General features: G+C 39.8%; 2 protein-coding genes across 2 annotated transcripts; one reads left to right on the forward strand and one right to left on the reverse strand.

Annotated features, from left to right (window-relative positions):
* Positions 1–11,439: 11,439 nt before the first annotated feature.
* On the reverse strand, positions 11,440–37,029 carry SREK1IP1 (SREK1 interacting protein 1). Its single transcript, XM_065406142.1, has 5 exons — positions 36,936–37,029; positions 23,673–23,720; positions 21,324–21,464; positions 13,451–13,529; positions 11,440–12,286 (listed from the first exon to the last, which is right to left on the reverse strand). Exons 1-5 carry the CDS (start codon positions 36,946–36,948, stop codon positions 12,097–12,099), a joined length of 471 nt encoding a protein of 156 aa, XP_065262214.1. The 5' UTR covers positions 36,949–37,029; the 3' UTR covers positions 11,440–12,096.
* A 207-nt stretch (positions 37,030–37,236) lies between these two features.
* Positions 37,237–57,829, forward strand: LOC135880535 (spliceosome-associated protein CWC27 homolog). Its single transcript, XM_065406862.1, has 7 exons — positions 37,237–37,411; positions 41,023–41,119; positions 47,462–47,574; positions 56,160–56,303; positions 57,036–57,134; positions 57,385–57,483; positions 57,722–57,829. Exons 1-7 carry the CDS (start codon positions 37,370–37,372, stop codon positions 57,827–57,829), a joined length of 702 nt encoding a protein of 233 aa, XP_065262934.1. The 5' UTR covers positions 37,237–37,369.
* The last annotated feature ends 14,260 nt before the right edge of the window (positions 57,830–72,089 follow it).

Genomic DNA, 72,089 nt, shown 5'->3' on the forward strand with positions numbered 1-72,089 from the left:
CCTCCCTCACAGGGATTTTATAAGGATAAATACATTAAAAATGTACTCAGATACTATGGTAGTGTGTGTGTGTGTATATATATATATATACACCTAAACTAAACAGATAAAACCCATTGCTGCTTTGCAGCTTGAAAGAACTGGACCACTTAAGAACTTTGATATCACTATACTGACTTTGTAATGCTGGATTGGTCTAAAGTGATCTTAAAGGTGCCCTAAAGGGCCAGATGAGGATTCTCCCAAAGTGGATGGATCCTCGAATAAAACTAGCTGTGCTGACTTTAAGCCAGTCCTTTCTGTCCCACTCAGCACAGGGAGCATGTCAGGGCCAACTTTGGTAAGAAGAAAGCAGAGCTGGACTATGATGAAAATCAGAGCATCCATATATTTGCTATAATATGCACTGGGGTAAGTTCAGTTCCAATCATCCCTGATCCTAGGAAAGTCATAAAGGTGTCTTAGAGCCAGCTTTAGAGTCTACAAAGTTAGACTAAGCGTGCATCCGAAGAAGTGGACTGTAGCCCACGAAAGCTTATGCTCAAATAAATTTGTTAGTCTCTAAGGTGCCACAAGTACTCCCGTTCATATACACTGATCACTAGTAGTAGTAAATGGTTGGGGGGTATCTCAGGCCATTAATTTGTGATGATGAAGAAATTTCACTACAGACTGAATGGGAAATATTATAGGAAGTGATAGAAAACACAGTGGAGGAAGTTATTGGGAAGCATAAGCAAACAAGGAAAAGCTGGACAAGCAACAAAACAAGAAAATTACAGGAAAAGTATAAATAAGGCAAGATTGCTGAGAAAGCAGAAGTAAAAGAATTATGCAAAGCAGCAAAGAAATCACGAAGATTGGGCATGCTGTGTACAGTGATTGGCTGAATGAGAAGTAGGACTGAGTGGATTTGTAGGCTCCAAAGTTTTGCATTGTTTGGTTTTTTTGAGTGCAGTTATGTAACAAACAAAAAAATCTACATTTGTAAGTTGCACTTTCACAATAAAGAGATTGCACTACAGTACTTGTATGAGGTGAATTGAAAAATATTGTTTCTTTTATCATTTTTAGAGTGCAAATATTTGTAATAAAAATAATAATATAAAGTGAGCTGTGTATACTTTGTATTCTGCATTGTAATTGAAATCAATATATTTGAAAATGTAAAAAAATCCAAAATATTTAATTAATTTCAGTTGGTATTCTATTGTTTAACAATGTGATTAAAACTGCGATTAATCACGAATAATTTTTTAAGCGTGATTCTTTTTTTTTAGTTAATCGCATGAGTTAACTGCGATTAATTGACAGCCCTAATATATATAGGGAAGTAAAAGGACACAAGAAGAAATCTGTGGTCAGCAGAGTTAAGGACAATAAGCAGGAGTTTTTAAAAGTACATTAAGAACAAAAAGAATCCTACCACTACTAACTAATGGTATTGATCCATTAATAGATGGAAATGGTAGAATTCTCAATAGTAATGAAGAAAAGGCAGAAGTGTTCAATAAACAATTGTTTTTATATTTGGCAAAAAGCCAGATGTTGTAGTCCTATCACACAATGATGATGAAACAATTTCTATTCTTATAGTAACTCCGGAGGATGTTAATAAGGAGATCCAGATAATTTACATCCAAGAGTTTTAAAAGAACTGGCTGAGTTGCTTGCTGAACTGTTAACGTTGTTAAAAATTGATTTTCAATAAATTTTGGAACACTGGGGAAGTTCCAGAAGACTGGAAGAAAGATAATGTTGTGCCAGTATCTAAAATGGTAAACAGGATGGCCCTGTAATCGTAGGCCTATCAGTCTGACATCGATCCTGGGAAAAATAATAGAATGGCTGATAAGGAACCCAATTACTAAAGAATTAAAGGAGGGTAATATAACTAATACCAATCAACATGGGTTTATAGAAAATAGATCTGATTAAACTAACAACTTTTTTGATTAAATTGCAAGTTTGGTTGTTAAATTAATAGTGTTGATTATAATATAATCTGTAAGGCATTTGACTTAGTACAGCACAACATTTTGATTAAGAAACAAGAATAATACAAAATTAACACAGCACACATTATATGGATTAGAAACTGGGTAAATGACAGATCTTCAAATGTAACTGTGTACAGGGAATCACCATCAAGAACGTGAGTTTCTAATAGGGTCCTGCAGGGATCAGTTCTTGGCCCTATGCTACTTAACATTTTTATCAATTTCTTTGAAGAATACATACAATCATCACTAATAAAGTGTACAGATGACACAAAGTTTGGGAAAGTAGTAAATAATTAAGAGGACAGGTCTCTAATAAAAAACAATCTGGATTGTTTAGTAAGCTGAGTGCAAGCAAACAATTTGCATTTTATTATGGTCAAATGTAAAATTATACATCTAGGAACAAAAAATGTAAACTACATTTACAGGATGGGAGGGTCTATCCTGTGAAAAAGTAACTCTAAAGGACTTGGGAGTTCATGATGGATATTCACCTGAACATTATCTCCCTATGCAACATTGTGGTCAAAAGAGCTAAAGTGATTCTTGGATGTACATGCAGGAATATCGAGAAGGGGTAAGGACACTATATTACCTCTGAATTTGGGACTGGTATAAATGCTACTGGAATATTGTGTTCACTTCTTGTGTCCACAATTCAAGGAGGTTGTTGATAAAGTGGAGAAGGTTGAGAGAAGAGCCACAAGAATGATTAAAGGATGGGAATACATGACTTAGACTCAAGGAGCTCTATCTATTTAACTTAATAAAGAGAATGTTAAGGGGTGATTTGACTACACTCTATAAGTACCTACACGGGGAACAAAAATTTTGATAATGGTATAACAAGATCCAGTGGCTGGAAGTTGAACCTGGACAAATTCATACTAGAAATAAGGCACAATTTTTTAACATTGAGGGTAATTAACTATTGGAACAAGGGTCATGGTGGCTCCTCCATCAACGGCAATTTTTAAATCAAGATTGAGTTTTTCTAAAAGATAAGCCAAGCTCTTACTTCAAACAGAAATTAATTCAGGGAAATCCTATGGCCTGTGTTATACAGGAAGTCAGAGTAGATGATCACAGTGGTCCCTTTTGGTTTCATAATCTATGGAAAAAGTGAAGAAAGTGTCATTTACATATAACTTGGTTTGGAACAGCCCTGCAATAGTCACCGACCTTTAATTGTAATATTCTCACAGCTCATGTAGAAATTATTTCTGTAAATCCTTTATCAAGTAGCTTAGTCTTATTTTCCATAAAAATAAGGATAAAGAATATTTTGTTATAGTTTACTGTGCACTGTAACAGGTAAATCCTGCTCAGACTCTAATATGCAGCTGCGTATTAGTCTGCTTTTGTCAGTTATAGAAGCACTGAATAAATGAAGGTACTGTTCAGTGCCTTGATAATGTTCTATCTCAACACAGTTTTGATCTGTTCAGAGAACACAAATTTATTAACTTTCTTCACATTACAGGTAATTTTACTTAACAGTATTCAGTTTAACAATTTTTGTGGAAATTCTATACTAATCTTGACTCTGTGATAATGATGTATTTTAAAACACAGAAGTTATCGTCTTGTTTTCAAAGATGTGTTTTGCTATATTATCCATTACTCAGAATACCTATGTGACTTCATTCCCATGCCTCAGTTGTAAATGGCTAATTCTCTCTTTTCCCCCTATCTGTGTTCCTTTGCAGGCAGCTCAAATAGAAAAATCAAGGCAGAATATTCAAATATAAAGTGGAATTCAGCAAATCAAATGTCTGATCAATCTGATGATAGAATTCAAGAAACGCTGCTGGAAGTTACACAAACTAACCTTACTAAAGTTTATCATCCACATGACTGTGTTGTTAGAATATAAATGGTGGGCAATTGCTGATGAATGGTGGGGCAATGAAATTAAAACATGTACTTGTCAGTGTTTGTAAAGAAATGTGTACAGATGACTGGTGCTGTACTATAAGATTTTCAATCTGTTTCATGTAGTAAAATATGAGTACAACACAGGAAGTAAAATTGACATGTTAAAGGGTTAATGCTACATACTGCATTTTTCTAATGCTGCAGTGAGACCATTGGGAACTAAAATAACAATTTGAATGGATCGTGGAAACATTTTCTTGAAGGATAAGCTAGAGAGTCTCATGTTGATGAAGTGCCTTTGTACAGATAGTAAAAGTTACCAGTTCAGTAGAGCATCAGTGTAAATTAAGGGCACGGCTACACTTGCAGATATAGAGCGCTGTGAGTTAAACCCGCCTTCATAGAGCGCAGTAGGGAAAGCGCTGCAGTCTGTCCACACTGACAGCTTGAAGCGCACTGGCGTGGCCACATTTGCGGCACTTGCAGCGGCATTGGGAGCAGTGCATTATGGGCAGCTATCACAGCATACAAGTGACTGCAACGTGCTTTTCAAATTGGGGGGGTAGAGTGGAGTGTGACAGGGAGTGTGTTGTATGTATGTGTGGGGAGAGAGAGTGGGTTTTTGGGGTGCTGAGAGTGTGTCAGCATGCTGTCTTGTAAGTTCAGATCCACCTCCCCCCACCTCTCTCTCACTCACTTAAAGCAAACAGTAAATGTTTGCTTTTTCTCAGAGCTGATAAGCAGCTGGTTTTGCCGAAACGGAGCTTTGAAAGGCATTTCCTCATTCCTGCAGCCAATTTCACAACAATGACAAGAGTGGCCATTTGACTTAAGGGGATTATGGGACGTTTCCAGAGGCTGATCACAGCGCAGTAACACAACACCTCGTTCACACTGGCGCTCCGGCACTCCTGCGGGGGCGCAGCAAACATTATTCCACTCGCTGAGGTGGAGTACCAGCAGTACTGTAGCTGCGGAGTCAGAGCGCTCTACGTGCCTTGCCAGTGTGGACAGGGAGTGAGCTAGGGCGCCCGGGGCTGCTTTATTGCGCTGTAACTCGCAAGTGTAGCCAAGGCCTTAGTGAAGGCTGAATAGCAAAATAACACTGCTTGAAATTGTCATTCTGGAACATGCCACAGTCTCCTGTCTGGCTTATGTGTTTGCATACACAGCTCAAACATCATAATTGGAGCTTATTTGACCCTACTGAAAAGTAAATTTGTTTCTCCTATGGTGTGCATTGGAAGTTGAGGACTGTACATTTCCTGTGGTATTTTATATGTTCTGCAGAATGTTTAGAGGCTGCCATTTTCTTTTTGTGAATGGTATTTTCTTCAATCATTTATAAAACTGTTACTTCATTCACTATTGATTTTTTAATCTGTGGCTGAATCTTGGCCCTGGTATAATAACTGAGACCTAGCCAGAATTTGTGCCCTACACTTAACATGCATTGGGCTGAATGATTGTAAGAACCTGCTATGAAGGGGGATTAGAAAGGATCCTCTTACAGTTTAAGGGAGTGTGGTGCTCAACTAATGAAAATGACTGGCAAAAAGTCATTCCTAATGACCAGGAGTCGATGCATATGTCAAGTGCTTCTGTGAGGTCTTCTTTCACATGAACTCCATCTACAGTCAGGAACAGTCAGGTTAAGTGTAGGGCACAAATTCTGGCTAGATCTTACAGGTTCTATGCCCAGACCATGCCAGGGCCAGGATGATTATAAATGATTGAAGAAAATATTCATCATTCACGACAAGAAAATGGCAGCCACCATCCATTTGGCAACACAAAGACTCTTGCATTCGGACTGTCCTCTTAGGTTGCTCATTAGGCTTGGGACAGCTTCCTACTCACTAGGCCAAGCATTCCCTTCAAATAATTTTGAAAATATACTTGTTCAATCATGCAACTGAGCTCTAATGACCACATATGTTTATTATACCTGACTGTGCCTTCAGATGGTAAGTTCTCTGGAACAGGCCCTGTTTTAAGTACATCTAATCTATTGTACTGTGCCATCAATACTTACAATAAATATAAGTAAAAATACATGAATATAAGTAATAACTCCATCAGTTACAACAGGCACGACCTTTTATGAAAACTTGTTTTGTGAAAGTGTCAGATTTCAGTCACTTGGTATGAAGAACATCCCTCCCCCATGAATATTTCTGTTTCATAACTGGCAACCCTTCTGTATCTTCAAGCATTTTTCTGCTGAACAGCACTCCCTTTGTCACAAACTAGAGCAGCAGACTGGAATTCCTGCTGGGACACAGAGATGAAATAGTGATGCTGACTGTGAGACATCAGAGCTCTTCACAGCTATGGGCATATTAAAACAGTGATAAATGTTTAGACTATTCATTTTTAATATATAATCTGTTAAAGTAATGTAAACATTTATTTAGCTGAAGTACATGTCTGAAGGGGAACTGTTCACTACAGGTTTCCCGTAACACTGGGATTCCTTTCCTTAAATCCTGGCCCTAATCGTGCTTACTTTTCAGATGAGTAAAGTCCTATTGACTTCAATGGGACTTTTTGCATGAGTTAAGTGAGCAGAATTTGGCCCATAGTGTGAAAAACTAGCTAATATTTGGATAGGCTTTCTGCAATGAGGCAAAAAAGTATGAATGAAAGACAATTGTGGTCCTAACTATGCCCATTTAAACAAAATCTTTAACGTTATTTTAATATACAGACATCTTTGTATTCAATTTCTGTTGTTCTGATAGTAGAATTGAAGGAATAAAATTCATACAATATCATGAGGGCATTCCTTGCTGTGAGGTGGAATTGTGCCAGTTCTTCACTGTGACACTAAGAAAAAAACAAACAAACAATGTACATTAACGCTTTCTTAGTTCCACAGTTCCTTTAGATAGAAAAATATATCAATGGAAGCACAGTTAACGCGTACTTTTTAGGAGATGCTGCCTTTAACACTGAACAGGGTCATTGGGTCCCTGGTATAAAATACCATATAATTATCATTGGAACTGTCATGATGATAGATAAACAATAACTACTGCACCTCATCTATTGAAATCAAAAGACTGCCTATGTACAATCAGAACAAAAAAGTCTAATGGAGACAGAAAATTACAAAAATACAGAAGTACTATGTAGACCATTAAAAAACATGACCAGTTACTTTTCTAAACTTAAAGCCCCTCAAACTACGTACTGACTGTCATTAACAAAGCACTAATATGTGCAGTAGTAGCAACAAGAGAAATCTGCCTCAAAAGGGAGCTAGCAGGATCCAGGGCATGGGTAGAAGAAATTAAGGGAGATCAGATTGCATTAACCATCCTATCCTTTTGAAATAGGCACAGCTTGGACCAAACCTGTATTTCAGGCCAGCAATACGCAAGGTCATCCATGAAGGGGATGCCAAATAATAAACTTTAGAGTAGGTTCAGGACACAAATTGTCCAAAGCCATGTCCTGTTGAAATGGCTGGGAACCTGGGCCCTTTTGGTAATATCAAAGGTGTGCAGCAAATGAAACACAAACATGCCTATGCCTATTATGTTAAAAGTCTTGTACAAGGAAATGAGGAAATGTTTTAATATCTTCACCCTATTTCCTTAAAAAAATCATTCTGAAAAAAATGCAGCTCCTAACAATAGCTTTGTATAGTCAGGGACTATGGCAAAGAAGCCCATCTCCATCTCCAGTGCTGCTGAGATCTGCAATTGGAATGGAAAGTAGTTCTTTCCCTTTGAAATCCTTGCACTGCTCTCTGAATTCCATGGTGATAGGCATAGCATAAGAACAAGAGAGCCAGCACATGGCTTATACATCACTTAAGCCCTTAAAATAGGACTTGAGTAGAATTTAACAAGGTAAATAGACTTTGTGCTGGCCCTTTGTAGAAAGATTAATTTTACCCAGTGTCAGCAGTTAGCTGAAAGATTGGTTTTAACCAATCTGATATCTGGACTAAATTGTTTAGGCTTCATTTAGCTTTCAATTCACTGACAGGTAAAAAGGATTTTAAACATACTCCCACATCTTGCTAAATCAGAATTAGCGAAGGCTGCACTCCACATTTTATTCTTCTGCTGCCCCTTTGTATCCAAGAAGCTACTGAGCCCATCATAAACAAACAGTTTCAGGGACCAAATGCAAGCAAAACATCTTTAAAGTAACTAGAAACACTGAACTTTCAAAACAAAAACCCATTAGCAGCAAAGATTAAATATGAAACAAAAAGAACTAAGTACATGGGATATTACACTTTTTTAAAAAGCTAATTGAATGTGATTGACTTCTAATTTTTCAGTATGTCAGTTTTACCATTAAAAAGTCCAGATTTATTTAGTATATACATTTAGATCCAATATTTCATTTCTGATTTTGCCAAATTTTCACAAGTAGCAAATTTGAAGCAAGGAGGTGCATATTACCTCTCCTGATCAAGATAAATTAACAACTTAGTATTTTATTCTTGAGGGAGAAGAGCTTCTATTATTTAAAATTACATGGGAGAGATTCTAGAGAATCTTCTTTAATAAATGTTTTAAAGAGTATTTGGTGTTAGTGAAAAATGCAGGCTTGACTGTTCAGGAGACTAAAATCCTGTTTCCATCCACGTAACAAGTGAAGCTTAGGCAGCAGCAGTGAAAGCATTCTCAAATAACTCCAACTCTCAATGTAGAAGAACCTGCATTAGGCCAAGAAAATAATTCACTTTCGATGATCTTTCTACTCCTTGGCCTCTTTACTGAAGCTGCCAACAATGGTACTTTGAGCCTGCTGTGATGTACACGCATATGCAGTTAAACCAGACTAACTGCCAACTCATTTCACATAGGTCAAACAACCATCAAATGGCAACAACTTCCAGTGAGTGCTGCCCTGGGCAAACTCCTATCAACATCACAGAGATGAAATGCTCCATATTTAGCTGAGTTTTAAAGGACATATACTCAACTTGATGGCATTTCTGTGTGTGTATGTAACATGGTAACTTTCAAACACCACATATGATCAATTCCAAAATTTCAGGGAATATTCTACACTTCAGTGGCCAGAAACCTATTCCTGTTGGGGAAAATTGAAAATCAAAAAGGGGAAATGGGGGATATATGGAGCTCCTGCCCTCTGCTTAGCACAGCCACAGCTTCAAGGACATCTGCAATTGTCTCAAACTGGCTGATGACACTCATTAATGTCTTCCGGCATAACATTAGCCCATCTCATTGCATCCTTCCAATAGAGTTTAACACATTGACAATCTGAATTACTTATATCAGAAAAATAATAATGGGGATCGGGACAAGAAGGTGTGCACACAACCATTGCTATAGGGGAGAGGAAATGGGGCGCTACACAGCCACTGGCATGAGAGAAGGGGGGACCCTGATAATGCAGAAAAGGGTCACACAGAACCTTTGATGTGTGTGGGGGAGCAGAACACTGGACTCTGGTATAGGGCAGGAGGTAATGCCCCCTTTTCATCCCTAGAACCACTGGCACAGAAGGAAGAGGGACACACAAAGAGCTTGTCGGATGGAACAGAGGAATACAAGGAGTCCCTGATGCATGCAGTAAGCTTGGCCTCCACAAGCTACCAAGTGTGTGACCCCCTACTCTATTAATCCACTGAGCCATTCAGTTTCCAAACTACCATCAAATTACATTTTTCTTTTTTGCAATAAATTTATAAGACTCAGAGTTCACTCTAAAGGTTTGGTGTAAGCTACTGACTGCCCTCAAGTCCCAAATCAATGGTAATTAACGGCATTCAGCATATTGAAGGAGGGGGCTCAATGCCTTGCAGGATGGAGCCTCAATACCTGCAATCGTCAGAAGTTAAAAAACCTTGAGGGCACAAAAATATTTTGACCACTGCATCGGTGAAGATTACCTGACCTCACTTATGCCAATTAGTTTTTAAATGTATTAAACAGTCTGGTAATAAATCATGAAAATGGAAGTGCATAGTGGTAATGGCAAATAAACAGCAACTACAATTGTACAATAAAGACATTACATTGTTTGATGTTTTGTAAAAGGCTGCACAAAAGTCTAGGTAGCATTTTATTAATCACTTCCTGAATTCAAAATATTGTTTGAGCAAATTTGAAGGGTTAGAAGTCAAATAAGAATCTGCAAATCAGTTACATAAGGGAAGCACAAAATCAATGTCAAATATCTGCTTCCTAGGTATATTTTAAAAATGCATTTCAGATATAAAGCACAATATAGGTTAACTCTTAAAATAGTCTCTGCACTGCTCTTTAGAGATAAATTTCTTAAATGTTTTGCTCCTGGGTAAAAGGAGATTTAATTAATTTTTTGCTCATAGGTCAATTTTAAAGGCTCAGATATAAATTTTACATATGCCAATATCACAGTATTCCTAAAAAAGTGTCCTATTATGTCCAAAATAAAGGAAAAATGAACTACTTAGAAATATATTAACTAGGTATGGGCTTGTCTACATAGCACAGGCAATGCAGGCTATGGGTTGTGATTTCTAAAAGTGCTCTAACGTGTTGTGCTCTAACTGGCCTGAGTAAAATCTGCTGGCACTGTCTAAAAATGCCTAATTCAAGTTAACGGTCTTTCAAACTGGAAAAGGTTAACACAAATGAGGTACCTTTTAGAACATGGCAGCAGAATTTACATGGGGCAGTTAGAGCATAGCACATTAGTGCATTTTACAAATCACACCCTTGTGGCACGCTTTGCCATACTGTATAGATAAGCCCTATGTCTTATTAAGGAGGTACAGCAGTAAGGTTCAGACTATGGCCCCAATTCTACTCACTTATACTGATTTTACACCAGTATATATGGAGTAATCCTGACACACTGACTCTCTATACCTGCAATGGGCTTGAGGTAATTTGAAACAAGAAATATTAGTATTTAGGTTCCTGATCATCCAGCTATTATAGCCAACGGGGAATTTTGCCACTGACTTCAATAGAGCAGGAGCTGGTCTTTAGACAACAGGGCACATGCTGTGTTACATAATAGAAGAAAAGATTTTTGGTTTTATAAAGCCATTGTGAATTTTATAAAGAGAATGGTGAATGGGGGTTGAAATTATCAAGAGTATCCAAAGTGCCAGTCTTTGATTTCCCTTACCCCTTTTTAAAAAGGTGAGTAGGTAATCTTAACACAATAAATTGACACAGGACTGGGACATTACTGTAGCAAACATTGCTGGATTGCCACTTAATACGGATAACAGTATATGCCTTATACACACTCGCCTGAAATCAGTGAGTACGTACTCAGTCGAGCTCAGCAGTGCCTCTGCTGCTGCCATCGTACCACGGCTATACTGCTATTTATACACAGGCTAGTTCCATGAGAGCTAATGTATGTGTACATGAGCAGGGGAATCACACCCATAGCTCATAGTGTAGACACAGTCTTACATCTATCTATTTTACAAAGAAGAAAAGGAAACTAAAGAATGATAGGTGTTATGTTTGTCCATGTATAGATAGGGCCACTTTCTGAGTATGATAGAAAACAATCACCATGTGTTTCAAAGTACATTACCAGATCAGTTTTAAAAGACTGTTCTTATTTGTAGCAAATATTTACTATTTCTTCCCTTACTCTGTCCCTTCAAAAAAACAAAACAAACAAACAAAAAAACCCTCAACCTTTCTTCTAGCTCAATGTCCTTATTTTTATTCATCAATGTCTCTATTTATTGCTTTTAAGTGGTGGCTGATATGGAATTATGTCAAACATGTAGGTTTTTATTTTAATAAAAATCAAGATTTTAGAAAACTTAAAATTAATAAAAATGTTTCAACAAATTTTGTTAAAAATTCCCGTGGAAAGCACATTTTAATTAGTTCAAATCTTTCCCTGCACGTGTTAGCAATCTGAATATTCTGGTCATGCATGGGAGCTAACAATCAAAAACTGACTAGAAATGAACTAACCACAAAAGTTTAAACAACTAGTCTATTTTCTTGGTCCAACTTGCATAGAATGGAAATAGTGAAACACCATTAATCGCAAAAAACAACATGTAGATTTCCCTCCCACCCCCAAATATTTCGTTTTAATAATCTAAGGTGTGGATATTTGTAAATAAATGTACTTTTAAAATATATAGATAAATTTTTTTAACCTGACAGTATTGTAAAGCACACATAGGATAGATCTGAAAGGTAAGCAATCCTAATCTTTCAGGGTAATGAGTGCATTCAGCTTTAACTCCTCAGTCGCTACTAGAGGAGTCTGAACTATCAGATGATGATTGTTTTTCTTTTTTTCTCTTCTTTTTTTCTTTTTTGTGATGTTTTCCTTTCTTAGATTTACTCTTTTTCTCCTTTTTCCTTTCTTTTTTGTGGGATTTCTGTTTTTTTGGTTTTGGATCTTCTTCTTCAGTGACACTTGATGAATAAGATCTGTTAAAAAAAACCAAAAAATTAATACGGATTACTTTATCAATCAGGGTATGTATGGGTGAATCATATATTCACTTTATTTTTCTTTCTACACTGAATTTAATGCTGGAGATTGTATAAACACATGAATTCGTGCAGTAGGTATAGAGGTTGTCCACTCCAGCCTGTAATGGGAGAATCAATCATATCCATGCTCATCCAAACCTTGGCCTCTCTGATGAGGTTGCCTCACCAGGAAAGCAAGGAAAGCACTCCTTAACTAAAAGTGTTCAGAAATGTGTAGGTTATGTTTGGAAAGAGTTAGTGACTCATGCTTGTAAATTAATTACTAATTGTATCTTACTGGTTTAAACGTTAATTTTATTTCTTTGCTCTGCCTACAGCATTTTCCAAAATATGGAATGTAGACATTTCAAGGTTGAAACTTTATTGATAGGCAAATGATCTTATATGTTTAGGTCTTTAAAAAATTGATAGAAAGCATGAAAACAAGGCACATAAGGAGATGAAACCTTGACCAGAAAACCTACAGTAATAAAATCTAACTTAATACCTTAAAACAAATGGCTGTACTACCATTCCCGTTCCCACAATCCCTGCCAATTCAGAGAGCAGATGTTACCAGATGCAAAAGATATATACATCTTGTTGTTTAGAGTAAACAAGAGTTTTCTTTTAGCATTTGTAATTGCAATGTCTAATCACTTTTTAGCCATGTTCCGGATTTGTATGCAAAAGATTAGTAGTATGTTTAGTTTTATAGGGTAAAAATTCTGTATCAGACATTCAAATTTAGTATATGTGCTTTTGTAGAAGCAAAAATAAAGGTTAACGTGCACAGGATATAACAATTTGGTAAGTATATTTTGGACTTAGACTCAGACTCATAGACTTTAAGGTCAGAAGGGACCATTATGATCATCTAGTCTGACCTCCCGCATGATGCAGGCCACAAAATCTGACCCACCCACTCCTGGAATAATTCTCTCCCTTGACTCAGCTGTTGAAGTCCCCAAATCATGATTTAAAGACTTCAAGTCGCAGAGAATCCTCCAGCAAGCGACCCCTGCCCCATGCTGCGGAGGAAGGCGAAAAACCTCCATAAAATATTTTAAAATATTAAGAAAATTCTGTTTTGGGCTTAATTAGGTATTTGTAAGTTACCTTTTCCTTAATTTCTTTGATTTGGATTTTTCTTTGCTTATTCTTTTTAGATTCTTCTTTTCCTCCTCCTGACTTGTATCTGTGGATATAAAAATTGCATTTTATACAAAATATTTTTCCTTTTTAACTTCAAAATTAATTTAAAAACTCTCACTGAAATCAGTAATTTTTTTTTATTGCTAATGTTTGTTTCAAGACCAAAACATTTTGTAACTAAGTGCTATTTTGCAGGTTCATTTCAAATATTTTGCAGAGCAGCCGCACTTTGGTTACACAACTCACATTGTAAAGGACCTGCATCTAAGTACCAAGAATAAAATTAGGTATGTGAAACATGGTAAAAACTGCTACATTCATAAGAGGCAGTTCCTTGCACTTCTTCCTCCAAAAATCTGTGTTTACATCCCCTTCAGGGGGTTTCCATGCTAATGTTCTTTTTAACTCTTTAGTAACATCAAGCCTCATTTATCTGAAACTCAAAGATCTGAAAGGAGGTCCTATTTTCCACATGTATCGAATACAAAAGACACTCCCTCTTGTTTATCCGAATAACTCATGTCCCCCCCATCTCATTTACTATTTTTGTGTGTAATCTAGACTGTATATGGACACTCTCACAAAGAGCAATTGTTTATACCAAAGTAGGATTTATCCATGGCAGCTGCGGGATGATGGACATGCATGTCACTTTGTTGTGGCTCATCAGCATATTACAGCAACCACCTTCGTACTGATAAACCTGGATACTGTAAGGCACATATCACAAAAATTACTAGCATATTTGACCCCTTTGTTGGCAGTCTCACCAGAGGTACAAAGGTCTGAACAGGCATGGAGAATCAAATATTTGTTGTTCTAGTCAGGTAGCTTGTCAAGGTAGTGACTGAAAACAATGGTGGGGAAGCCTCCACTGTAGCTTCCCTCACTTTCCCTGTTCTGTTTAGTTTAAAACAGGGGTTCTCAAACTGGGGGTTGGGACCCCTCAGGGGGTCGCAAGGTTATTTCATGGGGGGGGGGGGCACGAGCTGTCAGCCTCCACCCCAAACCCCGCTTTGCATCCAGCAGTTATAATGGTGTTAATTATACAAAAAAGTGTTTTTAATTTATAAGGTGGGTCACACTCAGAGGCTTGCTATGTGAAAGGGGTCACCAGTACAAAAGTTTGAGAACCACTGGTTTAAAAAACTAAACAAAAAAGCAAACTTTGATTAAGGCAGTTCAGTTAGTATATTTCATTAGTACTAAATTATGTTAAAGTGCGTGTGGGAAACAACACATGGCAGAAAGGGATACAGTGACGGATAGAGCACTAGACTGTGACCTAGTAGACCTAGGTTCAATTCCCAGCTCTGCCGGTGACTGTGGGCAAATTACTTCTCTCTCTGTGCCTCAGTTTTGCCATCAAACACTTTGAGATATTCAAATGGAACACACTAGATAAAGGCAAAGTGTCATTACTGAGAAAAAATGGCAGCCGGTGACAACTGCTGTTAATACCTTTAAAATTTCCTTGTGGAAGAATTATGCAAACTCATAAGAGAACGACGCGGCCTATGAAGAAGGTAGGACAGATAATGCGGCCACAGACCACATCCGTCCCCAAACAATGGAATACCACAAAGGAAGAACCTTAAAACAAGAGTACTGTACTGATCTGGGTCCTTCCAAGAAGGAACACTCACCCAAACCAAACCCCAATTTCCTCCAACCAGGTTGTGTCTAGTCCCACAGATCAGGAGAAAACTGCTAAAGAAGTCTGTAAACTGGGCCATCCTTTACATCAAGGAAGGATATGCAGTCACCTCTGTTTGCAGTCACCAAAGTAATGGAAAATAATCAAATAGAAACCTACTCCCCCTTGGAAAAAGGGTGGAAAAAAATCAATGATTTTAAAAAAAAAAAATCGGATTTTTTAATTTAAATAGGTTTTTTCCTCAAAAAGCATTTTATCAAAAAAATCCGATCTAAAGATAGTTTTAATTAAGATACATTATAGCTCAAAGATATCTCATCATGGAATAGGGATTATAAAATCTAATTCTATAGTATGAGACAATATATTCATGTAATGTTTAAGAAAATTTTTGTAAATGAGTTCCAATAGTTCATGGATTAGGGACCCAATCTTATGGGGTTCCAGGGGCTTCTGTATAGATTATTTAGGTTAATCTTTCTATCTACCCAATGGGACTCAGTGCTCAGTCTAGAAGATACTGTCAGAGATGCTTAGTTTTGCAGTTCTCTAACTGTGGATTTGTCTCTCCAGAGATAACATGCTTGTTAACTGCAAAAATGTTTTTAAATAAATAATATATAGAGGTGAGAAATAACAGACCTCAACCCTATTGTCCCTCTGAAAATTTGTGTACACAGAATCAATCCCTTACCTCTCTCTAAAAGTGCAAAGTTTCAAAAAGTTCAGTGAATAGAAGATTGTTGGGGGCGGAATAGATCTGGAGAAGGTGAAGAAGCTTGGAGATAAATGTGAGAAGGGAGGGACAGGAAGTAGAAACAAATGTGAAACTGTTTGAGCAGCATATTCCAGAAGTCTTGAGGTCTTTCTGACTGTAGCCTTCATTGATTTGAGATCTACCATACCATTCTCTCTCTAGAAGGGAAAACCTATAATGGCAACAGGCCATAAAAGAGACCCAGTTTGGGAATATTTGAATGAAGTTCCTCTACCTGTGGGTAAGACAGGCATGCATGCAAAATGCAAACAGTGCAACAAAGAAATGCAAGGCCTGGTTGCCCAAATGAAACAACATCGTGAGATGTGTTCCTCCTCAGGAGGAAGCTGCGTTGAAGATGATGAAAGGAACATGTCTGAACATGCAGGATCTTCAGGTTGGTAAACTTTTTTATTTCATACTTCTTTCTTAAAGACTGCCTGTCTTCCTTCTGGACCATTCTTGAATTTTCATGTTTGAGCAAAAAATATAGTTGTTACTCTATGGTACTATCATTTTAGATGCAGTTGTGATAAAAAATAAATAGGCAGATCTTTTTACAATTTCACCTTTAAAGTAGTACTGAGTGTCAGTGAATGCAATAAGTAATACTAAATGAGCAGTATGGAAATAATAATTAAATAACTGCACTGACTTATTTTGTTTAGCAGAATCCATCCTCAACATACAGGATTCTGAAGACTATCCACCGTCAAGATCACCATCATTTTCTATAGTTTCAGAGTTATCTGCCTAGGATAGTGTTTCAGTCACATCATGTATGTCACATAGCCACAGTATATCATGTGTAGCAAAAAGAAAAAAAAATCATCATCCAGACACAGCCATAGATAAATTTGTGATAAGAACCAGCAGATTACAAAAAGAGGTAATTGATTAAAAAATTTCCCGGTTTGTTTATGCAACCAACTCTCCTTTCCGTATGATTGAGAACCCACACTTCATTAACACGGTTCAGTCATTAAGACCAGGATACAGTCCACCCAACAGAGCAGATGTCATAGGCAAATTGCTGGATAAAGTGTATGAAAGAGAAATTGAGCAGTGTGCAAAAGACCTAAAGGGAAAAATTGCTAACCTGAGTCTTGATGGGTGGAGCAATGTCCACAATGATCCTGTTGTATATGCTTGTGTGACAACAGAAGAAGGGAATGTCTTCCTTACAGAAACAATTGATACATCAGGAAATTCACATACAGCAGAATACTTACAAGAAGTAGCAGTAAAAGCTACAACAAACTGTGAAAAAAATTCAAATGTCTAATATACAGCTTGGTCACAGACAATGCTGCAAATGTATCCAAGATGAGAAGAAATTATTTAGAAGAGAGTCCCAAGCTAATAACATACGGCTGCAGTGCTCATTTGATGCACCTCCTAGCCAAAGACTTCAGTGTTCCAGAAATAAAGGCTAATGTTGTTAAAATTGCAAAATACTTCCGTAACAACCACTTTGCAGCAGGTGCTCTGAAAAAAGTGGGAGGAATCAAGCTAACTCTCCCACAAGACGTGCGATGGACTTCAGTAGTGGACTGTTTTGACAGTTTGTGAACAAAATCATGAAAAAATAAATGGCACTGTCACAACCAAAGTTCTCAACATTGGGTTTAAAAGAAATGTTGAACACATGCTGAGTACCTTGAAGCCTATTTCTGTAGCCTTGAACAAAATGCAGGGAAATAGCTGTTTTATTGCTGACGCTGTTGAAATTTGGAAGGAACTGAGTGAGATCTTAAAAAGAGAAATATGCAATGACAGAGTTAAATTACAAGCATTAAAAAACCGAATGGGACAAGCACTATCTCCAGCTCATTTTCTTGCAAATATTCTCAATACTCGGTACCAGGGTCAAACCTGAACTGCTGAAGAAGAGGAGTTGGCTATGACATGGACATCCAGCAATGATCCCTCCATAATGCCAACTATAATAAACTTCAGAGCTAACGGTGAACCATTCAAGAAATATATGTTTGCTGATGATGTTTTAAAGAAAGTCACACCAGTGAACTGGTGGAAGTCACTTAAGCACTTGGATTCAGAGAGTGTTGAAGTCATAATCTCACTTTTAACAGCAGTAGCTTCTTCTGCTGGTGTAGAAAGAATATTTTCTTCCTTTGGACTAATTCATTCCAAACTGAGAAATCGTTTGAGACCTGAAAAAGCAGGAAAGCTTGTTTTTCTCTTCCAGATTATGAACAAACAGGAAAATTAAGGTGAAGATGACTGAGTTAGTTGCAGAAGCCAATATTTTAAGTTTCTCGTGTTGGCTGGCTGACATAGTTGATTTAATTTTTGTTTTTTTTTTTAAAATATTTCATTTAACTATTTTAGTTAAAATCAATTTTTTAACAAAAACAAATGTGATTTTAAAAAACTTAAATGTTTAACTAAATTCAAAAATTCATATGCTTGTTTTGTTAAAATATTATACGTTTGCTGTTGAAGAAAAAAATCCAGAATACATAATGTTGTTGTTTTAGTTAAATAAAACAATTTAAATGTCTGTCTGGTGAAGTTCTCCTCCTAATACAGTATGATAAGAAAATCCTCCAAATATTAATGATTAACCTGTTGAATTGGAGATATTTATGAAGTCATTGGGAGGTGAACTATCTGCTTCAGTTACCTTTGGTAAATTAAATAACCAAACAATCATTCATTTTCTGATATAGCTGTAAAACTAATCAGGAAAGTTTTCAAAATAAATCACTTAAAAATTTATAGTGTGTACCTTCTAAAAATGAAACCTACATCTATCTCTGAGTTGCGAAGGATATGTATTAAGGTTATAACAATAAACAAGAATGCACTTTTACAAAGAAATCCATGATTAAACTGAGTCTTTCTGACTTTCTTCCACCCTGCTTGGAAACAAGCCCATTTTATTTACAACCCCATCTGAAACTCTTGGCTTCTTCTCTCATCTGTTCCCTACCTGGAATCAAGTGTCCTCTGTGACGTTGGGCCTAGTTGCCAGACTCTAGGCAGAGATTTTATGTTCCTCTGTCTGGGCAATCCTAGCTTAACCTGCCTCCTCCTCACATTTCATTTGCTTCTTGAATTAATTTAAACTTGAGTGAAGTGGCATCTTGGGCAGCTGTTGCAAGGCTGTTAAACCCTTCATGTCTTAGGATGTATGTACCCCACACCTGACTATCACACAACCGATTTAAAAAAAACAAAACAACTTTCCACAAAGGAAGGCATCCTTTTAAGGATACTTTAAACCAGTGCATCTTAAACTACCCACAGACCACCATGGATGCCATAGAAAGGTATCCTTCAAGCAGTAAGACTTTATCCTAGGAACTCAACCCAGGTACTCCCAGGAGGGGAAGCCCTGCTGAGAGTTTACTTGGATCACTCATCTGAAGACTGATACTGGGGTAGGGGAGATGGTATTGAGGACATGACATCATTCCATAACCATGAAGATATCATCACTAAAACAGCTGATGGTTGAAATTCCAAACAAGCAATAACAAAATTGTATAAATAGAGAAAATACACATCTAGTTTACAGGCAGATTTCAGTTTTAAGAGATATTAGTAACAAAGATATGTAAAACTTATAAATTCAAAATTCAGTGTTTATTTTAAGTAATTCCATAATATTAATACCATGACATCAGATGCAAGGATGTATCATATCTGATTATAATACTTCCTTCAGCCTTTGAATTAGATTTTTCCCAGGAAACATCTACCTTTTAATGCTGAATTTGTCCATCCAATTAAAATCATGTGTGACCATCATTCTTTTCTGTCAAAATGACTTTTGAGGTTTAGTGGAACAAGCAGCAGGAAGTGGGAGACATGTTTAAAAAACAGAGAGAAAACATTCCCAAAAAACCTAGATGAGTTTTCAAAAATGCAGTATAGAGCACCTACAACTTAAGGAAGAACATTTATACTAGATAGGGATAACACAATATCCTCTAAACATCTACGTACAACTAACTGTTTCTCTCTAGGGCTACATTTACCTTTGTTTCCTAAATGAGTGTCCATTCAGAGCCATGGTTTCAGAAATCCCTAGGTCCACAAGTACACAGTTTTTCTGAACAACTTAGTTCCTATCCACAAGTTCAAAAGAAAGGCTTTTTGGGAAAGCAAATTCAGCAACTCATTTTGCCAAAAGAGGTCCAAGCATTTCTTTTGAAGTGTTCTAGCAATACAGGAGGCTATGTTGGAACACATCTCTCTTCCTCGCCTTCCTAATGTCATCAGAATAACCACTTCACAGAGTATGTTTACACAGGAGTTAGAGGTGTGACTGTAGCTCATGTAGAGATACCCAACCTAGCTTTAATCTTGCTAGAGTGAGTACCAATAGCAGTGAGGTCACAGCAGCAAGGATTTCACCATGGGCTAGTTGCCCGAGTTAGTACCAGAGTCCCAGGTGTGCTTGCACATCCCATGCTGACACCTGTGCTGCTGTGGCTTCACCGTGCTACTCACACTAGCTAGATTAAAGATAGCTTGCGTATGTCTACACCTGCTGCACCTCGATTGCAGTATAGATATGCACACAGATAGGGTTTTGATTAGGAAGTAGAGGCAGGGTCTAGAATAAGAGAGCAATAATAATGCAAATGAGTAAAAAACATTAAGAAAAGTGCATCCATATCTAAAACACATTCTAGCTCCCAGAATAACAAAGACTAACAGCAGAATATCATGCCCCAGCATTCCTAAATTGGGGGCTCACAGTATGCTAGAACAGACCCCCATCCACCATCTGGGACCTTTTTGTAGGTTGAAACCTTAGCCCTCCTGCGTCATCTTCTGATGAACTTGCGTACTGTGGACTAATTAACCCCACCTGTTTTCTCTTCCTCTATAGAGGCTGAGCCTCATTTCCCCAAGACAGAGAGCGAGCAGTTATCCCTCCAAATGTTAACTGTCAAATCAAAACTATTAGCTGCATTCAAACAAAATAATGCTTAAGAACTAGAGAGAAGAAACAGACTGAACAAAGAAAAGCATTTAAAGAGGCATCATTTACTTGGGGGAAGGAGAGAGAAAAAGAGAATTGTTTCAGCTTTATGCAGTAAACAAAGGATAACATCAATGAAATAATGTATATTACTTTCCCTGCAATGGGCATTTGCACATTCCAAAACTCACAATCTTTTGGATTTAAGAGCCTAAATGTAGGCACCCATGCTTGAAAATCTTGGTCAAATGTTTTTAAGTAGAAGCTTTTCTCATTTTTCCACAAGGTGTCAGGGGGGGTCTCAAATCTCTTCAGCCTGGAGCCATGCCATAAAAGCAATTTTTTTAGGTCACTGGATAAGACAGAGTAAAAAGTGAACTCTACAGGAGTTAAATGACAGTTACAGGACTTTAAACAAGATAGCTTCCCAATTTAGGATTATGCTCTGTTATTTAAAACATACTCTTTTTCTCTGGTAAGGCCTGCAGTTTCCCCAGCTCCTCTTCCTCGCTGTCTTCACTGCTCGTACTGCTAACGTCTAAAACAATGTCTCTTTTGGGGTCCACCCGAAGAAAGTTTCTGCATTCAAATGTCAGATGACCAGCTGAATAAAAATCAAAAAAGAGTAAGCCATGAGCAGAAATACTTCAAATTATAAAATAATGTTAAAGAGTTACTGCTTTGTGCTGAAAAATATGCGTTTTCCCTTCCAGTGACAAATTATATCTGCAGTAACCAAAGGTTATCAACTAAGAATGTGTACGTATACTATGTCATTCATTATTTTCTAAAACATGTGCATCGGTGTGAGTTTCTAGTGCTTTACAGACACATTAGAAAAAAGGAATTTGAAGCTAGCTTACACTGAACTTATACTGAAACATGAGGATTGAACCAGGAAGGTAGATGTGGGGTGGAAGCAACTGCTTGCCATTTAAAAAAAAAAAAAAAAAAAAAAAAAATCTCAATATATTCTTTCTATGATCAGCTCAAAAACAAAATTCCAGGATAAAGGTGAAATGAACTGTCTTACGACCCTCTCCCAATTACTGTAACAAGCGATAACATTTCTAGCTTAGAGATAATAGACTAATTCCTTTTTAATGCAGTCAATATTATAAATGCTATTCATTAAAGCACACTTTGTCTGCAGCAGCAGTTATCCATAGCAATGTGTATTTTAAAAAAAATTAGGGGCCAAAAATCCTAAGTTTGTATCCAGGCAACAGAAACTCCTAACTCATCTGAAATAATGGACCTGGGGAAAAATGTGAAAAAAGGGAGCTCCAAATCTATGATAATTTGTAAAGCTGTCAGCTGAAAAAATAATTTAGCCCCATACAAAAGGAAAAGGCTGCTAGAAGTCTCAACAGGAACCAGGCTAGTTACTGCTACAAACACAGCTTCTTCACATCAAAGATAATCTCCTGAAGCCAAAGCAGGAGGGAACATTAAAACAGAATAGGTTACTTGGCTTTCCTAATTTCTTTAATATCTAGAAAGTTTACAACACTGCACATATCAAACAATTAATTCTATACTAACATCTAATTGCCTTCAGAGGTGTTGACAAGTAAAGCAACGCAGTGTCAAAACTTGCTGGAAGAAAGTCTACTCTCTCTCTCACCATGTAACCTTTTTCTAAATCAATTAAAAAATGGTTTGAAAGGTTTGTCAACAAAATGTTCATTAATAATTAAGGGAATAATTAATTACTTAAATAGTATCAAACATGTAATAAGAAGATTTAGTATTAATTTTTTTAAAGATAGACTATAAACCAGATCAAAACTAATTCTGTGCTAAGATGTTAAGAGAGAATAATCACTGAGCTTCCCAACGCTTCTCAACATACAATGGAAATGATAAAGAACAGCTACAGTACTTGCAAGGTAGTGTGTTATGGTAGTGTCTTCCAAAGTGTGGGCATGCAGAGGAACAGCTTTCTTGGGCAGGAAGAAGGGGAGGAAGAGCCCTTGAATTGTTCTTTAGAGTCTCAGCTTTCATTTAAAAAAAAAAAAAAAAAAAAAAGAGTATATCTGGTATAGTTGTGAAATGACTGTAATTAATGCAAAAATTCTTGTTTGAGCTTGCAGAGAGCCTGATACAATAGTTCTCAGATGTGAACTGCTCATTCATCAAAATGGGTGCCAACTCAGATACCAATGAGGATACTTTAAAATGTCAAATTTGTTAGCCATTTCACTTCTCACTGAAGCATGTAGGAAAGAAGTAGTATCTTATTATTAGGGCCCTACCAAATGCACAGTTCATTTTGATCAATTTCTCAGTAAGAAGGCTTTCAATTTGGTCAATTTCATGTTTTCAGATGTTTACATCTGAAATTTCACCTGGCGGTCCCAACCCAAAAGGTACCCGGAGGTGGGTCTGATCCCCCTGCCACTGAGCAGCCCTTCAGGTAAAGGGGAAGTCCTGTCCCTCCCCAGCCCAGCAGGGATTTGCAGCTAGAAGCCCCTGGCTGGGGCACTCCCAACAGCACAGGGGAGATCAGATTTCACAGGGAAAGGCTTATTTCACGGCCCATGACACATTTTTCACGGCCGTGAAATTGGTAGGGCCCTACTTATTATGAAGATCTACACTAAGGTTTCCCACAGTGTGGGAGTAGGGAGCACACAAAAAAAGTATAAATTATGATAGGCAGGCTTTTAACAACGAACTGCAGAGGAGGTGTGTTTGTGTATGTATGTGTGGAGGGGGAACTGTTTCATTTTCCCGAAGAGAGAGCTCTGCTTTCAGAAGTTTGAGAGAAACTGCACTCTGGGCATCTTTATACTGCCTTCATACTTACGATAGCCACACTTCTTGCATCCTGCCCTGATATTATCCTTATTTCCACCTGAAAACAAACAAACTTCCATTAATATTGGGTGTTACTAATTAGAACTTAGTTTCTTTTTATATTTGACTTGACACCGCGTTAAAGTACATACGCATTCTGTAGTGATTTATTCATTAGAAAAGTCTATTAGAAAACCTAATATCCGGTCTATTGTCCGGCTATGCCGGAAGGACAGGAAACACTGGATGTGTTTTAATTAGGCTGCAACTTTATTCCTAAATGTCTGGGAGTACCCGGCAGATAAAAGTTTACAGTGCAGATAATTCTCTAATTATTTACATACACCCGGGGACAGCACTGCCCCTTACCCATCCTGGTCCTCAGCAATCCCACTGCTGGGACCTCTCACCCCCTCCCCAAATGAGGGGGGCTGACTAGCTGTCGTACCAGTCCCTAAACACCTATTTCCACTCCTTTAAAGAATATCTCCTTTAAATCCTTTCTCAATCTATTTTATCTGATCACTCTATCCATTCCCTATGGAGTACCTGCACTGGACATCTGCCACAAGGAGGCACCAGCAATTAGCTTGGCTGCCTTCCCCCATATCTAGCTGGGTTCCCAGAAATCTTCTGATGCCTTCTTCAATACCAGCCAAAAACATATCAGCTTCTAAGTCTGCAGATCAACCTCATCTGCCCTGAATAACTCTTGCCCGATATGCTACGTAAGGATGAGAAATCACCAAATCCCTTATGCCATCCATGATTTTGGCCACCTCCCTGTTCTCAGACCTCCTACCCGTGTCAACCCACGGAGGCTTCACAGCTTCCTGCCACACCCTGTATCACAACATGCCCATCCAAATAGTTTTTACTCCTGGGAAAAGTTCCAGGATCTGGCTCAAGTCCCTCTTAGCTCTGAACATTAAGTCCACCTCTTTACACATTCCTAAATCATTTCCCCCGAGGTGAATGGCAATCATATCTGGTGCTTACACACAGGCCACCACACTATCAGAAGGGGCATAAGCTGCTCCCATAACATGCACCTCCTCTCACCCTTTTTACTTATTTTGGTAACCAAAAGCATTGAGCCATAATGTAAAGGGAAACAGAATACTATGGTGTTACAACATCTCCAAAGTCACTTTTCTACAGCGTATCCTATCACAATAATCCTGATATTCTATGTTAAAACAATTAGTGCCAAGTACTTTTAAATAAATCCACTCTGAATGACTGGAGTCATCTATTTTAATGATGTTTTGCATTTTTATTTTTTAGTTCTTTTCCTAAAGAACAGCAACAAATGAAAATTAGCCTACCATTAAAATGTGTTAATTCCAACTAAATATAGCCTTTAAACTAAATGTGGGGCTTCTTTTTGCTATCTAGGAGGACATACTATATCTATATACATTTATTCAAGCAATTATATAGCTTAACTTTCATTTAGAGTCTTAATTTTTACTTTTTTATTTTAGAAAATGGTGAATGATGCATGTCTTATTTACCAAATTTTGTCACTAATGATTTTTGTCAAGCTCTAGTTGGATAGATAATAAAATTCAACTAAGAATTTCCCAAAACATTTTTAATTAAATAAAACCACCTTAAATGTGCTGGATACACAGGAAAAAAAAGTTTATCATAATATGTTTTGCCTTTAAGAATACGTCTAGACTGCAATTAAAAACCTGCAGCTGGCCTAAGCTAGCTGACTTGGGCTCATGGGGCTTAGGGTAAAGGGCTGTTCAGTAATCAGTGTGGCCATTCGGGCTTGGGCTGGAGCTGGGCTTTGGTATACCGCGAGGGGGCAGGGTTCCAGAGCTCAGGCTCCAGCCTGAACCCAAACGCAATGAAGCAGCCCTTTACCCCAAACCCTGTGCACCTAAGTCAGCTGGCATGAGCCAGCCAGGGGTTTTTAATTTCAGTTTAGACATACCCTTAAACTAACAAATTTATTAATACATTCTTTGTTTATCTATAGTTAGTGAATTTAACTGATTGTTTCTGGTCGCCATGTCCTTCAAGATTTTAGAACTAGTATATAAGTAAATGAAGCATTGGTTAGGTAAGCTTACCTCATATAACATGATAAAGGCCTAATCCTTACTTAGTGGATAATTGATTAGCAATTAGTGTATAAATAGATGCATAAGTAATATATGAGCAATATATATGTAGATTATGTATGCCTGCATAATTGAGTATGGTTATGACCTCTGTAAAATCTTTCGAGATAGGACAGCGTGAACAAAGGTTCCTGGCAATGAATAGTAACATCTGGACATTCTGTTATTGAGTTTTTGGTGTGTCTAGGGAAAATGAGGGAAGTTTCTGTCAGATAACTAGAATTGATAGTTTTGTTATTGTTAAAAATTTAGAAAAACATGTTATATAACTTAGTGTGCAATCAGGATTATCATATACGGTAGTAAATATTACCAAATAGAAAAGGAGCGATTGTGCTAAAGAATGAGGAGTGTTGATAAAAAGTGATATGTAATATTGTATATAAAAGATCATGTTGGGACCTGAGGTCTCTGTCTATCTGACAGACAATTCATTAGCCTGCTACCTTCCACCTGATCACTGAGATGTGGCACTCTTCCTGTGTGAATGAAACCTGGATACTGGATTCAAGAACTCAGGGTTATCAGCAGTCTGTCTGCTTTCCTTGGGTTTGTGAGTAAACCTGTGGGCCTTGCCAAATGGGGTTCTGAAATATCACTAAATAGTAGAGATCATCCTCTTACACCTTGTTTTTTGTTTATAGATTGGAAGAGGAAAACAAGCTTTCCTGCTTTTCCAACTCCCAAAAGGTTTTTTAACTTTGAATGAAGTAGTCATTGAACTGAACTAGTTGAAATAAACTGAAATGATTAAAATACTCTCTCTGCATCTACAGAAGAGGCCACTGCTGTCAAAAGCAGATTTAGCACTTCAACAAAAACTGGTTCCAGGTGCTTAGCCAGTGACTTCCACCAGTTCAGAGCTTTGACTTTCTTTAATACTTTATCAGGAAACGTACTGATTAATAGTATTTCTTGTATTTAGCCTAGAGGATTTTAACAGATTATAATAAGTTTAGGCCTTAACATAGATTGTCAATTTAAAAATTAATTTTCAACCAATTACTTTTTAACTATATCTGTATGTAAATTTAAAAAAAAAATTACCGATTTAAATCCAAAATCCAATGTGAATAAAAAAAATGATTTAAGAAAACACAAAACAGATTTTCATTCACCCTACAATCATTACAAATTATATAAAATTTGTCATATGCACTCATGCATTAATTGTACATACGTATTTCCACAGATACAAAATCTAAATTACGATTTCTAGACTGCGAGATAAACACAAACAAGGGCGCAGTCAATTAATGGCAGTTAACTCAAAAAAATTAATCGTAATCGCACTGTTAAACAATAGAATACCAATTGAAATTTATTAAATATTTTTGGATGTTTTTCAACATTTTCAAATATATTACAAATTACAACACAATACAAAGTGCACAGTGCTCACTTTATATTATTTTTATTACAAATATTTGCACTGTAAAAATGATAAACACAAGTAATATTTTTCAATTCACCTCACACAAGTACTGTAGTGAAATCTCTATCATGAAAGTGCAACTTATAAATGTAGCATTTTTTTGTTACATAGCTGCACTCAAAAATAAAACAATGTAAAACTTTAGAGCCTACAAGTCCACCCCATCCTACTTCTTGTTCAGCCAATCGCTCAGACAAACAAGTTTGTTTACATTTGCAGGAGATAATGCTGCCGTCTTGTTTACAATGTCACCTGAAAATGAGAACAGGCATTCACATGGCACTGTTGTAGTCTGTATCGCAAGATATTTACTTGCCAGATGCGCTAAAGATTCGTATGTCCCTTCATGCTTTGACCACCATTCCAGAGGACATGCATCCATGCGGATGATGGGTTCTGCTCGATAACGATCCAAAGCAGTGCAGACCGACGCATGTTGGTTTTCATCATCTGAGTCAGGTGCCACCAGCAGAAGGTTGATTTTCTTTTTTGGTGGTTCGGGTTCTGTAGTTTCCGCATGGGAGTGTTGCTCTTTTAAGACTTCTGAAAGCATGCTCCACACCTCATCTCTCTCAGATTTTGGAAGGCACTTCAGATTCTTAAATTTTAGGTCAAGTGCTGTAGCTATCTTTAGAAATTTCACACTGGTACCTTCTTTGCGTTTTGTCAAATCTGCAAAAGTGTTCTTAAAACTAACAACATGTGCTGGGTCATCATCCGAGACGGCTATAACATGAAATATATGGCAGAATGCGGGTAAAACAGAGCAGAAGACATACAATTCTCCCCCAAGGAATTCAGTCACAAATTTAATTAACACATTTTTTAACAAGCGCAATCAGCATGGAGGCATTTCCTCTGGAAAGGTGGCCGAAGCATGAAGGGGCATACAAATGGTTAGCATGTCTGGCACGTAAATATCTTGCAATAACAGCTACAAAAGTGCCATGCGAACGCCTGTTTTCCCTTTCAGGTGATATTGTAAATAAGAAGCAGGCAGCATTATCTCCCATAAATGTAAACTAACTTGTTTGTCTTAGTGATTGGCTGAACAAGAAGTAGGACTGAATGGATTGTAGGCTCTAAAGATTTACATTGTTTTGTTTTTGAGTGCAGTTATGCAACAACAACAACAAAAATCTACATTTCTAAGTTGCAATTTCACGATAAAGAGATTGCATTACAGTACTTTTATGAGGTGAATTGAAAAATAGTATTTCTTTTGTTTATCATTTTATAGAGCAAATATTTGTAATTGAAAAAAGAATAGTGAGCACTGTACACTTTGTATTCTGTGTTGTAATTGAAATCAATATATTTGAAAATATAGAAAAACATCCAAAAATATTTAATAAATTTCATTTGGTATTCTATTGTTTAACAGTGCAATTAAAACGTGAGTTAATCACGTGAATTAACTGCAATTAATCAACAGCCCTACTTTTAATATTTTGTTTTTGATATCTTAATTTAGTAACTCAGCATTTTAGCTGATGCTTTCATGCAGAAATAGTTTCATTTGTGGTATTAAGGTAGAATATGTTATATCCTTTGTAAAGCAATAAGCTAGGATGTAAAAAAAATTAAAGAGGGTAGAAACAAGCGCAGGGCAGATAACATCAGAAATCAGACACTGAGAATTCTGCCTACGGTAGGATATTTTGTACAAAAAAATCTGAAGAACTTAGCCTTCTGAAAATGATGTTAAAGTTGCATGATAATTTCATTTGTGTATTTTTCTGATTCTTTTGTCATGGCTGCTTAATTGAGTTGAAAATACACCAGAAGATATTCAAAGCTCTTTATTAATAACAGAATACTTCTGCAGACTTAAATTGAAATTACATATACAAAATTCTTGAAACTAACCCCCCCCCCATTATTATATATCATTAATATTACCCTAGTGTCTATGAGCCCTAGTCATGGATCTGGACTCCACTGTATTAGGTGCTTTTCAAATACAGAACAAAAAGACAGTCCCTTTGTCCCCAAGGAACTCACAAGGAACAAGCTGACCGCCCATTTCTTCTTTCCTTACACTGACATGACATGACTTCATAATGGAGCAGCTGCTGGCACTTCATAGTTAAGGTTGCAACTATAAACTGATTCTCCCTCTTAAACTCCCCTCCTACTCCTCCTGCCCCCCAGTGGAAAAATAAATAGTGGCCTCAAAATTGGTTTGAATTAGATCCTTTAACTAATTCTAAGTCAACAGGACAAGAGATTAATGCTATTACAGCATAAAAATAATAAAATAAAAATAACCAGATTTTAAATGGGAACTTCAAAATAGTACACCAGCTCCTAGCAAGCTATCTTTGGCTTGCTGGGAAGCTCATTGTCTTCAGGAAGCTCTGCAAAACACCAAGGACCCATCAAATCCACATGTAAAAGTTTTAGAAAGCTAATTTGCCAGTGTATTAAAGGACATAGACAAGCTATGCAATACAGGGCACATACATATTATGAAGCAGAGTTTTCTGCCAGTCTCATTTCCTCCCTGACACACATCTCTTTCAGACTCCCTAAATTCAGCAGGAGGATTCCCACTTCAGTGCACTGGTTGAGGTCTTCAGAAGTGGGACACTTGCCTAGAAGGATGGTGAGATGCAGCAAGCTGCAAGACCACAGGACTTAGGGATGGCAGAGAGGGAAGAGACTGCTGAGGAGGCGGCAATCTCTCATCCTTGTTTGTTCTCTGTGTATGGGCTGCATAGCTGTCTGTGGGCCCCTGAGTAATCAGCAGAGACAGCTCTGTTTGCTGGTGTCTTGGTAAGGGCCATGTGGTTCTGACCCTTTTACCTTTGATCAGCCCTGCTGTTTGAAGTCTCAGTAGTTAATTACTCCCTGGTAGTGATGGATGGGGCTGAGCTGAGCTGAGCTAAGCAGGGAGACTTGGTATAAAAAGTCACTTGCTAGGTGAACTCAAGAGCTGTGAACAGAGGTAGCTAACATGATAGTTTGGGAAGGAGTTCAGAGGGGGACAGAGATAATTTCCTTCCAGGTCCAAATCTATGTTTGATTGTGCAGTGGCCAGGGACAGAACAGTGGGGGTGACCTACAATGGATGTGCCATGTTTTCTTTCCTGCCTGAAGCTGGGACTTCCTGTGCATGAAGTGCAAGTTGATGGCCATGCTGAAAGAAAAAAAATATTGGATTAAAAGGGCAAGTAGAGATACTACCGAGAATCAGAGGAGTTCCTAGACAACTAAGTTCAGGAAACATCAATATCTCAGGTTCCTGGAAGAGACAAACTGGCCACCAAGGAGTCAGAGAGAGAGGAACTCAGCAAAGGCATAGCAGTTCTTAATGACCAAAGGCAGAAGTCAAGGTGGCTTTCTACACAGTTGGAGGCTGACAAAGATGGGTAGGCTGCAACCACCAAAGAGAAGAGGACCTAGGAGGAATTCCACACAGCTAGAAGTTTACCATCGATACCAGGTCCTCAATGTGGAAACTGTGGAAGATCTCTCTGAAGATCCGGCTGGTCCATGGAACAGAGAGATGTACAGGACACACCAGTGGATGTCTGGTTGGCCCAACCCGTAAGAAAATCAAGCTTGCCCACAAAGAGATCTTCAACTGGCGCCAAGGAAGATTGATGATCTTTGTTGGGGATTCTACAACAACAAGAATAGAAAAAACATTCTGCCAAGGACTGACAGACAAAAGGCAGCATGCGGCCTTCCCAGAGCCAAGAAATGTCATGTCACACTAAGACTGGATAGGCTTCTGAAGTTGATGGGTAAGGATCCACTGGTGATAGTCTACATCAGCCCTAATGCCACTGCACTGTGGGATATCTCACAGATTATAGATGACTTCAGGGAACTTAGAATGCTGCTGAAGAAGGAGAATGTCCAAGTGATCTTCTGTCTTCCTTCACCAAAGGACACGGAGGATCTCCAAGAAGTCAAAAGATTCTGAAAGTGAATCTCTGGCTAGGTAAGTGGTGAGGATGTACGGTTTTAACTTTATGGAATATTGGTCCACTTATGGGGAGAATTGGCTGTACAGTTTGGATTGCCTTCATCTCAGTAGAAAGGGAACCAATTTTCTCAGGGACAGCCTGGCTACAGTAGTTAGGAGGGCGGTAAACTAATAACAAAAGGAGAGAGTAAGAAGAGGGAAGAAATGGGCATTCATTTAACACAAAATTGAGATGCTGTGAACACAATTAATCAAGGAACCAAAGGACAAGAAGAGAAAAAAAATTCTTTAATTATGTATACGCCAATGCTAGGAGCCTGAAATTGCTCATTTATGAACAAAAATTTGATCCAGTTGGTGCCAGAAACCTGATGGGAATATTTGCACAATTGGAATGCAAAAATCAACGGTTATAATTTATTTAAGAAATATCAAGTGGGCAAAAGGGAAAGGGTAATGGCACTCTGTCAAAAATGACATTATCTGTTTCCAAGTGAATGAGAACTCAGAAGAAAGTGATCCATATGCATTCAGAGTCAATGTCCTAACAGATATACTCCCATTTTGTGCTTTTAGTTATTGTCTGCTACAGACCACCAAACAACACTAAGGAACAGGGTGACCTGCTTGTTAAACACATATCTATATATGTAGGAAAAAAAGTTGTGTGATCATGGGGGCCTTAAGTTTGAGTGACATATGGAGGTCAGATGCTGTCAGTATTAACACATCTTCAGAATTTCTAAATATTCTAGATGACAATTTCCTAACTCAAAAAGTATTGCATCCAACATGGGCAAATTCTATATTAGATCTCATCTTTACAGATAAAGAGGAATTCATCACAGAACTAAAAATTAGTGGTAGCTTAGGTACAAGTGATTATGATTTGATCACATTTGCCACATGCAGGCAGAATAAAGTCCAAACCAGTAATATATGCACTTGGTGCTTTAAAAAGGCAAATTTCACAAAACTAAAAACAATTATGAGCCATATCAGTTGGGAGGAAGAATTTAATCACAAAAATGTGAATGATAATTGGGAATTGTTTAAGAACACTTTACTAGATGCCCCAAAAGCCATAATACTACAATCCAGAAAAGCCGTACTGGTTAAAAAAATGACCTGGCTTAAAGGGGAAGTGAAGGGGGCTATAGAAAATAATAATGATAATGATGATAAAACAATATATAACAAATGAAATAAAGGGGAAGTTAGCAATAATGAATATATATCAGAAGCTATGAATTGTAGACAATTGATAAGGGAAGCAAATGGACACAAAGAGAAAACTATGGCCAGCAGAGTTAAGTACAAAAAGGATGAGTGTTTTTTACAAGTATATAAGAACATAAAGAACCCTAACAATGGTTTTGGACTATTACTAAATGGAAATGGTGGAATTATTATTATAACACAGAAAAGGCAAAACCGTTCAATAAATATTTCTTTTCTGTATTTGGGGATAAGCCAGATGATTTAGTCATCTCATATGATGATTACACTCTTTCCATAAAGATCTCTCATGAGGATGTTAAACGGCGGCTATTAAAGTCAGACATTTTTAAATTAGTAGGTCCAAATAGCTTGCATCCAAGAGTTTCAGCTTTCACCTTTATTCAACTGCTCTTCTACTAAGAGCTAATTTTATTTCCATACTGAGAAAACTTGGATACAGAGCTATTTATGCTCTACATTAAGCAGAGGCAGAGCTGGATATCATCGATATACTGTTGGCAATTCAGCTTGAACATTGTCACCAGCATTCCCAGTGGTTTCACATAGATATGGAATAAGGTGAGGAAAATAACAGCCTTGTGAGACACCGACTGCAGACAGAGGCTATGGAGGTGGAGAAACCGTTGCCCATAACAACCCTTTGGATTTGGTTTGAGAGAAAGGACTGTAGTCATTTCAGGATATTTCTGTTCATCCCCACACTTACTGGGCTGCAATAGGAGTATTTGGTGATGTTGCAGAGAGACCCAGCAGAATTAGTATGGAATTATCTCCTTCCCTTGCCTATGATCAGGAATAGATCATCCAAGCAGGGCCGGCTCCAGGCACCAGCTTAACAAGCAGGTGCTTGGGGCGGCCAAGGGAGAGGGGCGGCACCTGCGGCAATTCGGGGGCGGCAGGTCCCTCACTCCCTCTAGGAGCGAAGGACCTGCCGCTGAACTGCTGCCGCCAATCGTGGCTCCCCTCCCCCCCCAATTGCTGCCGCCGATCACGATTGCGGCTTTTTTTTTTTTTTTTGGCTTGGGGCGGCAGAAATGCTGGAGCCGGCCCTGCATCCGAGAAGCCAAAGGCTGTGTCTGTCTGTCTCTCTTTTTGAAACTTACGACTGGAGAAAATAGGGATTAATATGAGAATTGAAAGACACATAAGGAATCGGTGAAAGGGGAAACTACAACTGGCCGTAGCAAAAGCTGAACTGTCAGGCTGGAGGAAGGTTACTAGTGGAGTTCCTCAGGGATCAGTCTTGAGACCAGTCTTATTTAACATTTTTATTAATGACCTTGGCACAAAAAATAGGAGTACGCTAATAAAATTTCCAGATGACACAAAGTTGGGAGGTATTGCCAATATGGAGGAGGACTGGAACATCATACAAGAAGGGTAGATGACCTTGAAAACTGGAGTAATAGTGTTACCCAGAATTTGACAGTCCTGCGGTAACCCCAGAACGTGGCAATACTGCCATCAGCCATCTTGTATGTTCAGTCACTGCTAGCTGAAAAACCAAACTCCACATAGCATAGCTAGGAATAATTTTGGCCCTGAGAAGCAAGAACGTGCAGCTGCATGTTTGCAGTTCTACTAATCAGAATGGAAGGATGGGACAAGGAGTTAGTGAAAATAGAAGGAATGTTTGGACAGCCGACCTTGGTTTTAAGTGCCTCTGACACGTACGTTTTATTGTTATGACTAGAAATGCTTTGATATGAGATAATGAGTAGTTTGCTGAAATTACGAGAATTGGTGACTTTTGGGGGTTACTATGGTGATCCACTAGGAGTCACTGTAAGTTATGTGCTTTGTTTAAAGTTAGCTATAAAAGATTAGGTAAAAGAATATACTTTGGATCAGACTGAGGAAGCTCTTCTTTAGACAAGAACCTGACACCTAAGTTCCCCAGCAGCTAGATGGAAGGAGGGCCCCCGGAAGGCTGGCTGCTGATTCCTCAAAATCATCTTAAACTTTGGTAGATTCAGACCTAAATCTGAATCTACTGCTACAGCATGTGTGTGCATGCGCATGTGCTTGAGACCTAATAAAAAAGTAGTTTTAGGTAAAAACACTCGTTTGTGCCAATCATTGATCAGATGGAGGAGCTGTGTCCCCACTCATTTATTCCTGACACTGCCTACAGAGAAACAGTTAAATTACCACTGCTTTGGCTTCTGAAAACCCTAGGTAACAATAGCAATAGGATGAAATTTAAAAGTGCAAAGTGCAAGCTCATGCACCTAAGAACAACAAGATTTTTTTCTATAAACTGGGGACATATCAGTTGGAAATGACAGAGGAGGAAAAAGACCTTGAAGTTTTGGTCAGTTACAGAACGACCATAAGTCACCAATGTGATGCAGCCGTCAAAAAAGCTAATGCAATCCTAGGATGCATCAGGTAAGATATTTACAGTAGATATAAGGAAATGTTATTACCATATTACAAACCACTGGTGAGACCTCATCTGTAATATTTAAGAAAGATGAATTCAAACTGGAACAGGTGCAGAGAAAGGCTACTAGGGTGATCAGAGGAACGAAGAACATACTTTCCAAGAGGAGACTTAGGGTACGTCCACATAGCAAAGAAAAAACCCTGGCTTACCCATGCCAGCCAAGTTGGGCTCGGGGGGGAGGGAAGAGGGGGCTTGGGCTGGGGGCTGTTTCATTGCTGTGTGGACTTCTGGGCTTGGACTGGTGCCCAAGCTCTGGGACCCTCCCACCCCGCAGGGTTCTAGAGTCCAGGCTCCGGTCCGAGCCCAGAAACTGACACAGCAACGAAACAGCCTCGCCGCCCGAGTCGGCTGGCACGGACTTGCTACAGAACTTTCTTTGCTGCATAGACATACTCTTAAGGAGCTTGACTTGTTTAGCCTAACCAAATGAAGGCTGAGGGGAGATACGACTGCTTTCTACAAATCCATCAGAGGAATAAAAAGGGAGAAGACCTATTTAAATTAGGGACTAATGATGGCACAAGAACAAATGGCTACAATCTGTCCATCAACCAGTTTAGGCTTGAAATTAAACAAAGATTTCTAACTATCAGAGTGAGGTTCTGGAATCAATGAATCATAGAATATTAGGGTTGGAAGAGACCTCAGGAGGTCATCTAGTCTAATCCCGTACTCAAAGCAGGACCAACACCAACAAAATCATCCCAGCCAAGGCTTTGTCAAGCCGGGCCTTAAAAACCTCTAAGGATGGAGATTCCACCATCTCCTTAGGTAACCCATTCCAGTGCTTCACCACCCTCCTAGTGTTTCCTAGACCTCCCCCACTGCAACTTGAGATAATTGCTTCTTGTTCTGTCATCTGCCATCACTGAGAACAGCCTAGCTCCATCCTCTATGGAATCCCCCCCCTTCAGGTAGTTGAAGGCTGCTATCAAATTCCCACTCACTCTTCTCTTCTGCAGACTAAATAACCCCAGGTCCCTCAGCCTCTCCTTGTAAATCATGTGCCCCAGCCCCCTAATCATTTTTGTTGCCCACCGCTGGACTCTCTCCAATTTGTCCACATCCCTTCTGTAGTGGGGGGGAGGGGACGGGGACCAAAACTGGACAGAATACTCCAGGTATGGCCTCACCAGTGTCGAATAGAGGGGAATAATCCCTTCCAAGGGAAGCAGTGAGGGCAAAACCCCTAACTGGTTTCAAGACAGAGCATGATAAGTTTATGGAGGGAATGCTATGATGAAATTGCCTACAATGGCATGTGGCCCATCTACAACTCTTAGTAACAAATATCTCCACTCCAACAGCCAAAGATTGGTCATTAGACGGGGAGCATATTTTCCCCCCAGGTATCTAGCTGGTGTGTTTCATGAACATGCTCAAGGTCTAAGGATTGCCATATTTGCAATGAGAAAGGAGTCAGACTGGGGATTTTCACTTTCCTCTGCAGCATGGGGCTCAGGTCACTTGTAGGGTTACAGTACTGTAAATGATGGATTCTTTGTAATTTGAAGTCTTTAAATCATGATTCAAGGACTTCAGTAATTTAGCCAGATTATGATTTTATTACAGGAGTGGGCGGGTGAGATTCTGTAGCCTGCAATGTGCATGCCAGACTAGATAATCATGATAAGCTCTTCTGGCCTTAAAATGTCAATATAAAACAACTTTTCCACAACATGAAATCTGGGTTTCTTTCCTTGTGTTTTGTTTTGTGGCCACTTCCCCTCCAGGCTGATACACGGTCCCCACTCGCTTTCTGGCTCTTGTAAAGCTTCACTTTGTGTTCTCACCCTGGGCACCTTTTTGTAGGATTGCCCCACCTGGTCTGGTCTCCCATCTCGTCTGTGGGGGCACCCTCCCCACCGCCCCCTGCTCTTTACTCACTCTCCCAGGAGGGGTCCTGTCCCCTTCAAGTAAGGGCGACCGGATGTTCACTGTGGGGCGCCCCCACCGCCAATGCGGGAAGCCGACGGCCCCGGGCAGCCAGGCTCCCTTCCTCGCCTCCTGCGCCAGGTGTCTCAAGGTCTCCTCGGGCGCCCGCTCCCCCCACGCCAGGACGGGCCTCTCACCTGGCAGCGCCATGGAGCCAAGGGCCCTGCAGCCTCTTCCCCAGCCGAGTCGAACACAGGCGGTGGCGCTTCCCGGCCGGAGGCCTTTGGGCGGCGCACTTCGGGCCGCACCATTAGACAGGGCGAGGAGGGGTGAGTGAAATCACCCCGGTGACGGGGGGAGGAGGCGGGGCGGAGGAGCCGGGTCAGTGTCAGGACTAGGAGGCGCGACGGAGGCGGCGCGTTTCTCAGCGCTTGTGCGGCGGCTCCGCGCTCGGCCTCTCGCCCCGGCTGCCTCCCCCCGCGCCGCGGCGCCGGATCCCGGGGTCCAAAATGGCGGGAGGTTCGCGGGGCTAGTCGGGGATTCCGCAGCGCCGGGACTGGAACGAAAGCGGAGCCGGGTCCATCCTCGGGGCGCCCCCTCCCCTCAGCTCTAGCCCGCCCCCGCCGCCAGCATGAGCAACATCTACATCCAGGAGCCTCCGACCAACGGCAAGGTGAGCCCCCGCCTCGGGCGCGCCAGGTGGGATGGGGCAAGGGGACCAGCTGAGGCTGGGAAAGGCGAAGGGAGCCAGGAGCGAGAGGGGCAGCTCCACTGACCATCACCCGGACCCCCGTTATACAAATTGTTCCCGCACCGCTGTGCCTGTGCTACACTTCTTGGCAGGTGCAAGTTACGTTGGCGTACAGTAGCCTCCGTCAGCGTATAGCTCCTGTACCTGCAGGCTTGGCTGCTTGCTTCGGCGCTGCGCATGTTCACCAGCAGTGCTTGGGTCGATGCAAAGTGCGTGCGATGCGTATCCCAGCCTGCAAACCGCTACCGTCTAGCGCAGGGGTTCTCAACATGTTTCTTTCTGAGCCCCTCCCCCACCCCCTAAAAACTCTATGACCACTTGTGCCAAAACAATGGGTTCTCTGCATATAAAAGCCAGGGCTAGCGTTAGGGGGTAGCGCACAGGGTAATTGCCTAGGGCCCCATCCATAGAAGCCCCTGCAAAGCTAAGTTGTTCAGGCTTTGGCTTCAGCCCCATGCGGTGGCGCTTCAGCTTTCTGCCCTGGGCCCCAGTGAGTCTAACGCTGCTTGGCAGACCGGCCCTGAAACCTGCTTGCGGCCCCGCAACAGGGCCTGGAGCCCTGGTTGAGAACCACTATTCTAGCACGATGCCTTTTGGGAAGTTTTCTCCTGTGTTGGGATAGAAATGACTCACTCAGTGATCTCTAGGAGATGAGTCAAGTTCCCAGCATGCAACTTAGAATAATAGGGTTAGAAGGGACTGCAAGGGTCATCTAGTCTAGTCTAACCCCTTGCCAAGAGGCAGGATTTGTTGTGGTTAAACCAGCCAAGACAGATGGCTCTCCAGCCTCCTTTTGAAAATCTCCAGTGAAGGAGCTTCCAAAACCTCCTGAGCCAGTCTGTTCTATTGTCCTATTGTTCTTATGGCTATGAAGTTTTACCTAGATTTAATCTAATTTAAACTTTCTCCATCCCGTAATGTCATCCCTATCCCATAATTCTTATGCTATTTTTTTAAAACCCACAAACCTGCATGGCACTTATAGCTGCCTGCCATCTCTGACAGAAGCATGGAGCCTGCAGAGCTCTGTGCTATTGTCATGAAAGTTACAAATACAGAACGCTCAATCCTCTAGTAATAGTAGAGCTGCAGGAAGAACTGCAACAACAGGGGACATGATGATTTCTTTGAGGAGAGACTGCTGAGGGTCATAGCAAAAAACAGTTCAAGGTTATTGATGGAGCACTGCGTCAGTGCTCATTTCTCAGGCCCACATTGGTGAGATCACATCATAGGGCAGATTTGGGACAACGAGCAGTGGCTGCACAACTTTCAGATGCAAAAGGCCGCCTTCTTGGATCTATTTGCCAAGCTCACTCCAGCTTGCTAGTAAAGGGACACCAGAATGAGAGCTTCGCTGGCAGCTGAGAAGTGAGTGGCAATTCCACTGTGGAAGCTTGTGATGTCAGATTGCTACCGGTCAGTGGGAAATCATTTTGGATTTGGAAAATCCACAGTGGGGACTGTTGTCATGCAAGTATGTGGGGCCATTAATCTTATTCTGCTGCACAGGACTGTGACTCTCAGTAATGTGCAGGACATAGTGCATGGATTTGCAGCAATGGGGTTCCCAAGCTGTGATGGGGTGATAAACAGCACACACATCCCTATATTGGTACCAGCTCACCTTGCAAGCAGATCACTAGGTACGCTTCACTGACATCAATGTGAGCGGGGGAAGTGGGGGAGGGAGCAGAAGTGCATGATGCTTGCATCTTTAAGAACAGGACTGTTCAGAAAGCTGCAAGCAGGGACATTCTTTCCTGACTGTAAGGTTACCATTTGCAAAATTAAAACGTCAATAGGGATTCTGGGGGACCCAGCCTATCCCTGGTTCCACAGCTCATGAAGCCATACGCCAGCCACCTCAACAGCACCAACGAAAGATTCAGCTATCAGCTCAACAGATGCAGAATGACCATTGAATGTGCTTTTTGTAGATTGAAGGGATGCTGGCATAAAACTGCATCTCAGTGAGAATAATATTCCAATGGTTATAGCTGCCTGTTGTGTCTTGCATAATATCTGCAAATGGGGGAAAAACTACCTCTGGCGTGGAGCAGCCAGACACAAAGGCTATTACAAGAGCTCAACATGGAGCTACATGTTAATGGCCAGCTACAGTAATGTGCTGTACTAGAGTGTGCTCTGGCCCTGAAGTTTTGGGTGCTTTTAGGAATTCTATAAGCTAGTTATACATTTATAAATATTACACCATGTCTTTTGGTGAACCTGTGAATTATGAGGTGCTTGCTGTATGTATATAATTATTACACTGTGTGTTTCACTGAACCTGTGAGTTTTGTGATACTGTACAGCTACAAGTAGTGTGTTTTGAGTACTGCTATACCTTCTGCCATATGTGTTATGAACTAATAAATGTTTGTTTTTAAAAAATATAAATTTATTGTGTAGCAAAAACTGTGCCAAAATCCAATGCTGAAATTAAAAAAACCTCAAGTTTGAACAGAAATTAAAGCATGAAACTTTAGAATTAGAAAGACAGAAAACATCCCTGTCCCTTTCATTGCACAAATGTAGTCCATTTTGTACTCCTGGGGGAATTCTGCACCAAAAAATTAAAATGTATGACCTAATATTTTAAAATTCTGCATATTTTATTTGTCAAAATAACGTAAGTACACCAGTTTCAATTATTTTTGGTCATTTATTTCAAAATACCTGTCAGCAAGTATGTCTATAACAATACAGACAACAAAAAAGATTCAGGAAATGTTTTTTGACAAATAGATTCCTTACTAGGCATATTAATACAGAACTCTGAGTAATAATTCATTTAAACTACAATACTGAACCATATTTCCCACTCCCCTCAGAAGCAGTGCAAAGGCTTGGGGGAGTCAGGGGTAATGGAGGAGCTGAGGGAGAGGAAGTAAATTGCTGGGAAGGAGCCCAAGTATGAACTTGGAGGGTTGTTAGGTATGGGTGGGGAAAGTATGGAAACCATTTTTTTGGGGTGGGGTGGGGAGGAAGGCGGGGGAATGGATTGTTGGGGAGCTTCCCCCATGCAGACCCTGGCTGACCCCTAGCCCCACTCAGACATCCACTCTACACATCCCCATGTGGCCCTGCACCTCCTCCTCGGTCCCCATGTGTCTCTATACTACACATAATTTTACTACACTCCTGGTAGTAAAGTTATGCAAATACATAAGTGTTTGCAGGATCTGGGCCAAAATGGACAAGATAGACAAAAGTGGGAAAGGAAATAAATACAGAGAGGTGAAGAAACTTGCCCAATGTCACACAGTGGACCACTGGCAATAAAGTTTTATGAAAACTATTCTTTGAGTTGTATCTTATGTATCAGACAAACTGTAGGACAGTTGACATCTAGTACATTACAAAAGCTGCCACTGAAAACCAGACCAACTTCCTAATTTTGTTCTTGCATTCATAAAATTGGATGAAGAATTTTTTTTACTCGTGACTGTATTATTTGATCAGAGACTTCACCTGTAAATGTTTAAGTGCAATAAAACTAAATAGTATATTTTCATATATTTTTATAGGTTTTACTGAAAACAACAGCTGGAGATATTGACATCGAGCTATGGTCAAAAGAAGCGCCAAAAGCATGCAGAAATTTCATCCAGCTTTGTATGGAAGGTAATGATTGAGTTGGACAGTAGTTGTTAATATCATTCAGTGTACAGTATTGGTGACTTCTTACATTTTATGCTTTTTCATAAAACAGGAATCAGAGGAATATTACACTAATGTCCATGGGAATTGACATTAAGATATAGTTACCAGTGTGTGGGAAAACTAGAAGCGTTGAGAAATACAATGTTTTTCAAAGCTATCGAAAGAGACCTTAGACAAAGAATTTTAAAAAGCATTTTAAATACGTTTCTCAAATCCAATAGATAGCAGGTTATTACTGAACTACAATACATGAGAGACTTAGGAGGACTTACTTTGTGGGTATTTTGAAACATGTAACTATGTTCTTCAGTAAACTTATGAAATGATAGCCAAGCGGTCCAAGGAAGTCTGAAAAATTATTTTGTGCCTCACTTTCCTTTCCCTGCTTATGGCTTCCTGTTTTCTTTCAAAAACATTTGGGGATTTTTAATACTTCATTGTGCTGCCATTTCAGAGTGGTGGGAGCACTGTAATCCAGATCAAAGAAATGGGGTTTGGGAATTAAAGGATCTGCCTTGGGAAAACCACACCATGGGAGGATGAAGGCGCTCATAGCTACACAGTATCTCCAGCTGGTGCCACTATGTATGTATCTTTTAAGGGTAAGGTACCTCAAGACCCCTTCTGATGTGTACCATTTCTTGAAGATATCCTCTGGTTAGGAGATTTTCACTCCTGTCTTGTGCCTCCAGCATAAATCAAGCCCATCATTTCTTGTAGAGCTAGAACATATCTGTTTGAAAGGCATTCAGTCCTGGTATAAAGTCTTCAAGTGATAGAGAATCCCTTGGTAAGTTGTTCCAATGGTCAGTTACCCTAAATATATATTTTTTTAGTCTGAATTTGTCTAGTTTCCACTTCCAGCCATTGGATCTCATTATGCCATTGTCTGTCTGCTAAATTAAAGAGCTTTCTACTGTTGGAAATCTTCTTCCCTTGTAGGTACTTATAGATGATGATGAAGTCACCTCTGTCTTCTCTTGGATAATCTGAATAGATTGAGTTTCTTACCTTTCTAGTTGTAAGGCAAATTTTTCAGACCTCAAATCATTCTTGTAGCTGTTTTCTGAGCTCTTTCCAATTTGTCAATATTGTTTTTGAAACATAGACACCAGAACTGGACTTCAGTACTCTAGTAATGATCTCACTAATGCCATGTGCGGAGGTAACACCAACTCCTACTTGATAATCCCCTGTTTATATAGACAAAGATCGCTTTAATCTTCTTAACAGCTGCATTGCAGTGGGAGCTCATGATTGTTTGGTTATCCACCATGATCTTGAAGTCCTTTTCAGTCGCTGTTTTCTGGACACAGTACCCGTACACAGTACACTCCAGTTCTGGCTGGAGGACTGTATCCAGAGGCCTAAACCATGGGCCAAGGAGAAACCGATTCCTCATGAAACCATGCCCAGATGAGACTATTATAGCAGTGAATTCCACGTTTGTTGATGCTCCGAGCACTAAGAAGAGCACTGTGCTCCATGAGTTAAGGCAGTGACCCATGAAAAAGGTAATGTCTTTGTCTGTGCTTCAGAGATTGACATTGTCATTTTCATGGGTCTTTGGTTTAGCTGAAGGAGCACAGTGCTTTAATCTGTCACGATTAACACCATCTTTATCCTCCTCATCAGGTCTGCAACCCAAAAGTTATTTTTGATTCCCTCATCCCCATATTTATGCTTTGTCCAAATCCTGCCACTTCTTCCTCCATGGCTTCCTATCTGACCCTTCAACACTGTCTAGACATCAAAAGCTCTTGTCCAAGTCTGAATCACATCCCATCTTGATTTACTCCGAGGCATCTCCTATCTTTCTGGCTTCATTCCCTTCCTATGATTTATATATGTTCTCCTCCCCAAGGAAACCCTCCATAGACCTGCCTTTCTCCAGGCATCAAGTTCAGTTTTCTTGTCAGTTTCTTCATGGGCGTAAATAAATCTGTTCCTCCTTAGTTATCCACTCATCTCATTGTGTTGCTCCAATGTGCTTTGCTAATTATGCCAGCTATGGATACTAGTTAATCCTACAAATGCCTCCAGGTGTTCTTCCATACTGCCCTTTATAGATGGAATGCCTTCCTTGAAATCATCTGAAAGGCAAATACAATTCTCCTTTTAAGACCCACCAGTGCTGTGATGCTTACAAGAAAATAAGCAATTATTGATAGTTAGATTAATAGTTTTTAAGGCCAGGGGGACCATTATGATAATCTAATTTGACTTCTTCATTAACACAAGAGGAAGGAACCTCACCTAGTGATTTCTGCATCAAGTCCATAACTTCTGTTTAAGCTATAGCATATCTTTTAGACTGACAACCAATCTATATATAAGAATATTTAGGTTCAGGGGCAGATGAGGATAGTTTTTGGTTTTTTAAATTTTTGGGAAAAAACAACAACCCACCTTCTAAATGGTTTGGAATCATCAAGTTGTACCCTTTTAGCTAGCCCATGTTGCTGCATGATTTTATTAGGTTTTTCATCTTCCTTCCCCCTCCTCTCCCTGGACCTCCTATTGTTTGTTTGTTTGTTTTGAATTTATCTCTTTAAGGCAACAACTGTCTTCTTATTTGTTTCTTCAGCACCTTGAACAATGGGGCCTTTGAGCACTGCTAAAATATAAATAATGAGAGGGACTTCTCAAGAAACATAAATTGGCCAAATGCTATGAAGTAACAATTTTACACTGATAATTAATTTGAATATCTGATTTATAGCACCCAATTTACAACACTATCCTAAACACACAGAGTGCTGGAATAGTGTATAACTGTGTCATAATTATGAGGCTTACTGGGAAGAGAGCAAAAGTTCGTTTTATATGAGATTATTAGAGAAAGAGTAAAGTTTGTTTTCAGTAGTCAGAATAACAACATTACTAATATGGTGAAAAAATGTTTGAAATATGTGAAGACTTCTTGAACTTGGCGTATTTTAAATGGAAATATCTCTGTCTACAGTATAAAATTTGTAAGTCACCCATTGTCTTAAAATATCATATTTTTTTAATTGACTTGCTACATATGTCAAGCAGAGTTAAATTTTCACCTCCCAGAAGCTGTTTTGATTTCCCTATAATAAAACCAAGAAGCACAATAGACTCAATATTTCAGAGTCTGATTGGAGCACCATATAAGGTGAAACTGATGAATACTTGTCAGTGTTGGTGTGTATCCAATACCATTGTTTGGCCATACTAAATTAAAGATGTATATGGAAAGCTTTGGTCATAGAGAGGGAAGAAAAGAATGAAAGGAGGAGAGTAGAGCCCTATTCTGTCAATTTAAGAACTTTTATACTCTTAACAGCTGATCTATTACGGCAGGGTGGCTGTTAATTTAGCAATATTGGCAACATGCCTTCTCATGTTCTTGTTTTATTTTTTTTAACACAGCTGTCTTTATTTCCGGTCACTTATGTGATAGTGGTGTTATACTTATTTTCTTGGACGCTTGATAACTGACAATAAGAAATTATTTGCATGGAAAAACCCAGCATTGTGACAAATAATGTGGAGTAGGCAGTTTATTTTTTCTCACATTTATTGATATAGCTTGTATGTAGATTTTAGCTCCATTAATCCACATAAACTAATCTTCAGGTTAGGAAATAAAGAATTACCCCACAACTTTGATTGTGTGGTGATTGGTGGAAATATAGTGCTAGAATATTCCTACTATTTTAAGCTCCTGATGATTATATTAGAGCAGAAGTCTAAAAAATAAGGAGATACTGTAGAATAAACACAGACACATTGGACTTAATTCTCCTTTTATGCTGATCTTCGTCAGTAATAACGCAAAGTCCTTGGTAAAAGGAGTATATGGGACAGGAGAACCAGGTCTATTAAGACTATCTGGGAGATGGCTTCTTTTGTTTCCAGCTTTTGCCTCTTCCAGGGGCAAGATTAGAAAGGCAAAGGCACAAAATGAGCTCAAACTAGCTATGGGAATAAAGGGAAACAAGAAGACTTTTTATCAATACATTAGAAGCAAGAGGAAGACCAAAGACAGGGTAGGCCCATTGCTCAGTGAAGAGGGAGAAACAGTAACAGGAAACTTGGAAATGGCAGAGATGCTTAATGACTTCTTTGTTTCGGTCTTCACCAAGAAGTCTGAAGGAATGCCTAACCTAGTGAATGCTAATGGGAAGGGGGTAGGTTTAGCAGATAAAATAAAAAAAGAACAAGTTAAAAATCACTTAGAAAAGTTAGATGCCTGCAAGTCACCAGGGCCTGATGAAATGCATCCTAGAATACTCAAGGAGCTAATAGAGGAGGTATCTGAGCCTCTAGCTATTATCTTTGGAAAATCATGGGAGACGGGAGAGATTCCAGAAGACTGGAAAAGGGCAAATATAGTGCCCATCTATAAAAAGGGAAATAAAAACAACCCAGGAAACTACAGACCAGTTAGTTTAACTTCTGTGCCAGGGAAGATAATGGAGCAAGTAATTAAGGAAATCATCTGCAAACACTTGGAAGGTGGTAAGGTGATAGGGAATAGTCAGCATGGATTTGTAAAGAACAAATCATGTCAAACCAATCTGATAGCTTTCTTTGATAGGATAACGAGCCTTGTGGATAAGGGAGAAGCTGTGGATGTGGTATACCTAGACTTTAGTAAGGCATTTGATACGGTCTCGCATGATATTCTTATCGATAAACTAGGCAAATACAATTTAGATGGGGCTACTATAAGGTGGGTGCATAACTGTCTGGATAACCGTACTCAGAGTTTTTAATGGTTATTAAAACCGTTAAACCATTATTAATGGTTCCCAATCCTGCTGGAAAGGCATAACAAGTGGGGTTCCGCAGGGATCTGTTTTGGGACCGGCTCTGTTCAATATCTTCATTAACGACTTAGATATTGGCATAGAAAGTACGCTTATTAAGTTTGCAGATGATACCAAACTGGGAGGGATTGCAACTGCTTTGGAGGACAGGGTCATAATTCAAAATGATCTGGACAAATTGGAGAAATGGTCTGAGGTAAACAGGATGAAATTTAACAAAGACAAATGCAAAGTGCTCCACTTAGGAAGGAACAATCAGTTTCACACATACAGAATGGGAAGAGACTGTCTAGGAAGGAGTACGGCAGAAAGGGATCTAGGGTTTATAGTTGACCACAAGCTAAATATGAGTCAACAGTGTGATGCTGTTGCAAAAAAAGCAAACATGATTCTGGGATGTATTAACAGGTGTGTTGTGAGCAAGACACGAGAAGTCATTCTTCCGCTGTACTCTGCGCTGGTTAGGCCTCAACTGGAGTATTGTGTCCAGTTCTGGGCACCGCATTTCAAGAAAGATGTGGAGAAATTGGAGAGGGTCCAGAGAAGAGCAACAAGAATGATTAAAGGTCTTGAGAACATGACCTATGAAGGAAGGCTGAAAGAATTGGGTTTGTTTAGTTTGGAAAAGAGAAGACTGAGAGGGGACATGATAGCAGTTTTCAGGTATCTAAAAGGGTGTCATAAGGAGGAGGGAGAAAACTTGTTCACCTTAGCCTCTAAGGATAGAACAAGAAGCAATGGGCTTAAACTGCAGCAAGGGAGGTGTAGGTTGGACATTAGGAAAAAGTTCCTAACTGTCAGGGTGGTTAGACACTGGAATAAACTGCCTAGGGAGGTTGTGGAATCTCTATCTCTGGAGATATTTAAGAGTAGGTTAGATAAATGTCTATCAGGGATGGTCTAGACAGTATTTGGTCCTGCCATGAGGGCAGGGGACTGGACTCGATGACCTCTCGAGGTCCCTTCCAGTCCTAGAATCTATGAATTTTATCTATCAATATTATCCTTTCAGTGACATGCAATGCCTTCAAGTGTACTGCAAAACACAGCAAACTGTTCTGTATTGTATATTAGTGTGTTTAATTTTGACACCATTGTCTTGAAAATTTAAGATGTTTACCTGATCACACATCTTATGGTACTTCCCAGTTCATATAAATGGAATATTTTAACATTGAAAATTGAAACAGAAGTTGAAAATCAACAAAATACCAGTCTTTGAGTCAAAGCTCAAGTTCTAACTTCTGTACACATAATAATAATAATACCTACCCCTAGATCTCAAAGCACTTTATAAATGTGGTCAGTATCACTATTAGATGGGAGAAACTGAGACACAGGGCAGCAAAGTGACTTACCCAGCAGGCTAGTTGTAGAGCCAGAAATAGGTTCCCTGAGTCCCACTCTAGTGTTGTAGCCACAAGGCCACATTGCTTACACTATAAGTGTACTTTTAGAATAATTTAAAAATATCTGTGGTAAATATTCTTTTTCTTTGCAGGTTATTATGACAACACAATATTTCACAGAGTTGTGCCTGATTTTATAGTGCAAGGGGGAGATCCCACTGGTACTGGATCAGGTGGAGAGTCAATCTACGGGCTCCCCTTCAAGGTAGGTATCTGTATAGCTTGTTTTTAATTACTGTATATTCATTTGCAAGTGACTTTACTAATAGGAGAGATTGCTAAAACAAAGCTCACACAAGAAATTAATCTTTTCTCTTGTACAGTGATTGCTTGCACATCTTGTGTCTCCATTTTTGCATGTGCATTTTTGCATGCACAGTTCCAAAATCTGTCTGTATTGTACCCAGGGTACTAATATAATGTGTTAGCCTATTAGCAAAAACTGCACTAGGAAAAGTGAAAATAGGGTACAGTAAGAGGACATGAAGAAAAGAGAAAAGTGGAATCAAAAGGGTGAAATAAGTGTAAAATTGGGTGAGTTACTTAAATCTAAAAATATCACTGAAGTGATTTCAATGTTGTTCCTACTAGGTATTCAGTAGAGCAAAAAGAGATCAGAAAGCACCAGGTAAACTTGTGTGGAATATTACAATAAAAGGAGAGTCAACAGCTTTCAAATATCTTCATCTTCTCTTGCCCAGATTGCAATGACTGAATAATGCTTTCCAACACTTGTCGTACTAGTATTCTGGCAGCAGCAAATATTCAAAAGTATGAACAGATATTTGCACGTGCCAAACTTAGATACAGAAATACTCTTATACTCGTGCAAGTTTAGATCTAATGTTTACAGGTCCATGAACAGCCCTGTCTTAAACATATGCACACACAAGTTAAAAATCATAAAAATATAGGCCTGGAAGGGATCGCAAGAGGTCTTCTAGTCCATTGCCCCCACACTGAGGCTAGACCAAGTTGGGCATGTGTAACTCTTCAGTGTAGCTTAGTATATTTCTAAAATTTGACACCCAGTCTCTTAATATTCATATTCTTCATATGTTAGAAGGTACCTTTAAAAACAGACTTCCCCTTTGTAGATGTTCTTCTGTTTTTATCTCGCTTAAGCATTGCATTGAAACAGAGGGTGCACTAGATATATGAAATTGTGCCAGAGAGAGGTTTTGTTGTATGATTTTGTGATCTGTTAGACAACACTGAAGTGGTTAATGCTATATGTTCAATTATTTTATCACGAGGAATGTTTATAGGCAAGGCCCTTTATACTATGTGTAAACCTGCATTGCTCTTTTCAACACAGGACTCCGGTTCTTTTCTAACCTCAGGCTTCAAAGGAGATAGTTTCTCTTCTTGATTGCATGAACAAATAGATTTATACTACTAGGGTATGTCTACACTACGAGAGTCCTTCGATTTTAGTTAATTCGAATATGTGGAATCGATATTACAAAGTCGAACGTGTGTGTCCACATTAAGGACAGTAATTCGACTTTGTGAGTCCACACTAACGGGGCAAGCGTCGACATTGGAAGCGGTGCACTGTGGGCAGCTATCCCACAGTTCCCGCAGTCCCCGCTGCCCATTGGAATTCTGGGTCGAGCCCCAAATGCCTTCTGGGTAAAAAAATGTGTCGAGGGTGCTTTTGGGTACCTGTCGTCATCCGTCCGTCACTCCCGCCCTCCCTCCCTCCCTGAAAGCGCCGGCGGGAAATCAGTTCGCGCACTTTTCTGATTACTGACAGCGCGGACGCCACAGCAGTGCGAGCATGGATCCCGCTGCGACCATCGCTGCAGTTGTGGCAGTTCTCAACGCCTCGCAGCTTCTCATCCACCTTTACCAGAGGCAGCTGCTTATAAATCAGGAGAGGAGGCTACGGCACCACCGTGAGGGCATGAAGTCGGAGAGTAGCTCCAACCTCTCAGAAAACATGAGACCCAGTGCCCAGGACATCTCTGTGTCACTGGGTCTTGTGGATACTGTGGAACGGCGATTCTGGGCCCTGGAAACAAGCACGGACTGGTGGGACCGCATAGTGCTGCAGGTCTGGGATGAATCCCAGTGGCTGCGAAACTTTCGCATGCGGAAGGGGACTTTCCTCGAACTGTGTGACTTGCTGTCCCCTGCCCTGAAGCGAAAGGACACCCGGATGCGAGCAGCCCTGCCTGTCCAGAAGCGAGTGGCCATAGCCCTCTGGAAGCTTGCAAAGCCAGACAGCTACCGGTCAGTCGCGAACCACTTTGGTGTGGGCAAGTCTACCGTGGGGGTTGCTGTCATGCAAGTAGCCAAGGCAATCGTCAAGGTACTGCTATCAAAGGTAGTGACCCTGGGAAACGTGGAGCTCATCATAGATGGCTTTGCCGAGATGGGATTCCCAAACTGCGGTGGGGCTATAGATGGGACTCACATCCCTATCCTGGGACCGGACCACCAGGCCAGCCAGTACATAAACAGAAAGGGATACTTTTCTATGGTGCTGCAAGCACTGGTGGACCACAGGGGACGTTTTACAAATATCAACGTTGGATGGCCTGGCAAGGTTCATGACGCTCGGGTTTTCAGGAACTCTGGTCTGTTTAGATGGCTGCAGGAAGGTCTTTACTTCCCGGACCACAAAATAAGTCTTGGGGATGTGGAGATGCCTACTGTGATCCTCGGGGACCCTGCATACCCGCTAATGCCCTGGCTCATGAAGCCCTACACTGGCGCACTGGACTCAGGGAAAGAACTCTTCAACTACCGGCTGAGCAAGTGCAGAATGGTGGTGGAGTGTGCTTTTGGCCGTCTCAAGGGGAGATGGAGAAGCTTACTCACTCGCTGTGATCTCAGCGAAACCAATATCCCCATTGTGATAGCTGCTTGCTGTGTGCTCCACAATCTGTGTGAGAGCAAGGGGGAGACCTTTATGGCGGGGTGGGAGGTTGAGGCAAATAGCCTGGCTTCTGATTACGCCCAGCCAGACAGCCGGGCGATTAGAAGATCCCAGCGGGACGCGCTGTGCATCAGGGAGGCTTTGAAGGCCAGGTTCCTGACTGAGCAGGGTCTCCAGTGACTGTTTAGTTTGTGGACACAGATGCTGAACCTGCCCCCGTTTCTTTACCCAGTTACTGTTGACTATCCTTCCAAGTTACATACCCCCTTCACCACCTTCCCAACAAATAAAATCTGTTCCGTTTTGTTAATGAACAAGGTTCTCTTTCTTACTGTTTTCGCGGGAATGTTTTAAACCGGGGACGCAGACTGTGGCGGGGGGCGGGGTTAGTGTTTTGATGCAAATGATGCTTCTAAACTCCGGGAATGACAGGCTCCGCAGTGCTGGATTGGTTGTTTCAACGGAGCCTGCCAGCAGTCCTGGGCGGGACTGCGTGTATGTGTCGGCCAAGTGACTTTCTGGCAGGGGGCGGAGGGTTACAGACCCCCGTGCTGCGTGGCTCTGTGATCCAGGATAAGGGCCGCGTCATAAGATCTCTAACTGCCCTCCCCCGCCACAAAGTCACAGATCAACCCCCCCGCCCCCCAGAACATGAAAACCACCTCCCAGACTGACCAGGGTAACTGGTGACTGCACTGTGTATGTGTCCTGATGCTGGACCTGCCCCCGCCTCTGTAGCCTGCTAAAGGTGACTGTCCTGTCCAAGTAACAAACCCCTTCCCCCCCTTCAGACAGAATCCCCTCTAAAAGACACTCTCGGAAACAGTACTTAACAGAAACAGATGTTTTATTATGAACCGCACATGAAAAGGGGGGGGGAGGAAACTTGGACGGTGGCTGGTGTGAGATGGGTAGGAAAGGACTTTTCAAACTTTGTGGAACGAGAGCCTCCTATTGCTGCAGCAGTCTGCAGGGGCTGACTGAAAGTTTTAACGGCCCTTGCCGCCCCTCCTTCTTTGGACTTTTGGTGAGGGGGGTGTGGGACTTGGTGGCGGGGGAGGGCGGTTAGAGATAGACAGCAGCAGGGCTCTGTCCTCCTGCCTCCGGTCTTGCAGAACATCCACTAGGCGCCGGAGCGTCTCCGTTTGCTCCCTCATTAGTCCAAGCAGGGTTTGAGTAGCCTGCTGGTCTTCCTGGCGCCACCTCTCCTCCAGTTCCATGACTGCTCGGTGCATTTGTGACAAGTTCTCCCTCCACTGTGTCGTCTGGGCTGCCTGCTCTCGTGAGCAGTCCATAAGTTCATAGAACATGTCCTCACGCGTCTTCTTCTTCCTCCTCCTAATCTGCGCTAGCCTCTGGGAGTGTGATGCCAGGCTGGGTTGGGAGACAGTCGCAGATGTGTCTGTGGGAATGGGAAAAAGGGAGTGAATTCCTGAGACAGATAAATGAAGTTGCTAACAAAGAACATAGTCTTTCTCTGTGAACAACACCATGCACTGCACCTTTCACATGCGCACTCAGGACAAGGTCGAATTTTCGGCCCTCGCCTTCAGTGCCTGGGGTCTTGCAGTTGCGATCAGAGAAGCGTGGCAGGACACCTCTACTTTTGTTGCAGGAAAACATGGTAAGCCGTAGACTTGTGGCAGCTTAAAAATTTAATAGTAGCACTGGGCTCCTTTCGCACTGAAAGCAAGGCCACTCTCTGCTGGCAGCAATCAGGGAAGCATGAGCTCTGCCCCTGTCCCACCACCTCGCGGCTGTCCCAGGGAAAGATCCCTGTATGCTGCCCCTCTGCCGCCTCCACCGCGTGGCTGTAAAGCAGTCCCAATACTAAGATTCCCCTCCCTAATTTAAAGCAGGGCGTCATGTGCGACATAACGCTGATGAGGATCTCGGAGAGCGAGAGGGGACGGATGCTTCGGGAGAGCATGCAGAAGCCAGGGCCGTATGCCGCCATGCTCTGCCAAGCGATGATCCCGGACTACTTAATAGACTCATGGCGTGGGAACGTGTCTTACCATGGTGGACCGAACAAGATCGCCCTGCCACGGAACCTGATGCGCATGCTTGAGCGGTACCTCCAGGAGAGCTATGCTGAGCTCTCCCAGGAGGACTCTCTGTCAATTCCCGGACATATTGACCGTCTTTTTGTGTAACTGTACTGGAAGGGACTACAGAGTGGAGCGTCCTGTGGTTGCCTAATCATGAAAATCCGGACATTAATTGATTTTTTATACATAGTTGGGACTAAATAGTTGCCTAAGGCAAAGAAATCATGAACACCCAATTGCTGATATAGTTAATATTCCTGTTTTGTTATAAATAAAAGTTTCTATGTTTAAATGAGTGAATGTAAAGCCCATTCTTAACAATATAAATATTCCAGTTATGTTTAAATTTAAATCTTTAGATGTTTAAAGCACTCACTGCTTGATCCTTCCCCTGATTCGGTGTCCGGGGTAACGGCTGGGGACGGTTGGTAGGGGATCTCGGTAAGGGTGATGAAGAGCTCCTGGCTGTCGTTGAAATCAGCGGTGCAAGCGCTGTCGACTGCCTCGTCCTCCTCATCTCCTTCCTCATCTTCCCCGTCCGCTAACATTTCCGACGAGGAACCGGCCGTGGACAATATCCCATCCTCAGAGTCCACGGTCAGTGGTGGGGTAGTGGTGGCGGCCGCACCTAGGATGGAATGCAGTGCCTCGTAGAAACGGGATGTGTGGGGCTGGGATCCGGAGCGTCCGTTTGCCTCTTTGGTTTTTTGGTAGCCTTGTCTCAGCTCCTTGATTTTCACGCGGCACTGCGTTGCATCCCGGCTGTATCCTCTCTCTGCCATGGCTTTAGAGATCTTCTCGTAGATCTTTGCATTCCTTCTTTTGGAGCGCAGCTCTGAAAGCACGGACTCATCGCCCCACACAGCAATGAGATCCAAGACTTCCCGATCAGTCCATGCTGGGGCCCTCTTTCTATTAGATTGCACGGCCATCTCTGCTGGAGAGCTCTGCATCGTTGCCAGTGCTGCTGAGCTCTCCACGCTGTCCAAACAGAAAATGAGATTCAAACTGGCCAGACAGGAAAAGGAATTCAAATTTTCCCGGGGCTTTTCCTGTGTGGCTGGTCAGAGCATCCGAGCTCGAACTGCTGTCCAGAGCGTCAACAGAGTGGTGCACTGTGGGATAGCTCCCGGAGCTATTACCGTCGATTTCCATCCACACCTAGCCTAATTCGATATTGCCATTTCGAATTTAGCGCTACTCCTCTCGTTTTCGAGGAGTACAGAAGTCGAATTTAAGAGAGCTCTATGTCGAACTAAATAGCTTCGTGGTGTGGACGGGTGCAGGGTTAATTCGATGTAACGGCGCTAAATTCGACATAAACTCCTAGTGTAGACGAGGCCTTAAACAGGGAACACATGTGATCAGTTGGCCAGACTTCTTTTTTTTTCCAAGTTAATATTAGCATGCAACTTTTGTTAATTTTTTGCGTGCTAACTCTGCATATAGTATTTTTTTGGAAATGATTCAGTTGCATAAAATGAGTTTTAAGCTTTGTGCCCAACAAGGGCTACCACGTGGAATCAGGGCTGAGCAGGATATTGTTACTGAGATGCCTCTGTGGTAGTTCAACAATGCAGCCACGCTATTGGACAGATCTCCATGTGGTAGTGATTTCTTCCCATTCTGGTCTGTGATGGTGTTTACAGACCCCACACAAAGGCTAAGGTAGTGAGGGACCAGTCCCGGCAAGAGGACCCTGCCCCTCCGCAGCTGCAGAGCATGCTCCAAATAGAGAACCTACTTAAAAGGGGACTCTGACAGTCAAGCAGCCGTGGAGGGAGATTGAAGGCAAGGCTGTCTGGAGAGAGGAAGCCAGTTTCCAGCCTCTGGGACAGAGTGGTCCAAAGGTCTGGACTGTGGGTAAGACCCAACTGGGAAGCCAGGGGTTTGACCCTTCTCTCCCCTAGAAGGGAGAATAACTGGACGTTGAGAAGTGAGTTGGGAAGTACCCATTTGACTATTTAGGTTGTTGAGGCTGATTGGGAACTCTCTGCTAGGTAGGGGCAGAGTGCTGTAACCATGCCCCAGAGTGGGGAGGTAGGAAGTAGCCCAGGGGAAGCTGGTCTGGTGTATCAGCGAGAGGGGACTTAGACATCCTTGCACCTTTCCCTTTGGGCCCTGGACTAGACCTGGTTGAGAGGGAGGGCCCGGTTCCCCTACCTTCCCCTCCTCCTATTTGGCTGGGAAAACCCAGAGAGAACTGGGCAACGCTGGACTGTAACTCAGATTCCAGGCCCGCGGGCTGTCCAGCAAGGCCATCCTAGGACTTTGGGGATTCTTGAGCCACGGCTTCCCAGTCCACAAGTGAAGCCCTCTACATGATCATGCAAATAGAAGAAAAATAGCCCCTTTGCAGGGTCCCAGTGCTTCTGCCAGCTTTGTAGTTGCACACAGATCCATTCCTGTCTCCCAGTTCAGCCTTATAAGACTCGGTCACAAAAAACAGCAGCTTCATACCCCTGCCCTACCCTTGGTCTTAGGGTGCATCTGTAAATCATGATCATGTAGTGAGTCATGTGTGGGTGGACCCCTCGCTTGTGCAGAGCCCACATTGAAATGTGAGAGGGGGATGAGTGGTCTCATTTTCCTTCTACCAGGATTGATGGTTTGAATCTGATATTCTATTCTCTCTATAATTTTGAGGACCCAAGATGACTTCTCTCACAAGAAATGACCTGAGAAGGAGTTGTCACAGAAGGCTTTAAATACAGGGTTTTCTTCTTTCAGATTGTTCTTAGTATTGGGGAAGTTTGCCTGCTTGTGTGTGCTTAGTTTTTCTTTTTGTCATGCTAGTTCTATTTGCACTTATGTAAATCACAAGCACTATTTTTGCACATCTTTACATTTCCAGGATCTTTGTGTATAGTCAGGGTCTCCCTGGTTCTGTAAAGTTAGTACTTCACATAACAGAATATCGATTGGCTGTGTATTGTGCTATTGCTAACCTGTTGGGCTGGCTAAAAGAACAAGGAGACACAGGAGAAGTGTGTGTGTGGGAGGATTGTATATGATCTTGTATTTGAAGACTATCATAATGTGTATGCATTGGAGGGAGAATTAAGTTTGCATGGGCAACTTTTAATTTCCTGTCTTTACATAAACGCTGATCCTGGCTCCTTTTCTCATTCAGAGTAGTACCTTACAGTGGAAGTATTGTGTCTTGCCCAGCAAACAAGAAGTGGACCCATAATAAGGATGAAATACTGGTACTATTAAAATCTATTGCAGAGCTCCCATTGATTTTAATAGGAACTGGATTTGTTCCGAGATGCAACATTTAACCTAAAAAATATACGATAGTTTTGATGTCACAAGAAAAATGCAGGTTTTAGTCTTTTTTTCTAATAGGAGAGATTGTGTTTAAATACTAGGTTTCTTTTTTCCTTTTTTTTTTCTTTAATCACATCTATATTATTGCTTTGAAGTTGACAAATATTTTTTCCATTTCTTAGCCTGGTTAACAAGAAGCTCTTAAGCTTGCACTTTAAAAAAAAAAAAAAAAAAAAATCATGTATTTGTTTGCATTGTTGATCTGGGAGTAGTTTTTGATGTTTCCATCAAGAGGAGTAATCGTGTGCTTATTCATATTGGCATAACAGAAAATTGAGAGAAATGATGAAAGAATGGAAATTTTGTTTAAAATCTTTTCAATTCAAGATCTCCAGGTGTTATTATTAAGCACCATCCTTGTGTAGAAAGACACCCATAAATAATGTTGTTTTGGTACAACAGTGTAAATTTTTCAAACCCAAGAAATTCTTCCTTATGTATATTAGGGTGGCTGTTTACTGGTTAAACAAGTGCAAAATTAAAATTGCATACTAAACCATCTTCCTTTTTACTTTGAAGGATGAATTCCACTCACGATTGCGTTTTAATCGAAGAGGACTGGTTGCTATGGCAAATGCTGGAGCTCATGATAATGGCAGTCAGTTTTTCTTTACACTGGGCCGTGCAGATGAACTTAACAACAAGCACACCATTTTTGGAAAGGTTCGCTATAGAGTTATGACTTGAATCATGGTTTTGACAGAGGCAATTAAATGTACTTCTAAATTCAGAGAATGTTTTTGTATTATCTTAGTACTTCACACAGCTCAAATGCATTTTTGCTACTTTCAAAGTTATTTTAATGTTTAAGAACATCTCTGTTTTTGTCTGTCTCCATGCCTGACATTGATCTCAATTGGTAGTTTCCCTTAATTGTTAATTTTCCATTGCCTTTCTACTAAATTGAACCTTTACGATACACTTTTTCAGAGTAATCTAATAAAATTAAAAGTGCTCTGATTGTTGCATATACACTGTTTTTTCTACTGTTAATAAAATATTAATTTAGAAATACAATTGGAATATCATTATTCAAGAACAACCCAAGCAATAAAATGATGATGGTTTCAAGAGAATGTGGAAATTGTCAAGTAGGTTAGCTCTGTAGTCTACAGAATTTTTTTAGTTTTATTTTCAATTCACAGCTCCCATCACTAACTTTTGTGGCAGTTAAATAGTTCTTAAACACAGAATCGGGTTGCTAAAGAGGAGAGTCTTGTTGCATTTAAAATATCTGTAGCCATATATAATCTAAATTTAGATATCCCTCTTTCATATATTCAAAATTATTTGCATAACAATTTCCTTAAATTTTGCAGAATAATTAACAAGCAATCTGAAAATTGATAGGCTTTGAAATAACTAACTTTAAAAAAACTTTTGTGAATTTGCTAGATTACTGGGGATACCATATACAATATGTTACGACTGACTGAAGTAGAAATTGACAAAGAAGAAAGACCATTCAATCCACACAAAATAAAAAGTAGTGAGGTATGTATGCGGTTAATTAAAATATTCTATTTTTTTCTTTGTCTTCAAACAATTATATTCTAGTAGGATGTATTGGCATTAATTTATCTGAGTGGGTTATATATTATTGCTGAAAAAATAAATTTCAAAATAGTGTATTTTTTAAAAACAAGTCTTATTTTTTAAAGACGTAAGCATAATTAACAAGCAATCTGAAAATTGATAGGCTTTGAAATAACTAACTTTAAAAAAACTTTTGTGAATTTGCTAGATTACTGGGGATACCATATACAATATGTTACGACTGACTGAAGTAGAAATTGACAAAGAAGAAAGACCATTCAATCCACACAAAATAAAAAGTAGTGAGGTATGTATGCGGTTAATTAAAATATTCTATTTTTTTCTTTGTCTTCAAACAATTATATTCTAGTAGGATGTATTGGCATTAATTTATCTGAGTGGGTTATATATTATTGCTGAAAAAATAAATTTCAAAATAGTGTATTTTTTAAAAACAAGTCTTATTTTTTAAAGACGTAAGCATTCTAAATGACAGCAAAATGCTTATTAAATATTTTTATACAAATATTTAACTTTTTCCTTAGGTTTTGTTTAATCCTTTTGATGACATCATTCCAAGAACAAATAAAAAGCTGAAAAAGGACAAACCAGGGGAAGAAGTAAAAAAGTCAAAATCCAAAGGCACAAAGTAATTATACTTCATAACAATAAACAAGAATGCACTTTTACAAAGAAATCCATGATTAAACTGAGTCTTTCTGACTTTCTTCCACCCTGCTTGGAAACAAGCCCATTTTATTTACAACCCCATCTGAAACTCTTGGCTTCTTCTCTCATCTGTTCCCTACCTGGAATCAAGTGTCCTCTGTGACGTTGGGCCTAGTTGCCAGACTCTAGGCAGAGATTTTATGTTCCTCTGTCTGGGCAATCCTAGCTTAACCTGCCTCCTCCTCACATTTCATTTGCTTCTTGAATTAATTTAAACTTGAGTGAAGTGGCATCTTGGGCAGCTGTTGCAAGGCTGTTAAACCCTTCATGTCTTAGGATGTATGTACCCCACACCTGACTATCACACAACCGATTTAAAAAAAACAAAACAACTTTCCACAAAGGAAGGCATCCTTTTAAGGATACTTTAAACCAGTGCATCTTAAACTACCCACAGACCACCATGGATGCCATAGAAAGGTATCCTTCAAGCAGTAAGACTTTATCCTAGGAACTCAACCCAGGTACTCCCAGGAGGGGAAGCCCTGCTGAGAGTTTACTTGGATCACTCATCTGAAGACTGATACTGGGGTAGGGGAGATGGTATTGAGGACATGACATCATTCCATAACCATGAAGATATCATCACTAAAACAGCTGATGGTTGAAATTCCAAACAAGCAATAACAAAATTGTATAAATAGAGAAAATACACATCTAGTTTACAGGCAGATTTCAGTTTTAAGAGATATTAGTAACAAAGATATGTAAAACTTATAAATTCAAAATTCAGTGTTTATTTTAAGTAATTCCATAATATTAATACCATGACATCAGATGCAAGGATGTATCATATCTGATTATAATACTTCCTTCAGCCTTTGAATTAGATTTTTCCCAGGAAACATCTACCTTTTAATGCTGAATTTGTCCATCCAATTAAAATCATGTGTGACCATCATTCTTTTCTGTCAAAATGACTTTTGAGGTTTAGTGGAACAAGCAGCAGGAAGTGGGAGACATGTTTAAAAAACAGAGAGAAAACATTCCCAAAAAACCTAGATGAGTTTTCAAAAATGCAGTATAGAGCACCTACAACTTAAGGAAGAACATTTATACTAGATAGGGATAACACAATATCCTCTAAACATCTACGTACAACTAACTGTTTCTCTCTAGGGCTACATTTACCTTTGTTTCCTAAATGAGTGTCCATTCAGAGCCATGGTTTCAGAAATCCCTAGGTCCACAAGTACACAGTTTTTCTGAACAACTTAGTTCCTATCCACAAGTTCAAAAGAAAGGCTTTTTGGGAAAGCAAATTCAGCAACTCATTTTGCCAAAAGAGGTCCAAGCATTTCTTTTGAAGTGTTCTAGCAATACAGGAGGCTATGTTGGAACACATCTCTCTTCCTCGCCTTCCTAATGTCATCAGAATAACCACTTCACAGAGTATGTTTACACAGGAGTTAGAGGTGTGACTGTAGCTCATGTAGAGATACCCAACCTAGCTTTAATCTTGCTAGAGTGAGTACCAATAGCAGTGAGGTCACAGCAGCAAGGATTTCACCATGGGCTAGTTGCCCGAGTTAGTACCAGAGTCCCAGGTGTGCTTGCACATCCCATGCTGACACCTGTGCTGCTGTGGCTTCACCGTGCTACTCACACTAGCTAGATTAAAGATAGCTTGCGTATGTCTACACCTGCTGCACCTCGATTGCAGTATAGATATGCACACAGATAGGGTTTTGATTAGGAAGTAGAGGCAGGGTCTAGAATAAGAGAGCAATAATAATGCAAATGAGTAAAAAACATTAAGAAAAGTGCATCCATATCTAAAACACATTCTAGCTCCCAGAATAACAAAGACTAACAGCAGAATATCATGCCCCAGCATTCCTAAATTGGGGGCTCACAGTATGCTAGAACAGACCCCCATCCACCATCTGGGACCTTTTTGTAGGTTGAAACCTTAGCCCTCCTGCGTCATCTTCTGATGAACTTGCGTACTGTGGACTAATTAACCCCACCTGTTTTCTCTTCCTCTATAGAGGCTGAGCCTCATTTCCCCAAGACAGAGAGCGAGCAGTTATCCCTCCAAATGTTAACTGTCAAATCAAAACTATTAGCTGCATTCAAACAAAATAATGCTTAAGAACTAGAGAGAAGAAACAGACTGAACAAAGAAAAGCATTTAAAGAGGCATCATTTACTTGGGGGAAGGAGAGAGAAAAAGAGAATTGTTTCAGCTTTATGCAGTAAACAAAGGATAACATCAATGAAATAATGTATATTACTTTCCCTGCAATGGGCATTTGCACATTCCAAAACTCACAATCTTTTGGATTTAAGAGCCTAAATGTAGGCACCCATGCTTGAAAATCTTGGTCAAATGTTTTTAAGTAGAAGCTTTTCTCATTTTTCCACAAGGTGTCAGGGGGGGTCTCAAATCTCTTCAGCCTGGAGCCATGCCATAAAAGCAATTTTTTTAGGTCACTGGATAAGACAGAGTAAAAAGTGAACTCTACAGGAGTTAAATGACAGTTACAGGACTTTAAACAAGATAGCTTCCCAATTTAGGATTATGCTCTGTTATTTAAAACATACTCTTTTTCTCTGGTAAGGCCTGCAGTTTCCCCAGCTCCTCTTCCTCGCTGTCTTCACTGCTCGTACTGCTAACGTCTAAAACAATGTCTCTTTTGGGGTCCACCCGAAGAAAGTTTCTGCATTCAAATGTCAGATGACCAGCTGAATAAAAATCAAAAAAGAGTAAGCCATGAGCAGAAATACTTCAAATTATAAAATAATGTTAAAGAGTTACTGCTTTGTGCTGAAAAATATGCGTTTTCCCTTCCAGTGACAAATTATATCTGCAGTAACCAAAGGTTATCAACTAAGAATGTGTACGTATACTATGTCATTCATTATTTTCTAAAACATGTGCATCGGTGTGAGTTTCTAGTGCTTTACAGACACATTAGAAAAAAGGAATTTGAAGCTAGCTTACACTGAACTTATACTGAAACATGAGGATTGAACCAGGAAGGTAGATGTGGGGTGGAAGCAACTGCTTGCCATTAAAAAAAAAAAAAAAAAAAAAAAAAAAAAATCTCAATATATTCTTTCTATGATCAGCTCAAAAACAAAATTCCAGGATAAAGGTGAAATGAACTGTCTTACGACCCTCTCCCAATTACTGTAACAAGCGATAACATTTCTAGCTTAGAGATAATAGACTAATTCCTTTTTAATGCAGTCAATATTATAAATGCTATTCATTAAAGCACACTTTGTCTGCAGCAGCAGTTATCCATAGCAATGTGTATTTTAAAAAAAATTAGGGGCCAAAAATCCTAAGTTTGTATCCAGGCAACAGAAACTCCTAACTCATCTGAAATAATGGACCTGGGGAAAAATGTGAAAAAAGGGAGCTCCAAATCTATGATAATTTGTAAAGCTGTCAGCTGAAAAAATAATTTAGCCCCATACAAAAGGAAAAGGCTGCTAGAAGTCTCAACAGGAACCAGGCTAGTTACTGCTACAAACACAGCTTCTTCACATCAAAGATAATCTCCTGAAGCCAAAGCAGGAGGGAACATTAAAACAGAATAGGTTACTTGGCTTTCCTAATTTCTTTAATATCTAGAAAGTTTACAACACTGCACATATCAAACAATTAATTCTATACTAACATCTAATTGCCTTCAGAGGTGTTGACAAGTAAAGCAACGCAGTGTCAAAACTTGCTGGAAGAAAGTCTACTCTCTCTCTCACCATGTAACCTTTTTCTAAATCAATTAAAAAATGGTTTGAAAGGTTTGTCAACAAAATGTTCATTAATAATTAAGGGAATAATTAATTACTTAAATAGTATCAAACATGTAATAAGAAGATTTAGTATTAATTTTTTTAAAGATAGACTATAAACCAGATCAAAACTAATTCTGTGCTAAGATGTTAAGAGAGAATAATCACTGAGCTTCCCAACGCTTCTCAACATACAATGGAAATGATAAAGAACAGCTACAGTACTTGCAAGGTAGTGTGTTATGGTAGTGTCTTCCAAAGTGTGGGCATGCAGAGGAACAGCTTTCTTGGGCAGGAAGAAGGGGAGGAAGAGCCCTTGAATTGTTCTTTAGAGTCTCAGCTTTCATTTAAAAAAAAAAAAAAAAAAAAAAAGAGTATATCTGGTATAGTTGTGAAATGACTGTAATTAATGCAAAAATTCTTGTTTGAGCTTGCAGAGAGCCTGATACAATAGTTCTCAGATGTGAACTGCTCATTCATCAAAATGGGTGCCAACTCAGATACCAATGAGGATACTTTAAAATGTCAAATTTGTTAGCCATTTCACTTCTCACTGAAGCATGTAGGAAAGAAGTAGTATCTTATTATTAGGGCCCTACCAAATGCACAGTTCATTTTGATCAATTTCTCAGTAAGAAGGCTTTCAATTTGGTCAATTTCATGTTTTCAGATGTTTACATCTGAAATTTCACCTGGCGGTCCCAACCCAAAAGGTACCCGGAGGTGGGTCTGATCCCCCTGCCACTGAGCAGCCCTTCAGGTAAAGGGGAAGTCCTGTCCCTCCCCAGCCCAGCAGGGATTTGCAGCTAGAAGCCCCTGGCTGGGGCACTCCCAACAGCACAGGGGAGATCAGATTTCACAGGGAAAGGCTTATTTCACGGCCCATGACACATTTTTCACGGCCGTGAAATTGGTAGGGCCCTACTTATTATGAAGATCTACACTAAGGTTTCCCACAGTGTGGGAGTAGGGAGCACACAAAAAAAGTATAAATTATGATAGGCAGGCTTTTAACAACGAACTGCAGAGGAGGTGTGTTTGTGTATGTATGTGTGGAGGGGGAACTGTTTCATTTTCCCGAAGAGAGAGCTCTGCTTTCAGAAGTTTGAGAGAAACTGCACTCTGGGCATCTTTATACTGCCTTCATACTTACGATAGCCACACTTCTTGCATCCTGCCCTGATATTATCCTTATTTCCACCTGAAAACAAACAAACTTCCATTAATATTGGGTGTTACTAATTAGAACTTAGTTTCTTTTTATATTTGACTTGACACCGCGTTAAAGTACATACGCATTCTGTAGTGATTTATTCATTAGAAAAGTCTATTAGAAAACCTAATATCCGGTCTATTGTCCGGCTATGCCGGAAGGACAGGAAACACTGGATGTGTTTTAATTAGGCTGCAACTTTATTCCTAAATGTCTGGGAGTACCCGGCAGATAAAAGTTTACAGTGCAGATAATTCTCTAATTATTTACATACACCCGGGGACAGCACTGCCCCTTACCCATCCTGGTCCTCAGCAATCCCACTGCTGGGACCTCTCACCCCCTCCCCAAATGAGGGGGGCTGACTAGCTGTCGTACCAGTCCCTAAACACCTATTTCCACTCCTTTAAAGAATATCTCCTTTAAATCCTTTCTCAATCTATTTTATCTGATCACTCTATCCATTCCCTATGGAGTACCTGCACTGGACATCTGCCACAAGGAGGCACCAGCAATTAGCTTGGCTGCCTTCCCCCATATCTAGCTGGGTTCCCAGAAATCTTCTGATGCCTTCTTCAATACCAGCCAAAAACATATCAGCTTCTAAGTCTGCAGATCAACCTCATCTGCCCTGAATAACTCTTGCCCGATATGCTACGTAAGGATGAGAAATCACCAAATCCCTTATGCCATCCATGATTTTGGCCACCTCCCTGTTCTCAGACCTCCTACCCGTGTCAACCCACGGAGGCTTCACAGCTTCCTGCCACACCCTGTATCACAACATGCCCATCCAAATAGTTTTTACTCCTGGGAAAAGTTCCAGGATCTGGCTCAAGTCCCTCTTAGCTCTGAACATTAAGTCCACCTCTTTACACATTCCTAAATCATTTCCCCCGAGGTGAATGGCAATCATATCTGGTGCTTACACACAGGCCACCACACTATCAGAAGGGGCATAAGCTGCTCCCATAACATGCACCTCCTCTCACCCTTTTTACTTATTTTGGTAACCAAAAGCATTGAGCCATAATGTAAAGGGAAACAGAATACTATGGTGTTACAACATCTCCAAAGTCACTTTTCTACAGCGTATCCTATCACAATAATCCTGATATTCTATGTTAAAACAATTAGTGCCAAGTACTTTTAAATAAATCCACTCTGAATGACTGGAGTCATCTATTTTAATGATGTTTTGCATTTTTATTTTTTAGTTCTTTTCCTAAAGAACAGCAACAAATGAAAATTAGCCTACCATTAAAATGTGTTAATTCCAACTAAATATAGCCTTTAAACTAAATGTGGGGCTTCTTTTTGCTATCTAGGAGGACATACTATATCTATATACATTTATTCAAGCAATTATATAGCTTAACTTTCATTTAGAGTCTTAATTTTTACTTTTTTATTTTAGAAAATGGTGAATGATGCATGTCTTATTTACCAAATTTTGTCACTAATGATTTTTGTCAAGCTCTAGTTGGATAGATAATAAAATTCAACTAAGAATTTCCCAAAACATTTTTAATTAAATAAAACCACCTTAAATGTGCTGGATACACAGGAAAAAAAAGTTTATCATAATATGTTTTGCCTTTAAGAATACGTCTAGACTGCAATTAAAAACCTGCAGCTGGCCTAAGCTAGCTGACTTGGGCTCATGGGGCTTAGGGTAAAGGGCTGTTCAGTAATCAGTGTGGCCATTCGGGCTTGGGCTGGAGCTGGGCTTTGGTATACCGCGAGGGGGCAGGGTTCCAGAGCTCAGGCTCCAGCCTGAACCCAAACGCAATGAAGCAGCCCTTTACCCCAAACCCTGTGCACCTAAGTCAGCTGGCATGAGCCAGCCAGGGGTTTTTAATTTCAGTTTAGACATACCCTTAAACTAACAAATTTATTAATACATTCTTTGTTTATCTATAGTTAGTGAATTTAACTGATTGTTTCTGGTCGCCATGTCCTTCAAGATTTTAGAACTAGTATATAAGTAAATGAAGCATTGGTTAGGTAAGCTTACCTCATATAACATGATAAAGGCCTAATCCTTACTTAGTGGATAATTGATTAGCAATTAGTGTATAAATAGATGCATAAGTAATATATGAGCAATATATATGTAGATTATGTATGCCTGCATAATTGAGTATGGTTATGACCTCTGTAAAATCTTTCGAGATAGGACAGCGTGAACAAAGGTTCCTGGCAATGAATAGTAACATCTGGACATTCTGTTATTGAGTTTTTGGTGTGTCTAGGGAAAATGAGGGAAGTTTCTGTCAGATAACTAGAATTGATAGTTTTGTTATTGTTAAAAATTTAGAAAAACATGTTATATAACTTAGTGTGCAATCAGGATTATCATATACGGTAGTAAATATTACCAAATAGAAAAGGAGCGATTGTGCTAAAGAATGAGGAGTGTTGATAAAAAGTGATATGTAATATTGTATATAAAAGATCATGTTGGGACCTGAGGTCTCTGTCTATCTGACAGACAATTCATTAGCCTGCTACCTTCCACCTGATCACTGAGATGTGGCACTCTTCCTGTGTGAATGAAACCTGGATACTGGATTCAAGAACTCAGGGTTATCAGCAGTCTGTCTGCTTTCCTTGGGTTTGTGAGTAAACCTGTGGGCCTTGCCAAATGGGGTTCTGAAATATCACTAAATAGTAGAGATCATCCTCTTACACCTTGTTTTTTGTTTATAGATTGGAAGAGGAAAACAAGCTTTCCTGCTTTTCCAACTCCCAAAAGGTTTTTTAACTTTGAATGAAGTAGTCATTGAACTGAACTAGTTGAAATAAACTGAAATGATTAAAATACTCTCTCTGCATCTACAGAAGAGGCCACTGCTGTCAAAAGCAGATTTAGCACTTCAACAAAAACTGGTTCCAGGTGCTTAGCCAGTGACTTCCACCAGTTCAGAGCTTTGACTTTCTTTAATACTTTATCAGGAAACGTACTGATTAATAGTATTTCTTGTATTTAGCCTAGAGGATTTTAACAGATTATAATAAGTTTAGGCCTTAACATAGATTGTCAATTTAAAAATTAATTTTCAACCAATTACTTTTTAACTATATCTGTATGTAAATTTAAAAAAAAAATTACCGATTTAAATCCAAAATCCAATGTGAATAAAAAAAATGATTTAAGAAAACACAAAACAGATTTTCATTCACCCTACAATCATTACAAATTATATAAAATTTGTCATATGCACTCATGCATTAATTGTACATACGTATTTCCACAGATACAAAATCTAAATTACGATTTCTAGACTGCGAGATAAACACAAACAAGGGCGCAGTCAATTAATGGCAGTTAACTCAAAAAAATTAATCGTAATCGCACTGTTAAACAATAGAATACCAATTGAAATTTATTAAATATTTTTGGATGTTTTTCAACATTTTCAAATATATTACAAATTACAACACAATACAAAGTGCACAGTGCTCACTTTATATTATTTTTATTACAAATATTTGCACTGTAAAAATGATAAACACAAGTAATATTTTTCAATTCACCTCACACAAGTACTGTAGTGAAATCTCTATCATGAAAGTGCAACTTATAAATGTAGCATTTTTTTGTTACATAGCTGCACTCAAAAATAAAACAATGTAAAACTTTAGAGCCTACAAGTCCACCCCATCCTACTTCTTGTTCAGCCAATCGCTCAGACAAACAAGTTTGTTTACATTTGCAGGAGATAATGCTGCCGTCTTGTTTACAATGTCACCTGAAAATGAGAACAGGCATTCACATGGCACTGTTGTAGTCTGTATCGCAAGATATTTACTTGCCAGATGCGCTAAAGATTCGTATGTCCCTTCATGCTTTGACCACCATTCCAGAGGACATGCATCCATGCGGATGATGGGTTCTGCTCGATAACGATCCAAAGCAGTGCAGACCGACGCATGTTGGTTTTCATCATCTGAGTCAGGTGCCACCAGCAGAAGGTTGATTTTCTTTTTTGGTGGTTCGGGTTCTGTAGTTTCCGCATGGGAGTGTTGCTCTTTTAAGACTTCTGAAAGCATGCTCCACACCTCATCTCTCTCAGATTTTGGAAGGCACTTCAGATTCTTAAATTTTAGGTCAAGTGCTGTAGCTATCTTTAGAAATTTCACACTGGTACCTTCTTTGCGTTTTGTCAAATCTGCAAAAGTGTTCTTAAAACTAACAACATGTGCTGGGTCATCATCCGAGACGGCTATAACATGAAATATATGGCAGAATGCGGGTAAAACAGAGCAGAAGACATACAATTCTCCCCCAAGGAATTCAGTCACAAATTTAATTAACACATTTTTTAACAAGCGCAATCAGCATGGAGGCATTTCCTCTGGAAAGGTGGCCGAAGCATGAAGGGGCATACAAATGGTTAGCATGTCTGGCACGTAAATATCTTGCAATAACAGCTACAAAAGTGCCATGCGAACGCCTGTTTTCCCTTTCAGGTGATATTGTAAATAAGAAGCAGGCAGCATTATCTCCCATAAATGTAAACTAACTTGTTTGTCTTAGTGATTGGCTGAACAAGAAGTAGGACTGAATGGATTGTAGGCTCTAAAGATTTACATTGTTTTGTTTTTGAGTGCAGTTATGCAACAACAACAACAAAAATCTACATTTCTAAGTTGCAATTTCACGATAAAGAGATTGCATTACAGTACTTTTATGAGGTGAATTGAAAAATAGTATTTCTTTTGTTTATCATTTTATAGAGCAAATATTTGTAATTGAAAAAAGAATAGTGAGCACTGTACACTTTGTATTCTGTGTTGTAATTGAAATCAATATATTTGAAAATATAGAAAAACATCCAAAAATATTTAATAAATTTCATTTGGTATTCTATTGTTTAACAGTGCAATTAAAACGTGAGTTAATCACGTGAATTAACTGCAATTAATCAACAGCCCTACTTTTAATATTTTGTTTTTGATATCTTAATTTAGTAACTCAGCATTTTAGCTGATGCTTTCATGCAGAAATAGTTTCATTTGTGGTATTAAGGTAGAATATGTTATATCCTTTGTAAAGCAATAAGCTAGGATGTAAAAAAAATTAAAGAGGGTAGAAACAAGCGCAGGGCAGATAACATCAGAAATCAGACACTGAGAATTCTGCCTACGGTAGGATATTTTGTACAAAAAAATCTGAAGAACTTAGCCTTCTGAAAATGATGTTAAAGTTGCATGATAATTTCATTTGTGTATTTTTCTGATTCTTTTGTCATGGCTGCTTAATTGAGTTGAAAATACACCAGAAGATATTCAAAGCTCTTTATTAATAACAGAATACTTCTGCAGACTTAAATTGAAATTACATATACAAAATTCTTGAAACTAACCCCCCCCCCCATTATTATATATCATTAATATTACCCTAGTGTCTATGAGCCCTAGTCATGGATCTGGACTCCACTGTATTAGGTGCTTTTCAAATACAGAACAAAAAGACAGTCCCTTTGTCCCCAAGGAACTCACAAGGAACAAGCTGACCGCCCATTTCTTCTTTCCTTACACTGACATGACATGACTTCATAATGGAGCAGCTGCTGGCACTTCATAGTTAAGGTTGCAACTATAAACTGATTCTCCCTCTTAAACTCCCCTCCTACTCCTCCTGCCCCCCAGTGGAAAAATAAATAGTGGCCTCAAAATTGGTTTGAATTAGATCCTTTAACTAATTCTAAGTCAACAGGACAAGAGATTAATGCTATTACATCATAAAAATAATAAAATAAAAATAACCAGATTTTAAATGGGAACTTCAAAATAGTACACCAGCTCCTAGCAAGCTATCTTTGGCTTGCTGGGAAGCTCATTGTCTTCAGGAAGCTCTGCAAAACACCAAGGACCCATCAAATCCACATGTAAAAGTTTTAGAAAGCTAATTTGCCAGTGTATTAAAGGACATAGACAAGCTATGCAATACAGGGCACATACATATTATGAAGCAGAGTTTTCTGCCAGTCTCATTTCCTCCCTGACACACATCTCTTTCAGACTCCCTAAATTCAGCAGGAGGATTCCCACTTCAGTGCACTGGTTGAGGTCTTCAGAAGTGGGACACTTGCCTAGAAGGATGGTGAGATGCAGCAAGCTGCAAGACCACAGGACTTAGGGATGGCAGAGAGGGAAGAGACTGCTGAGGAGGCGGCAATCTCTCATCCTTGTTTGTTCTCTGTGTATGGGCTGCATAGCTGTCTGTGGGCCCCTGAGTAATCAGCAGAGACAGCTCTGTTTGCTGGTGTCTTGGTAAGGGCCATGTGGTTCTGACCCTTTTACCTTTGATCAGCCCTGCTGTTTGAAGTCTCAGTAGTTAATTACTCCCTGGTAGTGATGGATGGGGCTGAGCTGAGCTGAGCTAAGCAGGGAGACTTGGTATAAAAAGTCACTTGCTAGGTGAACTCAAGAGCTGTGAACAGAGGTAGCTAACATGATAGTTTGGGAAGGAGTTCAGAGGGGGACAGAGATAATTTCCTTCCAGGTCCAAATCTATGTTTGATTGTGCAGTGGCCAGGGACAGAACAGTGGGGGTGACCTACAATGGATGTGCCATGTTTTCTTTCCTGCCTGAAGCTGGGACTTCCTGTGCATGAAGTGCAAGTTGATGGCCATGCTGAAAGAAAAAAAATATTGGATTAAAAGGGCAAGTAGAGATACTACCGAGAATCAGAGGAGTTCCTAGACAACTAAGTTCAGGAAACATCAATATCTCAGGTTCCTGGAAGAGACAAACTGGCCACCAAGGAGTCAGAGAGAGAGGAACTCAGCAAAGGCATAGCAGTTCTTAATGACCAAAGGCAGAAGTCAAGGTGGCTTTCTACACAGTTGGAGGCTGACAAAGATGGGTAGGCTGCAACCACCAAAGAGAAGAGGACCTAGGAGGAATTCCACACAGCTAGAAGTTTACCATCGATACCAGGTCCTCAATGTGGAAACTGTGGAAGATCTCTCTGAAGATCCGGCTGGTCCATGGAACAGAGAGATGTACAGGACACACCAGTGGATGTCTGGTTGGCCCAACCCGTAAGAAAATCAAGCTTGCCCACAAAGAGATCTTCAACTGGCGCCAAGGAAGATTGATGATCTTTGTTGGGGATTCTACAACAACAAGAATAGAAAAAACATTCTGCCAAGGACTGACAGACAAAAGGCAGCATGCGGCCTTCCCAGAGCCAAGAAATGTCATGTCACACTAAGACTGGATAGGCTTCTGAAGTTGATGGGTAAGGATCCACTGGTGATAGTCTACATCAGCCCTAATGCCACTGCACTGTGGGATATCTCACAGATTATAGATGACTTCAGGGAACTTAGAATGCTGCTGAAGAAGGAGAATGTCCAAGTGATCTTCTGTCTTCCTTCACCAAAGGACACGGAGGATCTCCAAGAAGTCAAAAGATTCTGAAAGTGAATCTCTGGCTAGGTAAGTGGTGAGGATGTACGGTTTTAACTTTATGGAATATTGGTCCACTTATGGGGAGAATTGGCTGTACAGTTTGGATTGCCTTCATCTCAGTAGAAAGGGAACCAATTTTCTCAGGGACAGCCTGGCTACAGTAGTTAGGAGGGCGGTAAACTAATAACAAAAGGAGAGAGTAAGAAGAGGGAAGAAATGGGCATTCATTTAACACAAAATTGAGATGCTGTGAACACAATTAATCAAGGAACCAAAGGACAAGAAGAGAAAAAAAATTCTTTAATTATGTATACGCCAATGCTAGGAGCCTGAAATTGCTCATTTATGAACAAAAATTTGATCCAGTTGGTGCCAGAAACCTGATGGGAATATTTGCACAATTGGAATGCAAAAATCAACGGTTATAATTTATTTAAGAAATATCAAGTGGGCAAAAGGGAAAGGGTAATGGCACTCTGTCAAAAATGACATTATCTGTTTCCAAGTGAATGAGAACTCAGAAGAAAGTGATCCATATGCATTCAGAGTCAATGTCCTAACAGATATACTCCCATTTTGTGCTTTTAGTTATTGTCTGCTACAGACCACCAAACAACACTAAGGAACAGGGTGACCTGCTTGTTAAACACATATCTATATATGTAGGAAAAAAAGTTGTGTGATCATGGGGGCCTTAAGTTTGAGTGACATATGGAGGTCAGATGCTGTCAGTATTAACACATCTTCAGAATTTCTAAATATTCTAGATGACAATTTCCTAACTCAAAAAGTATTGCATCCAACATGGGCAAATTCTATATTAGATCTCATCTTTACAGATAAAGAGGAATTCATCACAGAACTAAAAATTAGTGGTAGCTTAGGTACAAGTGATTATGATTTGATCACATTTGCCACATGCAGGCAGAATAAAGTCCAAACCAGTAATATATGCACTTGGTGCTTTAAAAAGGCAAATTTCACAAAACTAAAAACAATTATGAGCCATATCAGTTGGGAGGAAGAATTTAATCACAAAAATGTGAATGATAATTGGGAATTGTTTAAGAACACTTTACTAGATGCCCCAAAAGCCATAATACTACAATCCAGAAAAGCCGTACTGGTTAAAAAAATGACCTGGCTTAAAGGGGAAGTGAAGGGGGCTATAGAAAATAATAATGATAATGATGATAAAACAATATATAACAAATGAAATAAAGGGGAAGTTAGCAATAATGAATATATATCAGAAGCTATGAATTGTAGACAATTGATAAGGGAAGCAAATGGACACAAAGAGAAAACTATGGCCAGCAGAGTTAAGTACAAAAAGGATGAGTGTTTTTTACAAGTATATAAGAACATAAAGAACCCTAACAATGGTTTTGGACTATTACTAAATGGAAATGGTGGAATTATTATTATAACACAGAAAAGGCAAAACCGTTCAATAAATATTTCTTTTCTGTATTTGGGGATAAGCCAGATGATTTAGTCATCTCATATGATGATTACACTCTTTCCATAAAGATCTCTCATGAGGATGTTAAACGGCGGCTATTAAAGTCAGACATTTTTAAATTAGTAGGTCCAAATAGCTTGCATCCAAGAGTTTCAGCTTTCACCTTTATTCAACTGCTCTTCTACTAAGAGCTAATTTTATTTCCATACTGAGAAAACTTGGATACAGAGCTATTTATGCTCTACATTAAGCAGAGGCAGAGCTGGATATCATCGATATACTGTTGGCAATTCAGCTTGAACATTGTCACCAGCATTCCCAGTGGTTTCA

This window comes from Emys orbicularis, chromosome 6 (assembly GCF_028017835.1).
Source record: "Emys orbicularis isolate rEmyOrb1 chromosome 6, rEmyOrb1.hap1, whole genome shotgun sequence".
In the NCBI taxonomy this organism is placed as follows: domain Eukaryota; kingdom Metazoa; phylum Chordata; order Testudines; family Emydidae; genus Emys; species Emys orbicularis.

Bases quoted from the DNA above. Each gene is read 5' to 3' on its own strand.
- LOC135880535 (XM_065406862.1), top strand. From the start codon at position 37,370: ATGAGCAACATCTACATCCAGGAGCCTCCGACCAACGGCAAG. The intron at 37,412-41,022 runs GTGAGCCCCCGC...ATATTTTTATAG, and splicing joins AGCCTCCGACCAACGGCAAG to GTTTTACTGAAAACAACAGC. The intron at 56,304-57,035 runs GTTCGCTATAGA...TGAATTTGCTAG, and splicing joins AGCACACCATTTTTGGAAAG to ATTACTGGGGATACCATATA.
- SREK1IP1 (XM_065406142.1), bottom strand. The intron at 21,465-23,672 runs GTAAGTATGAAG...ATTTTTATTCAG, and splicing joins ATGCAAGAAGTGTGGCTATC to CTGGTCATCTGACATTTGAA. The intron at 12,287-13,450 runs GTAACTTACAAA...TTTTTTTAACAG, and splicing joins TCAAAGAAATTAAGGAAAAG to ATCTTATTCATCAAGTGTCA.